General features: G+C 39.5%; 2 protein-coding genes across 3 annotated transcripts; one reads left to right on the top strand and one right to left on the bottom strand.

Moving 5' to 3' along the window:
- Positions 1-22,920: 22,920 nt before the first annotated feature.
- On the top strand, positions 22,921-36,027 carry Gkn2 (gastrokine 2). The gene is made up of 7 exons (XM_047523312.1): positions 22,921-23,035; positions 25,076-25,224; positions 31,558-31,611; positions 32,008-32,145; positions 33,940-34,050; positions 34,898-35,054; positions 35,892-36,027. The coding sequence occupies exons 1-7, from the start codon at positions 22,921-22,923 to the stop codon at positions 35,972-35,974; spliced, it is 807 nt and encodes a 268-aa protein (XP_047379268.1). The 3' UTR covers positions 35,975-36,027.
- A 3,529-nt stretch (positions 36,028-39,556) lies between these two features.
- On the bottom strand, positions 39,557-45,452 carry LOC124963734 (gastrokine-3-like). 2 transcript variants are annotated; one of them, XM_047523596.1, is made up of 6 exons: positions 45,393-45,452; positions 43,953-44,006; positions 43,655-43,789; positions 41,900-42,007; positions 40,792-40,933; positions 39,557-39,955 (listed from the first exon to the last, which is right to left on the bottom strand). In XM_047523596.1, the coding sequence occupies exons 1-6, from the start codon at positions 45,402-45,404 to the stop codon at positions 39,861-39,863; spliced, it is 546 nt and encodes a 181-aa protein (XP_047379552.1). In that variant the 5' UTR covers positions 45,405-45,452; the 3' UTR covers positions 39,557-39,860. The 2 variants fall into 2 exon arrangements, with proteins under 2 accessions (XP_047379552.1, XP_047379553.1); XM_047523597.1 differs by lacking the exon at positions 43,953-44,006 and having other exon boundaries at positions 45,393-45,436.
- Positions 45,453-72,089: the final 26,637 nt, after the last annotated feature.

Below are 72,089 nucleotides of genomic sequence, written 5' to 3'. Positions count from 1 at the left end.
TTTATTCTTGCTGTTTCCTCTGGGATCATTGCATTCCAGAATACATTTAAATCTGCCTTTCTCTTGCTGCTTGTGTAAGCCTGTCCAATTGCATGCGCCAAGCAGTCTGGATCCTCTCCGAGACAAACAATGATATACGATGCCTCAGATTCGTTGTTACATTGAGTGTTACAGTGTATAAACAGGGTTTGGAAAAATCTTGCTAAAAGAAGGTCTCCTGAGTCATTTCATCATTGGTATAAAATATACGAAAGTAGAGATGAAGAGAATGTTGATCAATAACTCTATTTTCCATCATTGTGGAGAATGGTCAAACCCATTAAATACTTCTGTTCTGAAAAGGATTTGGAGAAAATGCACCCCTGTGAGGAATAAAAATCACAAAGTGATAATAGGAGGTAGCTTTGTAAGTACCCTGCAGTTTCAGAAATAATATCACTCTTACCTTTCCAGCATTCATATTGAAGCAGTTTGGTGACAAGGGTGTAAAGGCACTGGTGATTAAAGTATAGTCACTCAGTCTTGCCCTTCAGGCCTGGAAAGGTCTGCACTGCTCATTGAAAGATGAGAATCCGGTCCCACGTGGCCACCAGAGTGATGGAGCTAGCAGCACCACAGCTAGAGCCTGAGGCGTGAGAGCACCTGGTGGCCCCACACGACACTGTTTTCCATGGCCTCCTGGGCAGAAAAGGCCTAAGTAAAGGACTTGCCCCAAGTCCGCTGAACAATGAAGCGCGATTTTGTGAATCTTTGTTTTCTGCAGAGTGACTGTTCGGAACGGGTTTCCTTTTCTACATCTCAAATAGAACATGTACGCATATGTGTACTCTTCACTTCTGGAAGAACAGACTTCGGATGGAGCCTTTGGATCTCCGGAGGAGTTCTGAGCTTGGGTGACTCTTCAGCTGCTCTCTTCCCCACACTCCCAGTCTCCTGTTCCTGAAAATGCTTAAGAAACTACACCCACTGGGACTTGTTCAGGAGTGCTTTCCTTTAGAGGAGCCACTGGATCTGAAAACAGAACAAAACAAAACTCCCCTCATTCAGACTAGAGAAGTTTTTTTTCCCAGCTGCTCAGCAATGGGTACCTGGGCCTACAACCATATACTCATTTTCTCGTATTGAAAACCGATCAATTGATAGCAATTCATTAGCACCAGCGAATGCAAGGCCCCATTTCAGCCTGAGAGGTATCTATGAAACACTTAATGATGTGAAAGAACCTGTGCTCATACCCCACGTTCCTGAAATCTGTCTAAAAGGCCATGTGGGCTTTATGGACAAGTAACAAGCATAGTCCTGCAGGGTCTGTGCTCTGATGCAGGAAGGGTCAAGGCTAGGAACATACATCTACATGCTATGTTGCAGGCCGGAGCTGCAGACACCTTTGAGGATATGCACTCACCTTCCAAATATCCCAATGACCAAGGGAATGTGACATCAATTGACAAATCAAAAGCATCATCACAGGTTAAGAGAGACAATGTATGGATGAAAGGGAAAAGCTTTTTTTCCCTCCTGCTCTTTGAACATGAGGTCCCTATTCCCATTTGTTCTGGCCTGTGCAAATCACATCATGGATTATGATGGAAGGCAACACATCAATATGATGGATACCAAAGAAAGGTAAGGAGAGTGTGGGTTCTGAGACACTGTGTAGCTGGTCCCAGATTACCTGGCAGGTAACAAGGGACCAGTGAGTTTACATACGTAGGAGCCTGTGCTCTTTCCTTTATGCCTTGCAACTTCTTCACATTGGCAGTGGGAACAAATATTCACAAGTACGTGACCTCTCTGAGCTGGAGTGGTTGCAGAGGCTCCTTGCAGCAGATGGACCTTTGACTGACCTGTGGGACAGACTGACAGACACACAGGGAAGGAAGCCTGTACCTTCTAGCCTAAGAGTAGTAGCAGATCCAAATGGTGTGAAGTGGGGCTTCAGTGGCCAAGGGGAGACTTCCTTACAACATTTCTCATTCAGATTCTCACTTAACCACAACGAGAGACAAAAATTGATGCAGAATTATCCTACTAATCAAGAACTTACCATTTGCTGCACATTGGGCTGGAGATGTGATAGGGATTTCATCTTCACCAGTAGCCACTTGAAACCGCCCTTTCTCTTGGGTCCGATACGTCCCTGAATATCTCGGGGCTCCTTACTCTTTTCTCCACCCGTGTGTTCCAATATCCTTGATCTCCTCCCAGTAAATTAATATTTTAGTTGGTAGTTATGGGTGTTTCTCTAGAAAAGCAATCTCACTTACCTTTTTCACAATCGACACACCTTTAAATTTGATTCAGTCTCTTCATAAAGGAATATCAGGCACGTATAAAGGGAGGTGTATAAACAAGCATATGTGTTTTGGGAATGTAAATGCCCTTTACTATTGGAAATTTCCTGACTCATTTTAAAATATATCAAGTGTATATGCAGATGATGTTGGTGGCCTCCTTGGGTGACTATTAGGCTGAGGAATTCTTGCTGTATGAGTCACAGCCCCTTTATCTCGCATACCTCCTGCCATGTGATTAGGGCTCAGTAAAGGATTACCTCAACAGAAATTCAGGTACAAAATAGGTTCTTACCATCTTGGCTGCCTTCCTCAAATCTGGAAGAAGCCCAACAATCCCCAAAGTCCCTCCTTTCTCTTTTTGAGTAGGAGTTTAAACAGAAAAGTTTTTCAACTCATAACCAATTCTTCTTGAACCTGTAGTAGTATCGGTGGAATTCATTTTTTTCGTTGCTCGGCTATAGTCAACTTCTTCCCTCTTCCTTCCTGTGGCCATTCAAATCTTTGTCAATCTGCATCTTCCCTGACCTTCACCAATCTCCCCAGTCCACTAAGAAGCCAGAAGGCAGTAGGTATCTGGAGCTGCCACCCCTCCATCTTCCAATAGCTATCTTCACCCCATCTTCCTTCCATCTATCCTGGAGGAATGTGTTCTTATTATATTGTTTCCAAGACCAGCATCTCTATCTCTGATTTCCACCTTCCTGCATCAAATAGTCTTTCTTTATCTCAGACTTTAATCTCTTTCTATCAGTTCGTTCCTTCTTTGTTGGTAAGTAGGGTCAAATATCCCCAATACTAACATAACAAAGAAATATGAGCATAAAATTCTCCCCTTAACTCTACCCTCCTCATAAATGGAGACCTTGCACTTGCCCTCCTCTTTACCTCTCTTAAGAGAATCCCACGTTTTCTGATTCCGCCTCCTCACTTACAGTCATAGCTCAGCTCTCTGCAGTTTGGCTTCAGGGTCATCAAAGGATAACCCAGGGTAATGGGACTGGAAGTGAGCTTCCTACACTGGGCCTCTCAGTGCTCTGCTGACTTGACTTGGTGCTTTTTGATCCTGCTATTCTCTTATTTCTCTCCTGTCTTGACTTCTGTGACATTCCTTTGTCCCATTTCTACTTTGGCTGCTCCTTCCACCATCCCGTCATTTGCTTTCCTCTTTTCTATCATGGGTTCCATCAGTGTCAGGGTCGGAGTCTCTCCTTGATCCTCTTTTTTCGCCCTTTGCATCTTTCTGGTGTGACTTCCTCCATTCTGAACACTTCAGTCTCCTCTACATTATTGAGAAGCAGACCCTAACCCTACCAGACTTCATCTTCTGTACATTGCCTGAATTAGATAACCGTGTTCCAAAGTCAAATAGGCTTTAGACCAAATCATTTTCATTCTTTCTCAAACATGCTGATTTTCTGTAATTACTACTAGTTTTAATAGCATTCTAAACTTTGGGTCTGTCAAGGTAGGTACCTCAGCCTCCTCCATTCTGATTCTTCACCCACCCCCTTTCCTCCCCTGCACAATTGCTCATCATAGCTTTTAGATTCTACCTTTTAAATATCACTTATTAAAAATAATCCAAAACTTTCTTTTGGTCATGAAAAATAATTCCTACAATTTCTAGATTGTAGAAAATATGGAAAAGCATCAAAAACTAATTGGCACATATCATTGTACAATGCAGAACCATTCACTCAACTTTTTAGAATTTTTTTTTTTAAATTTCTCTTAGGATTTCTTTGATTTATGTGTTATTTAGAAATATGTTGTTCATTTATTGATTGGGTTATTTTATTCTTGGTGTAAAGTTTTTTTAATTCTTTTTTTTATTGTAAACAAATGGGATACATGTTGTTTCTCTGTTTGTACATGGAGTCAAGACATACCATTTGTGTAATCATAAATTTAGATAGGGTAATGTTGTTTGATTCATTCCATTATTTTTTTTCCTTCCCCCCCACTCCTCCCACCCCTCTTTTCCCTCTATACAGTCCTTCCTTCCTCCATTCTTGCCACCCTCCTTAACCCTAACCCTAACCCTAACCCTAACGCTAACCCCTCCCACCCCCCATTATATGTCCTCATCCGCTTATCGGCGAGATCATTTGTCCTTTAGTTTTTTGAGATTGGCTTATCTCACGTAGCATGATATTCTCCAATTTCATCCATTTGCCTGCAAATGCCATAATTTTATCATTCCTTATGGCGGAGTAATATTCCATTGTATATATATGCCACAGTTTCTTTATCCATTCATCATTGAAGGACATCTAGGTTGGTTCCACTATCTGGCTATGGTGAATTGAGCAGCAATGAACATTAATGTGGCTGTATCTCTGGAGTATGCTGATTTTAAGTCCTTTGGGTATAGGCCAAGGAGTGGGACAACTGGGTCAAATGGTGATTCTATTCCAAGTTTTCTGAGGAATCTCCATATTGCTTTCCAGAGTGGCTGCATTAATTTGCAACCCCACCAGCAATGTATGAGTGTACCTTTTTCCCCACATCCTCGCCAACACCTATTGTTGCTTGTGTTCTTGATAATCGCCATTCTAATTGGGGTGAGATGGAATCTTAGGGTAACTTTGATTTGCATTTCTCTTATTACTAGAGATGTTGAACATTTTTTCATATATCTGTTGATTGCTTGTAGATCTTCTTCTGTGAAGTGTCTGTTCATTTCCTTAGCCCATTTTTTGATTGGATTATTTGTATTCTAGGTGTAGAGGTTTTTTTTTTTGTATCTAATATTTTTATTTTTATTTTTTAAATTTTATTGTAAACAAATGGGATACATGTTGTTTCTCTGTTTGTACATGGCGTAAAGGCATACCATTTGTGTAATCATAAATTTACATAGGGTAATGTTGTTTGATTCATTCTGTTATTTTTTTCCCTTCCCCCCACTCCTCCCACCCCTCTTTTCCCTCTATACAGTCCTTCCTTCCTCCATTCTTGCCCCCCTCCCTAAACCTAACTCTAACCCTAACCTAACGCTAACCCCTCCCACCCCCCATTATAGTGTCATCATCCAGCTTATCGGCGAGATCATTCTGTCCTTTGGTTTTTTGAGATTGGCTTATCTCACGTAGAATGATATTCTCCAGTTTCATCCAATTGCCTGCAAATGCCATAATTTTATCATTCTTTATGGCTGAGTAATATTCCATTGTATATATATACCATATTTTCTTTATCCATTCATCAATTGAAGGACATCTAGGTTGGTTCCACAATCTGGCTATTGTGAACTGATCAGCTATGAACATTGATGTGGCTGTATCTCTGTAATATGCTGATTTTAAGTCCTATGGGTATAGGCCAAGGAGTGGGATAGCTGGGTCAAATGGTGGTTCCATTCCAAGTTTTCTAAGGAGTCTCCACACTGCTTTCCAGAGTGGCTGCACTAATTTGCAATCCCACCAGCAATGTATGAGTGTACCTTTCTCCCCACATCCTTGCCAACACCTGTTGTTGCTTGTATTCTTGATAATCGCCATTCTAATTGGGGTGAGATGGAATCTTAGGGTAGTTTTGATTTGCATTTCTCTTTTTACTAGAGATGTTGAACATTTTTCCATATGTTTGTTGATTGCTTGTAGATCTTCTTCTGTGAAGTGTCTATTCATTTCCTTAGCCCATTTGTCGATTGGATTATTTGCATTCTTGGTGTAGAGTTTTTTGAGTTCTTTATAGATTGTGGAGATTAGTGCTCTATCTGAAGTATGAGTGGCAAAGATATTCTCCCACTCTGTAGGCTCTCTCTTCACATTACTGAGAGTTTCCTTTGCTGAGAGAAATCTTTTTAGTTTGAATCTATCCCAGTTGTTGATTCTTGCTTTTATTTCTTGTGCTATGGGAGTCCTGTTAAGGAAGTCTGATCCTAAGCCAACAAGTTGAAGATTTGGACCTACGTTTTCTTCTATAAGATGCAGGGTCTCTGGTCTGATTCCGAGGTCCTTGATCCATTTTGAGTTGAGTTTTGTGTAGGGTGAGAGATAGGGGTTTAATTTCATTCTGTTGCATATGGTTTTCCAGTTTTCCCAGCACCATTTGTTGAAGAGGCTGTCTTTTCTCTATTGCATATTTTTGGAACCTTTGTCTAGTATGAGAAAATTGTATTTATTTGGGTTTGTGTCCATGTCCTCTATTCTGTATCATTGATCTACCTGTCTATTTTGGTACCAATACCATGCCGTTTTTGTTACTATTGCTTTGTAGTAGAGTTGAAGATCTGGTATTGCGATACCCCCTGCTTCACTCTTTCTACTGAGGATTGCTTTAGCTATTCTGGGTTTTTTATTCTTCCAGATGAATTTCATAATTGCTTGCTCTATTTCTCTAAGGTACATCATTGGGATTTTAATTGGAATTGCATTGAATATGTGTAGCACTTTAGGTAGTATGGCCATTTTGACAATATTAATTCTTCCTGTCCAAGAACATGGGAGATCTTTCCATCTCCTACGGTTTTCTTTAATTTCTTTCTTTAGTGTTCTGTAGTTCTCATTGTAGAGATCTTTCACCTCTTTTGTGAGATTTATTCCCAAGTATTTTTTTGAATGCTATTGTGAATGGGGTAGTTTTCCTAACTTCTCTTTCTGAAGATTCATCACTTATGTATAAAAATGCATTGGAATTTATGGGCACTGATCTTGTAACCTGCTACTTTACTGAATTCACTTATGAGTTCTAAAAGTTTTCTGGTGGAATTTCCAGGTTCCTCTAAATATATATAATCATGTCATCAGCGAACAAGGATAGTTTGAGTTCTTCTTTTCCAATTCGTATCCCTTTACTTTCTTTGGTTTGTCTAATTGCTCTGGCTAGAGTTTCAAGGATGATGTTGAATAGAAATGGTGAAAGAGGGCATCCCTGCCTTGTTCCAGTTTTTAGGGGGAAGACTTTCAGTTTTTCACCATTTAGAATGATATTGGCCATGGGCTTAGTGTAGATGGCCTTTATAATGTTAAGGAATGTTCCCACTACCCCAATTTTTTCTAGTGTTTTGAGCATGAAGGGATGCTGTATTTTATTGAATGTTTTTTCTGCATCTATCAAAATAATCATGTGATTCTTAACTCTAAGTCTGTTGATATGGTAAATAACATTTATTGATTTCCGGATGTTGAACCAACCTTGCATCCCTGGGATAAAACCCACTTGATCGTGGTCCATTATCTTTTTAATATATTTTTGGATGCGATTTGCTAAAAATTTGTTGAGAATTTTTGTGTCGATGTTCATTAAGGATATTGGTCTGAAATTTTCTTTCCTAGATGTGTCTCTGTCTGGTTTAGGTATCAGGGTGATATTGGCTTCATAGAATGATTTTGGGAGGGTTCCCTCCTCTTCTATTTCATGGAATACTTTGAGGAGTATTGGCATGAGCTCTTCTTTAATGGTTTTGTAGAACTTGGCTGAGAACCCATCTGGTCCCGGACTTTTCTTTGTTGGTAGGCTTTTGATGACCTCTTCTATTTCATTGCTTGAAATTGATTTATTTAAGTTGTATATATCTTCCTCGTTCAGTTTAGGTAATTCATATGTCTCTAGAAACTTGTTGATGTCTTTGAGGTTTTCTGTGTTGTTGGAGTATAGATTTTCAAAATAGCTTCTAATTATGTTTTGTATTTCACTTGTGTCTGTTGTGATGTTTCCTTGTTCATAGAATTTTAGTAATTTGAGTTTTCTCCCTCTTTCTCTTTGTTAGTGTGGTTAAGGGTTTATCGATTTTGTTTATTTTTTCAAAGAACCAACTATTTATTTTGTTAATTTTTCCGATTGTTTCTTTTGTTTCAATTTCATTGATTTCGGCTCTGATTTTAACTATTTCCTGTCTTCTACTACTTTTGGTGTTGGTCTGCTCTTCTTTTTCTAGGACTTTGAGCTGTAGTGTTAAGTCTTTTATTTGTTGATTTCTACTTCTTTTGTTGAATGTGCCCCATGAAATAAATCTTCCTCTAAGTACTGCTTTCATAGTGTCCCAGAGATTTTGATATGATGTGTCTTTGTTCTCATTTACTTCTAAGAATTTTTTTATTTCCCTCCTGATATCTTCTGTTATCCATTCATCATATGATAGTGTATTATTTAATCTCCAGGTATTGGAGAAGTTTCTGTGTTTTATTCTGTCATTTATTTCTAATTTCAATCCATTATGATCTGATAGAATATAAGGTAGTATCTCTATCTTCTTGTATTTGCTAACAGTAGCTTTGTGGCATAAAATATGGTCTATTTTAGAGAAGCATCCATGTGCTGCTGAGAAGAAAGTGTATTCGTTCTTTGTTGGATGGTATATTCTACATATGTCTGTTAAGTCTAAATTGTTGATTGTGTTATTGAGATCTATGGTTTCTTTATTCAATTTTTGATTGGAAGGTCTATCCAGTGGTGAGAGAGGTGTGCTAAAATCGCCTAGTATTATTGTGTTGTGGTCTATTTGATTTCTGGAATTAAGAAGGTTTTGTTTGACGTACATGGATGAGCCAATGTTCGGGGCATACATATTTATGATTGTTATGTCTTGCTGATTTATGCTTCCCTTAAGCAGCATGTAATGTACTTCTTTATCCCTTCTGCCTAGTTTTGGTTTGAAGTCCACATTATCTGAAATGAGGATAGATACTCCAGCTTTTTTGCTGTGTCCATGTGCATGGTATGTTTTTTCCCATCCTTTCACCTTTAGTCTATGGGTATCTCTTTCTATGAGATGAGTCTCTTGCAGGCAGCATATTGTTGGACTTTTCTTTTTAATACAATCTGCCAGTCTATGTCTTTTGATTGATGAGCTCAGGCCATTAACATTCAAGGTTATTACTGTGATATGATTTGTATTCCTAGTCATTTGACTAATTTTTGTTTTTTGACATGATTTGGTTTCTCCCTTTATTTGGCTATTCCTTTAGGCTAGTTCCTCCAATTGCTGATTTGCATCATTGCTTTTCATCTCTTCCTCATGGAATATTTTGCTGAGAATGTTCTGTAATGCTGGCTTTCTTTTTGTAAATTCCTTTAGCTTTCGTTTATCATAGAAGGATCTTATTTCATCGTCAAATCTGAAAGTAAGTTTTGCTGGGTATAAGATTCTTGGTTGGCATCCGTTTTCTTTCAGGGCTTGGTAAATGTTGTTCCAGGCCCTTCTAGCTTTTAGGGTCTGGATTGAAAAATCTGCTGATATTCTTATTGGTTTCCCCCTGAATGTAATTTGATTCTTTTCTCTCATGGCCTTTAAAATTCTGTCTTTATTTTGTATGTTAGGTATTTTCATAATAATGTGCCTTGGTGTGGGTCTGTTGTAATTTTGTATATTTGGAGTGCTATAAGCCTCTTGTACTTGGTTTTCCATTTCATTCTTCAGATTTGGGAAATTTTCTGGTATTATTTCATTGAATAGATTGTTTATTCCTTTGGTTTCTTTCTCTAAGCCTTCCTCAATCCCAATAATTCTTAAATTTGGCCTTTTCAAGATATACCATAATTCTTGTAGATTCTGTTCATGATTTCTTACCATCTTCTCTGTTTGGTCAACTTTGTTTTCAAGGTTAAATATTTTGTCTTCAATGTCTGAGGTTCTGTCTTCCATGTGTTCTATCCTATTGGTTATGCTTTCTATGGAGTTTTTAACTTGGTTTATTGAATCCTTCATTTCAAGGATTTCTGTTTTTTTTTTTTTTTTCAGTATCTCTAATTCTTTATTGAAATGATCTCTTGCTTCCCGTATTTGCTCTTTTAACTGTTGATTGGTACGATCATTTAATGCCTGCATTTGCTCTTTCATCTCCTCGTTTGCTTCCCTGACTGTTTTAATTATGTACATTCTGAACTCCCTTTCTGACATTTCTTCTGCTGTGCTGTCATTGGGTTTTATTGATGTAGTATCTAGGTTTGTTTGGGACATTTTCTTCCCTTGTTTTCTCATATTGTTCAGATGTCAGTGGGACTCTGAGATATTGCAGATTTCCTCTATTGGCTTATAGCGTCCCTGTAGATTTCCAGTATATCACCTCCCAGCCTTCAGTAGTCTGAAGTCTTGGAGAAACTTCATAATGCAGTGCTTCCAAAGAAAGCTGCCCGTAGCCCGCTACTGGTTCCAGGGTTTGGAGCTGGTCTGTGCGGAAATGCTCTCACTGGGCGGTCAGCTCCGAGAAGCTGGCTGTGAAAGGAACCTGCAGCCAGAGGGAGCAGGGTTGCTTGGGGAAGTCCCTGACTGCCCTGTCCTGGTGGTCCCTGAAGCTGCCTGCGGGCCAGAGCTTGCCGCTGGCTTTGGGACTTGGAGCTGGTTCTATGCAGAAAGGCTCTCACTGGGAGCCCTGCTCCGAGAAGCTGGCCATGTGGGAGGAGCCCACCACTGGAGGGAGCAGGGCTACCTGGGGAAGACTCTAGCTGCCCTGCCCTGTTCTGAGAAGCCGCCCCTGACTGGGCCTGCCACCCGTACCGAGCTTCACCCGGTGGAGGAGACTCACCCCGTGGCTCTATTTTAGTCTGAGTCTCTCAATGCCTTCCCTTCTTGAATCCTGGGTTCTGGAGTGACAGGAGATGCAGTCACCCTCTAATCTGCCATCTTGGATTCCCCCTGAATTCTTTATAAATTCTGGAGATTAGTGCTCTATCTTAAGTGCATGTGGTAAAGATTTTCTCCCAGTCTGTAGGCTCCCTCTTCACACTGTTGATTGTTTCCTTTGCTGTGAAAAAGCTTTTTAGTTTGAATCCATCCATTTATTGATTTCTGCTTTTATTTCTTATGCTTTGGGAGTCTTGTTAGGGAAGTCTGGTCCTAAACTGACATGATGAAGATTTGGACCTACTTTTTCTTTTATTAGGTGCAGGGTCTCTGGTCTAATTCCTAGGTCCTTGATCCATTTTGAGGTGAGTTTTGTGCAGGGTGAGAGATAGGAGTTTAGTTTCATTTTGCTGCATCTGGTTTTCCAGTTTTCCCAGCACCATTTGTTGAACAGGCTATCTTTTCTCCATTGTGTGTATTTGGCACCTTTGTCTATTATGAGGTAACTGTATTTATGTGGATTTGTCTCTGTGTCCTCTATTCTTCAGAAGAAGATCTACAAGCAATCAACAGATATATGCAAAAATGTTCAACATCTCTAGTAATTAGAGAAATGCAAATCAAAACAACCCTAAGATTCCATCTCACCCCAATTAGAATGACTATTATCAAGAATACAAGCAACAATAGGTGTCAGCAAGGATGTGGTGTAAAGGCACACTCATACATTGCTGGTGGAGTTGTAAATTGGTACAGCCACTCTGGAAAGCAGTATGGATATTCCTTAGAAAACTTGGAATGAACCACCATTTGACCCAGCTATCCCACTCCTTGGTCTATACCCAAAGGGCTTAAAATCAGCATACTACACTGATGCAGTCACTTCAATGTTTTTATAGCAGCTCAATTCACAACAGCTGGATTGTGGAACCAACCTAGATGAAGCCATAAAGAAGAATAAAACTATGGCATTTACAGGAAAATGAATGGAATTGGAGAATAACATGTGAAGTGAAGTAAGCCAGTCCTAAAAAACCAAAGGTGGAATGATTTCTCTGATAAGTGAATGATGATACATAAATGGGGGTGGAGAATGGAGAAAGGATGGATTGTGTAGAGGAAAATGAGGGTGAGGAGTGGGCAGAGGGAAGGAAAGATAATAGAATGAGACAAACATCATTACCCTATGTACATGTATGATTACACAAATGGTGTGACTCTACATCATGCACAACCAGAGAAACAAAACCCCACTTGTGTACAATGAATCAAAATAAAAATTAAAACAAGAAATCTGTTGCTCAGTCTTCACATATTTGGGGATTTTCCAGTTATATTTCTGTTATTGATTTCTAATTTAATTCCATAGTGGCTTCAGAATATGCTTTGTAATTCTATTCTGTTAAATTTGTGAATGTGCATTTTGTGGGCCAGAATGTGGTCTACTGTGAAGAGGGTTTCATAGAAGCTTGAGAAACACCTGTCTTCTGCTGTTGTTGGATGAAGTATTCTGTAAATGTCAAATGGCTCTAATTTATTGCTAGTGCTGCTCAGTTTGACTATATCTTTACTGATTTTCTGCTTACGTAATCTACCAATGACTGACAGAAGAGTATGGAATTCTCCAGCTATCAGTGAGTTTGTCTATTTTTTGTAGTTCCATCAATAAAGGGATATTTATATTTCACAAGTTATTAAAAATAAATTTTATTTTTAGGGAAGTCTTAGGTTCACAGAAAAATTGGAAGGTTTAGAAAATTTCTAATTACCACACATGCATACACACACACACCCCTAGGAGCTACACCCCCACGCCTTCTTAAATTTTTATTTTGAGACAGGGTCTCACTGAGTTGCTGAAGCTCCCCTTGAACTTGTGCTCTTCCTGCCTTTGCCTCTTGAGTCGCTGGGATTGAAGGTGTGTGCCACCAACCCAGTCTGCCTCACATACCTTGAGGCTCTGTTGTTAGGTGCATAATTGTTAGATTGTTATAGCCTCTGGAAGAACTGGTTCTTTTATAATTATGTAAGTCATCTTTATCACTGATAATCTTCCTTAATCTGAAGTCTGCTTTGTTTGAAATGAATACAGCTGCTCCAGCTGCCTTTTGATTAGCGTTAGGCAGTATATCTCTCCCCATCTCTGTTTTCAATTGATGTTTTTATATTTTATATTTTTTTATTTTTACAGACTGCATCTTGATTCATTGTACATAAATGGGGTACAACTTTTAATTTCTATGGTTGTACACAATGTAGATTCACACCATTCATGTAACCATACATGTACATAGAATAATGATGTCTGTCTCATTCCACCATCTCTAATACCCCACCCCTTCCCCCTGTCATTTCCCTCTACAAAAAGTTCCTCCATTCTTCTCTTACCCCCCATCACCCCACCCCAATTATGTATCATCATCCACTTACCAGAGAAATCATTCCACCTTTGGTTTTTTGGGATTGGCTTATTTCACTTAGCATGATATTCTCCAATTCCATCCATTTACCTGCAAATGCCACAATTTTATTCTTCTTTATGGCTGAATAATATTCTATTGTGTATGTATACCACATTTTCTGCATCCATTCATCTATTGAAGGGCATCTAGGTTGGTTACACAATCTAGCTATTGTGAATTGAACTGCTCTAAATATTGAAGTGGCTGCATCACTGTAGTATGCTGATTTTAAGTCCTTTGAGTATAAACCAAGGAATGGAATAGCTGGATCAAAAGGTGGGTCCATTCCAAGTTTTCTGAGGATTCTCCACACTGCTTTCCAGAGTGGCTGTACCAATTTGCAACTCCACCAGCAATATACAAGTGTGTATTTTTCCCCACATCCACACCAACACCTATTACTGCTTGTGTTCTTGATAATAGCCATTGTAATTGGAGTAAGATGAAATCTTAGAGTTGTTTTAATTTGCATTTCTCTAATTACTAGAGATGTTGCACATTTTTTCATATATTTGTTAGTCATCTGTATATCTTCATCTGTAAAGTTCCTTGGCCCTTTTATTGATTGGGTTCTTTGTATTTTTGGTGTAAAGTTTTGTAAATTTTGGAGTTTAGAGCTCTATAAGAAGTGCATGTGGAAAAGATTTTCTCCCACTCTGTAGGCTCTCTCTTCACATTCTTGGTTGTATCCTTTGCTGAGAAAAAGCTTTTTAGTTTGAGTCCATCCCATTTATTGATTGAATAGGAAAAGAAGAACTCAAGTTATTACTATTTTCCAATGACATGATTCTATATTTAGAGAATCCAAAAACTCCACCAGAAAACTTCTAGAACTAATAAATGAATTCAGCAAAGTAGCAGGATATAAAATCAATACACATAAATCTAATGCCCTGTCTATTCATAAGTGATGAATCTTCTGAAAGAGAAGTTAGGAAAACCACTCCATTCACAATAGCCTCAAAAAATAAAATACTTGGGAATTAATCTAACAAAAGAGGTGAAAGACCTCTACGATGAAAACTACAGAACACTAAAGAAAGAAATTAATGAAAACCTTAGAAGATGGAAAGATCTCCCATGTTCTTGGATAGGCAGAATTAATATTGTTAAAATGGCCATCCTACCAAAGATGCTGAACAGATTCAATGCAATTCCAATATTCCAATCAAAATCCCGATGATGTTCCTCATAGAAAAAGAGAAAGCAATCATGAAATTCATCTGGAAGAATAAGAGACCTCGAATAGCCAAAGCAATCCTTAGCAGGAAGAGTGAAGCAGGAGGCATCACAATACCTTAAACTATACTACAGAGCAATAGTAACAAAAATGGCATGGTATTAGCACCAAAATAGAAAGACCAATGGTATAGAATAGAAGACACAGAGACAAACCCACATAAGTACTGTTATCTCATACTAGACAAAGGAGTCAAAAACATACAATGGAGAAAAGATAGCCTCTTCAACAAATGGTGCTGGGAAAACTGAAAATCCATATGTAGTAAATGAAATTAAACCCCTATCTCTCACCCTGCATAAAACTCAACTCAAAATGGATCAAGGACTTAGGAATTAGACCATAGACCCTGCACCATATAGAAGAAAAAGTAGGCCCAAATCTTCATCACGTAGGCTTAGGACCAGACTTCCTTAACAAGATTCCCAAAGCATGAGAAATCAAAGTAAGAATCAATAAATGAAATGGATTCAAACTAAAAAACTTTCTCAGCAAAGGATATAATCAATAATGTAATGAAAAGAGAGCCTATAGAGTGGGAGAAAATCTTTTCCACATGCACACCAGATAAAACACTAATCTCCAAAATGATGTCTTTATATTTAAAGTTGGTTTTTCCAGGTGAGTCTTGTTTTTTTTTTTTTGACCAGTTCTGATAATCTCTATTTTTCTTGATGTGTTTAGATCTTTCACATTCAAAGTGGGTATTGATATCATTGGATTAATATCTACGATGTCTATAACATTTCATTGTACTTTTTTCTTTCTGTTTTTCGTTCTCTGAGCATTTTATATGATACTATTTTTTCTCCTCTCTTGGCATATCAAACATACTTGAGAGTTTGTTTATTTGTTTGTTTGCTTGTGTTTTAGCAGTCACTGAGTTTTCCCCTGATAAATGGATGATGTTATATAATGGGGGTGTGGAGGGTGAGAGAAGAACGGAGGAACTTTAGATTATGGAGAGGGAAATGGGAAGGAGGGGGTATGAAAGATGGCAGAATGAGACAGACATCATGACCCTATGTACATGTATGATTACACAAATGGTGTGAAACTACATCGTGAACAACCATAGAAATGAAAAGATGTACCCCATTTGTGTACAATGAATCAAAATGCAGTCTGTAAAACTTAAAAAATATTTACAGCTAATCTAAGTCTTCTTTCAAATCATACTGTGCTGCTTCAAAGGTAGACTGGTACCTGGTAGCAGGATATTCCCACTTCTTTCTCCCTGTCCTTTCATTTCACTTATCCCTGTGCTATAATCTCACAATGCATTGCTATTATCATTACTTTGAATAAATATTTGTCAACTATGAATAATAAAATAAAAGATTTTTATTTTACTTTGGCTTATTCCTTTTCTGACGCTTTTTCTTTCTTTGTGTAGACCTGAATTTCTGCCAGATGACTTCGTAATATTTTTTGCAGGGTTGGTTTGCTGGTAATGAATTCCTTCAGTTTTTGTTTGAGGAAGTAGTTTCTCTTCAGTTTTGAAAGATAATTTTGCTGCATATAGAATGCTCAATTTTTTTTTCTTTTAATACCTTAAATATTTAAATATTTCAGTCAATATTTTGCTTGTGTAACTTCTGAAGACAAATCCAGTGTAATTCTTATGATTTTTTTCTCTATTGATCTGGTATTTTACCCCCTCTGACTTCTTTCAAGATTTTCACTTTATTTTGGTTTAAATTGCCTATTTGAAAATTTCAATATCCCTGCTACAGAAGTCTAGTTCTAGGGCTCAGTTTGTTTCTTCAGATTTTATTTTTTCTTATCTTTTTGCATACCTTTAATTTTTTTATTGAAAGCTGAGCATGATGTATTAGGTGACAGAATTGAGGTCAACAGTTCTTCTGTATGATGTTTTATGTTAATCTGATTGACAGTTGGTCTGTGTGTACTGTTTGTGTGTAAGCACTAGGGGCGTCGCTCAGAACAATGCATTTAAGATTATTATGTGTTGAGGTATATTCTTTCTTATTGATTTTTTTCGTCATAAAGTGGTACCTGTTACATATATAAACATCATGGTTTAGCTAGTCATTTACGAGTTGAAAGGCATTTGGGTTGTTTCTGCTTTTGGAAGATGGAAAGTCACTACAAATATTCATGCACATGTTCTAATGTGGCTACATATTTTCGTTTCCCTTTGTTAGATACTGAGGAGCGGGATTGTTGGGTCATATGGTAATTACATGTAACTTTACCAGAAATCACCAAAATGTTTTCCATAATCGTCTTGCCATCTTGCATTTCCATCAGCAAAGCATAATTGTTCCAGGTCCTCCACTCATAATTAAAAATTTTTTTTTCAATCTGTTTCCTTGTTTGTTGTTTTAGCCATTCTGATGGGTAGATAGTGGTACAACTTCATGGCTTTAATTTGCATTTCTTTAATTATCAGTTAAGCTGAGCATCTATTTATGAATCAACTTGCCTTTTGTATTTCTTCTTTTTTGGTACCAGGGATTGCACTCAGGGGCAATCAACCACTGAACCACATCCCCACCCTTATTTCGTATTTTATTTAGAGACAGCATCTCACTGAGTTGCTTAGAATCTTGCTTTTGCGGAATCTGGTTTTGAATTCGAGATCCTCCTGCCTCAGCCTCCTGAGCTGCTGGGATTACAGGCATGCACCACCACACCTGGCTCATTCGTATATCTTCTTTGGTAACTTACTTCCTCAAATCTTCTGCTTGTTTTTAAAACGGTATGTTTTCTTGAATTTGAGAGTTCTTCACATATTCTAGATATCAGTTCTTTTTATCAAATACGTATTTTGCAACTATTTTCTCCCAGCCTATGGCTTTTAGTTTCATATCTTGAGAATATCTTTGAAAGAACAAAAGTAGTAACTTTACTGACATCCGACTTATTCATGTTTTGTGAGTTTCAAGGTATTACGTTAGCTGAAAGTTTTCTATTTTTTGCAGATACCCTTCAACAGGATATGGCAATTCCTTCCTACTCCTCATTTTCTAAGAGTTGCTATCATCGGTATGTTGAATTTTGCCAAATGCTTTCTTGCAACCATCAAAATTATCATATAGCTTTTCATTTTCAGTTTACAATAGGTTGGATTGTATTGGTTGATTTTCAAGAGTTGTCAAAAATCCTAACACCACAGAAAAAACTTCATTTGATCATGATGTATGATTATTTTTATATGTTGTTGTGTTCAATAGGCTAACATTTTGGAAGATTCTTTTTATCTATATTCATGAAGGATTTTGGTTTGTAGTTTCTTTCCTCTAATATCAGAGTAATACTGACCTTAACTGTGAGTAGGGAATTTCTTTCTCCTCTCCTATTTCTAGAAGAATGTGCATAGGATTGATATTATTTTCTCCTTATATGCTTGGTAGAATTTATCTGTGAAGCTATGTGGTCCTGGGGTTTCCTTTGTGTGGTTTCTAGTTACACATTCTATTTTAAAATACTGATGTAGAAGCTGCTCAGGTTGTTTGTTTCTTTTTGGGTGAACTTTGGTAGTTTGTGCCTTGTGAGAAATTTGGACATTTCATCTTGGTTCTTCAGCTTGTGGACACCAAGTTTTTTTTTGTTTTTTGTTTTTTGTTTTTGGTTCATTTTAGTTATATCTGGTGGTAGAATCCATTCATGCATGAATATATCTTGTTCAAATTCAGACCCCAGTACCTCTCCTTCCCCTTCCCTCTTCTTATCCTCTGCTCCCTTTCCTGTATTTTTTTAAATTAATTTCTTGTGAATGTACACAAGAGTGAGATTCATTGTGGTACATTGCTATATGTACATAGGAAAGTTATGTCAGATTCCTTCCACTCTCTTTCCTTTTCTCCTCCCCCTCCGTTCCCTTTATTGCCCTTTGCTCCACTGAACTTCTATCCCACTCCCCACTTCTTGTGGGTTAGCTTCTACATATCAGAGAAAACATCCAATCTTTGGTTTTGGAGATTGGCTTATTTCACTTCGCGTGATAGTCTTCAAATCTGTCTATTTATTGGCAAGTGTAATAAAGTTATTTTTCTTTATGATTGAGTAATATTCCATTGTGTATATGTACCACATTTTCTTTATCCATTCATCTGTTGAAGGGCATCTAAGTTGGCTCCATAGCTTAGTTATTGTGAATTGGGCTCCTATAAACATTGATGTGGCTTTGTCACTGCAGTACAGCTGATTTAAAATTCTTTGGATATAAACTGGGGAGTGGTATAATTACTCAATTAGTGGTTTCAGTCCTAGTTTTTTGAGGAATCTTCATACTGCTTTCCATAGTGTTTGCATGAATTTGCAGTCCCACTAACAGTGAGTGTACCATTTCCCCCACAACCTTGCCAACATTTATTGTTCTTTGTATTCTTGATAATTGCCTTTCTGACTGGAGTGAAATTCCAGTGTAGTTTTAATTTGCATTTCTCTAATTGTTAGAGATGTTAAACATTTTTTCATATATTTATTGACCACATTTCTTCTTTTGACAAGTGTCTTTTTAGTCCCTTTGCCCATTTATTTTATTTTTTTTGATGTTAAAGTTTGGTTAGAGATTTAGCTTTTCGATCATTTAAGTAAACCATTCTTGTTTTTCTATTTTTCAGTTCTTTGGTTTCTGTTCTTATCTTGATGATTTCTTGCTTTGTGCCTTATTTGAAATTAATATGATATCTATTTTCAAATTTCTTAAGGTAGGTGCTTAGACCTTTTATTCAAGACCCTTTCTCTCCTAATGTAAGAATTTGATGCTAAAATGTTTTCTCTACACACTGCTTAAGCTGTATCCTACAAATTTTACGTTATATTTTTGCTTCCATTTAATTCAAATTATTTTCTAATTCCCCGTGACTTGCTTCTTACCCTATTGGTTATTTAGAAATTATTTTTAAAAGAATTCTAAATAATTGCGGACTTTCCAGATATCTTAGTTTCATTTTGATTTAAGTTAGTAATGCTGTTTAAATTTCTTATTGTCTAATAATTTATGAGATTGAAAACATTTTATTTATAGCAAAGAATGATAGCAATGTTAGATAAATTTCAATGAAGGCTAACTCAGTGCTTGTGCTTGTTCTGAGTAGGTGGTGTGTGTGAGCTCATTGCTTTGAGGAGGTTCTCAGTTATACTTTCTTTTCAGCTGAAGCTATTGATGCACAGGAAGAGAAATTAGAGAACTTGAAATTCAAATCCAGATGGGATGTTCCTGCGGCCTCAGTTCTTTTCTATTTCTTATTATTGCTCTCTAATTTAAACAGGCTTTTTACCTATTAATTAAATCTTGTGTTCATTATTTTCCTGTGGGTTATAAGCTGAAGCTATTACACTTTGTTTCTCACATATATTAAATGTATTTTTATTTAACTTGAAATTTGCTTTAAATTTTTCATTTTATACAAAATACAGTTAATGATCTTTTATATTTCATGCAGTTAGACTTCTTTTTCTTTTTCTTATGACTTACTTGGAAACTTTTAGGCCTAGAAAATCCTTTCCATTGCCAAAATTAGATCAAAGTTTGCCTACATTTTCTTCTAGTTTTTAAAAAGTGGATTTTTTAAAGATCATGTACACTGTGTTTATTTTTAAAATTAATTTAGAACTTATTTTTCTGTGGTAGAATCTGTATTAGATTTTTTCAAATAACTGTACTCCCATCACAGGCCCACCTAGAATTGAGTCTTCTTTCTCCCAATAGCACATTCTGAATCCTTACGTGAAGTATTGCAGAAAAAGGCATAGCTGAGATAACGTGTCAAAGTGGAACTTTGGCAAAGCAGGGGGCCAGAGTAAAGGGATATGTCATGGCCCGTGTATGTGACTCTCAGATTCTGCATATTTCAGCAGTAGAATTTAGGGTCTTTAAAGGAAACAAGTGGTTGTTTTAAATAATGTAGGAAATAATGGAGACCATAAATATGTTTTTGTTTATCAGTGATATGATCGGTGCAATTTATATTCTGAATCACCACATAATTCTACTTGTCCCTCTCTTTTGAAACTTTGCATTCACTATCTTTTAATATTTATATTTTCTGCTACAAAGCAAATTCTCTGAAAGCAGATATTCTTTGCCTCTACTTCATTTACATTTTTTGGGATATTTTCCCAGCAATTTTCATAAGGTAGGCAGTCATTAGGAATAGGAAGTAGAAAGGAACTAAAGGAGAAAAGAAGAGAAGAAGAGGAGGAAGAAAGACAAATTGAAGAAGGTTGTATGGAAGAATAGCATGATAAAGGTGGGGAGCCAGTGATATGCAGAGAAAAAATTAGGAAAGTACAATAGGATGACTTGAGTGTCTTTCGTGGCAATTCAATACATGAGACTCTTTCTATTTCTTTCATTCATTTAGAATATTTCCTTTTGTATTAGTCAGCTTTCTGTTACTGTGACAAAATACCTGAGGTGATCAACTTAAAAGGAGGAAAAGTTTATTTTGGCTCACAGTTTCAAAGGATTCAAAGCCCTGTTCATCTCATGGCAGCTGGGAAGAAAGAGGAACAGATAGGAAGGGGCTGGGGTACTAGTATCTTTTTCAAGGTCATACCTCCAATGAACTAACTTCCTTCTACTAGGCTCTACCTCCTAAGGGGCACACCACCTCCCACTAGCATTACAGGTGGGTAATGACTAAGCCTTCAACACATGGGCCTTTGCAGGGAATTAAGATCCTAACTATAGCAGCTTTTCTCATACCACTTGGGGAAGGTACTTTGGAACAAGACTGTAGAGTGAGTTAAATGCCAAGTTTTAAATGTATCCTTTACTTGATGGAGAATTTTAAAAAGAATTTGAACAAAGAGAAATGTAGGCAAAGTGGTGTTTTCAGGTCATGAATTAATAGTGATGGTGTGGATGAAATGATGGGCAGCCTGGAGATAGGAAGACAATTTTGGTCCTTTGGTATAGACCGGCTTCTTAGGCACAGGGCTGAGCTCCATTTCCCTGACAACAAGATGGGGCCGGGTGACTGCTCTTTGCTAAAGAACAGTGAGCAGAGCAAAGGAAACTATCAGCAATGCGAAGAGAGAGCCTACAGCGTGGGAGAAAATCTTTGCCACTCATACTTCAGATAGAGCACTAATCTCCAGAATCTATAAAGAACTCAAAAAACTCTACACCAAGAATGCAAATAATCCAATCGACAAATGGGCTAAGGAAATGAATAGACACTTCACAGAAGAAGATCTACAAGCAATCAACAAACATGGAAAAATGTTCAACATCTCTAGTAATAAGAGAAATGCAAATCAAAGCTACCCTAAGATTCCATCTCACCCCAATTAGAATGGCGATTATCAAGAATACAAGCAACAACAGGTGTTGGCGAGGATGTGGGGAGAAAGGTACACTCATACATTGCTGATGGGGCTGCAAATTAGTGCAGCCACTCTGGAAAGCAGTGTGGAGGCTCCTTAGAAAGTTTGGAATAGAACCACCATTTGACCCAGCTATCCCACTCCTTGGCCTATACCCAAAGGACTTAAAATCAGCATACTACAGAGATACAGCCACATCAATGTTCATTGCTTCTCAGTTCACCATAGCCAGATTGTGGAACCAACCTAGATGTCCTTCAATTGATGAATGGATAAAGAAAATGTGGTATATATATATACAATGGAATATTACTCAGCCATAAAGAATGATAAAATTATGGCATTTGCAGGCAAATGGATGAAACTGGAGAATATCATGCTAAGTGAGATAAGCCAATCTCAAAAAAACAAAGGACGAATGATCTCGCTGATAAGTGGATGATGACACATAATGGGGGGTGGGAGGGGTTAGTGTTAGGGTTAGAGTTAGGGTTAGGGAGGGGGGCAAGAATGGAGGAGGGAAGGACTGTATAGAGGGAAAAAAGGGGTGGGAGGGGTGGGGAGGAAGGGAAAAAAATAACAGAATGAATCAAACAACATTACCCTATGTAAATTTATGATTACACAAATGGTATGCCTTTATGCCATGTACAAACAGAGAAACAACATGTATCCCATTTGTTTACAATAAAAACAAACAAACAAACAAAAACAAACAAACAAACAAAAAAAAAACAAAAAGAAAAAGAACAGTGAGCAGAGGTGGCCACTTTCAGTCTGAAGAAGTTAAGCAGGTGTTAATCTAACCTTACTGTTGTCTAATGATCCTTCTACCACCTGGAGGATACCAGGATAATCCTGAAGCTGGGGAAGCCACATAAGGCAGAAGCTAAAATCCATGATTCATTACTTGGAGGGGAGCTACCCACCCAGAGCATCAGCTAAACTGGTCTTCATGTGAATTAGAAATATTTTTTTTTTTTTTGTCAAATCATCATGATTTAGGCATTGCTTGCTAGGGTAGCTAGTGCAGATGATTTTAACTAGTAAAGGTCATTGTGCTAGGGAGTGTGCGGTGGTGGGGACAAGGAATGAAGGTTAGGATGGATGACAGATGGGAAAGAAAGACGTCTAGGGGAAAGGCAAGACATTGCAGAGGAGAAATGGCAGAAGAATCAAGGAAGACCTGAAGGAATTGTCAACAGAAACAACGGCATCCATAGTAAGAGCTACTTTGGGGAAAGAAAGCAACTACTTTTATTTTAGACATGGTGGGCTTGCTTATTACAGTACAGGCAGATAGAAATGCCTGAAAAATATTGTAAAAACATAGATTTAGTTTTCAAAATTAAAAGGGTGATAGTTAAAATGGGCCTAAAATAGGTGTGCTTGTCAAGATAAGCAACTCACTGTATCAGTAATTGGTGTGTATTTACCATTTGGTTTGAACAATCCAATAGTTAGAATATATATATATGTGTGTGTGTGCGTGTGTGTGTGTGTGTGTGTGTGTGTGTTTAAGACACTCAAAGATATAAATGAAGGTATTACATATATAAGAAATTATTAAAATATGCTGGAATAAAATTGCATGTGACTATGAAAAAGAGTGAATTAGGAAGATCATAATTATACAGGTAGCATGTTCATGTCAGCAACAGTAAGTGCCAAGAGGCAATGGAGTAATGCTAGAAGGAAAATAGCTGTCATCCTATTACAGTTTATTAGAAGTGAGGAGAAAACAAAGACACTTTCAAACATGAAAAGACTGAGCATGTTTAGCATCGGCAGGCTCCCAATAAAAGAACAATTAAAACATATAAGCAAAAAGAGATGAAAATTTGGGGGATATAAGAAAAAAGAATCAGCATAGGAATTGATAAAATAGTAAGTTTAATAACCATTTATGGTAAGTTTAACTCTTTAAAAATTCTTTTAGAGGTGAAAGTAAAACTCTACACAATGATAATAATATTGGGGTAGAAAAACATGCTTAGTAATTGTTTAAAGGGTACTGAGTTCTTTATCTCTTTGGGGAAGAAGATAAAAACATAGGATGTCTTTTGTATTTGTAGGCAATATGAGCAATTAAGTATGCATATTAAGATTTCACAGTAAGCACAGCCTGGGCCTCGTGCCATATTCTTACATCTATAGATGAGGGCAACATGCTTATCTGAGTTCTCCTACAGTTCTCTCCTCTCACACACAGCTCTCTTTCTCCCTCCCATTCTCCCTCCTTTCCTTATTATCTCCTATTATTTTTCTCTCACTTCTCAGGATTAACTGGTCTTTCAAAAGACCACTACAGCAAAATGGTAGCATGCTAACACATCTGGGTTCTTGGCCTGACTTGGCTTATTCCTTAACTAAGTACATGCTTTTCACAGTAGCCCTCTTATGGATTGCAAAGAATACTTCCATAGGAGTGTCAGTTATTTCATTTTCATGAATCTTAACATTTGTTTGCAAATTGTCAAAATTACAAGTGTTAAATTTGTTAATGCGATTACAGTTGTTACTGTACTTTGTTCTCACTGTTGGATGTGGACTTCAGATGATTTTCTAAAGCAAATATACATCCCCCACCCCAGGAGAATGTGTCACACAATCTGTTCTCTCATCTTTATTTTTAAAATTTGTTTCCACTCTTTGTAAAGCTCAATAATAACGTTTCTGACTTATTTTTTTTACATAGACTACTTGAGTTTGAAAGAATTATAAATGTGTACAGAACTTAAAATTACCAGTCACCTAAGGCTTTGTTTCCTTATATTATTACCCTGAAAATATTTCATGTGAAGACAACTGTTTTCTTCAAATAAAAATTCTGTGGTAGGAACAAAAAAAGATTCCACAGTAAGAACTAAATAGGAAAATTAAATCAGAAAGATGGGGGAAAGGTAAAAATAAAATCTGTACACAAAGAAGGCAGAAAAATGGGAGGGAGTGCAAAGAAAAAGCAATAAGTACTCAATAAAGCAAAAAAGTAGAAAAAAGTCTAAAATATATTAGTAACCACGATGAAGAAAAAAGCCATATTCATAAATCGAGAGTCAGACTGATAAAATGCTACATGCAAGAGAAACATCTATAGCAATACCACACAGAAAATGGAAAATAAAAGGACCAAAGAAGTGTACCACCCAAAGAATATCAAAGAAAACAAACTAAGAGAAAAAACAAAGCAGAACAAAGCCATAAACAGAGGCAAAGTGGAACATGTTACATAAAATAAAAATGAAAAACCCTGTTCTTTAAGACGTCAGGCTGAAGACGAACTTGTATGCTCCACAGAGCAACACGTATAAACCTCACACAGAATCAGACAAAAGAGCCATCACCGAGACAATTCTTGATGTAGCTGCAGTAGAATTAGTTGCATCAGGTGGCTGCAAGATTAGGAATAAGGTAGTATTTGGAAAATAAAATTAATAAGCTTGATCTAGTGGAAAAATCCTTTTCAAATGTAATCACCAGAGGATACATATTTGAAATACATTTATTTCAAATATACATGGGATGTTTACAAATGACAAAGAAGAAAGAGGTTGAAAAGGAGAGAGGAGAGAGAAAGAGAGAGAGAGAGAGAGAGAGAGAGAGAGAGAGAGAGAGAGAGTGCATGAGAGGAGAAAACTCCTTATTCCTGAAACTGAAAAATATCCTTGACAACTGGTGGCTTAAGGGTGGAAATTAAGAAATATTAAGAACTGATATGGGCCAAGAGGTGGCAGACACCTGTCATCCCAGCCACTCGAGAGGCTGAGGCAGGAGGAGTGCAAGTTCAAGGTCAGCCTCAGCAACTTAGCAAGGCCCTAAGTAACTCAGGGAGACCCTGTCTCTAAATAAAAAGAACTGGGGCTGTGACTCAGTGGTCAAGTGTCCCTGAGTTAAATTCCCAATGCCAAAACAACAACAACAACAAAACCCTGATGAAGCATGCAAATGAAAGGTACTTAAAGGTAAATACATATTTTTGAATGCTTTCCTTACAAAATGGCAAGAGGTATTGAAAATAAATGGGTGGTACTCAGTTCAAAAAGTTAGCAAAATAAGTAGTTCTGAGGTTAGTAGAGTAGAAATCAATGACAAGGAAAATAAACAATGAAGAAAACTCATGAGAATAACCAAGATAATTTTGAAAAATGGCAAGGCTGGGAGACTGGATCTACCTCATATCAAAACTCTTACTTATGGAGACAGTGAAATTAACACTGGCAGTCAGTGTTTTTTTTTTTTCATAAATAAATATACCAGTGAAATAGACAATGATCAGCTGATTAGCTAATACACACTTGGAAAACATGACTTTGTAAGTCAGTTTAAAAAAAAAAAAGGCTAAACTATTCAGCAATAGATATTGGCACAATTAGATATCCAAAAGGGATAAAAATTGAACTGAAACCTTATACTATACTAAAAAACAATAGTAAAATTAAATGTGAAAAACAAGACTTGAAGGAAAGGTAGGAAAATACATTAAAGTCATTGGAAACGTTTCTTAAGCAAGACTCAAAGCACACATTATTAAAGAAAATATTGCTCATTTTGACATTAAAATTCAAAACTTCTGTATAGCCAATCACATCGTAAACAAGGTTGGTACATGATGAGCTGTATGCCAGGAGAAAATTATCTATTGGAAAATTCATATTCTGAATATAAAAAGAACTCATATGTAGCAATTCAATTGCACATAAATTAGAAAAATGGACAAAGGGTGAAAACCAGTAAATTATAGATAAGGAAACCGCAATGGTCAATGTTATGAGAAAGATACTTAATATCATTAGTTATCAGGTGGTTCAAATTAGCCCCACAATGAGTATCACTTGACACTCATCAAAAATTAAAAAGTCTAAATAGGCCAAGTCTTGACAAGATGTAGCGAGCCAGGTGTCACAGTGTAATTTGGGTCAACTCTTTTGGGAAATGCTTTAGTTGACTGCACACCTCTTGTGTCCCAAGCAAGGCATACAGTCCAGGGCATGTGACCACTTGCAAACCTGTTGGTGTCCCTACTGCTGATCTCAGCAAAGCAATGACCATGCAGTAGACTGGATAAATAAGTATCCATCCTTTCATTCATTGAAGTACTTTTTTCAAGGGTTTCAGTCATTTGCCTACTAAGGATTACTGGAATCAAAGTCAGAGATGTGGGAGAGAGCCTTGCTTTTGTCACTGACTGTATACAGACTTGAGCAAGTTCCTAATCCTGCATGGTCTTAGTTTCCTTGTTGTAGGCAGGGTGGGACTAGGAATGGCTATTTCAGTCAGAATAACCCTTGGAAGTTTTAGAAGCTCACACACCTGCACCCCTTCTCAGACACATCACATCAGAAACCCAAGGTGTGGGCACACTCAACACCCCTTCTGTATCCGTGATTTCACCCCTGCCAGGAGGGATTGGCAGCTTAGACATGAATTTCATTCATAGAAACTTTTACAAATACAGTTTCTTATTTCCCCTGTTGAAGTTTTCACTCTTAAGTTGTGGGTTGTCCTAAGGATTTCCAAGTCTCTCTTTCAGTCGAGTAGCATTCTGCAAGCAGAAGCCTCCTTGCTAAGGCCCCTATCTCAGGGCAAGCAGTTACACTTAACCCAGCAACTAATCCCAGAGGACGTTTTGTTCTTGTAGTTAAGAGGGTGGACAACACTGTGGAATTGTGCTCAGCTCTGCACTCCTGCCCTTACACGTTGTGTGACCCTAGGGAGTTACTTAATGTGTTAGTCAGGTTTTGTGTCTTTGTGACAAAAATACCCAAGGACAATAACTTAGAGGAGGAAAAGTTTATTTTCAGTCCATGGTGGTTTGAGTCCATTGCTCTGGACACATGGTGACACAGAACATCATGGTGTAAGGATGTTTATACTCCATTCAGGGCAGCCAGGAGGCAGAGAGAGAGAGAGAGAGAGAGAGAGAGAGAGAGAGAGAGAGAGAGGGAGGGAGAGAGGGTGAGAGAGAGAGAAAGTAGAGGGTAGGAGACAAAGTGGAAGGTAGGGAATAATACTTCCATCAGCACTAATGTCTAGAGGCCTTGTCTTTTTTGGAGTCTATGGAGCCAGATATGGGAGAATATTTGCAAATGTAGTATGAAATTGCAATCCTTTTTGCTGCTGGGGTCTCAGAAAAATTAAACAGCTGCACATTTTGAAATCACCCCAGCTGACCATCTAGGGTAGGGGAATTCCAGTGAACTAGGAAACCCCCCAATTGCCCAAATACCCACTTTGTAAAATACACATTTTTTTAAAAAGTTCCTAATTACAAAGTTATTTCAGCTGTAGGACAAGAATATTATTCATGGTATCCCTTTGCAAATGGCAATGATTCTCAATATTTTATAATTTATATACACTCCCATATATATATACATGTGTAAATTGCAAAATTACTACATATACACATATATATGTATATATATATATATATATAATTATTTTACACACACACACACACACACACACACACACACACACACACTGCTGGATATCACACATGCTAGGCAAATGCTTTACCACTGAAGTAAACCCCCACCACTGTCAGGGACCAAGAAGAAGTTCTCATTCAGAGAACGTCCTGAGTTTTACGATAAGCAGCAGCCCAGGGAACATTTTGCAGTTGCCTTGCCCTGCACAAACACCCTGCAACTGGCAACTGACAGATTCACAAGGCACGCCCCTCCCCACTCCTGGCTGATAGTTCTGACAGTATGGCGCCTATGGCGCCGTCCCTGCTTCTCTTCCGGGATTTTACCTTCCCGCCGGCGCGAACTTGCACCCTATCAGGAGCCCAATAGAAGAACACAGCCAACCAACCTGCGTCTCGTCATACCCCTCATTCCCTCAGCATAAATACCCGTGTGAACAATAAAAATTTGCAGCTTGATCAGAACTCCTGTCTTGCTGTCACTTCCTGTGTCTCTTGTCCCTTCATTCCTTCTCTCTTAGGTTCACCGTCCTCTGTTGATGTCCCGTAGGTGGGGACACACCACAGTGTCTTTTTAAATTTCCTTACCTTATAAGTTCATATCCTATGCCAATGCTATTTAGATATTTACTTCTAATTGTGGCATTAACAATTATATGAATTAAAATGTGTTCGCTTTCTTTTAAAATCTGAAAATTTCTCAATGCTTTTCAAGATGACTTGGAGATACATATCTCATAGTTTTCATGACAGTGTAAACCATGCTCAATGTAAACATTTGGATAGGTCTGATAATTGGGCAGAGTGCTTTCTGAGCCTTGTTTTTCAGGAAACTCTGGAAATTGCCACCAACTGCAAAGGGAAAAAGACATAAAGTCATAAGGCTGGTCATTCTCCAAGCAGGGCTCCCAGCCACGGTACTCGCCTCTAGTTTCACGTCCTTTCCTGAGGTTGATGAATTCAATAAGCAAGACAGTGATGAGAAGACACTGAGTCGGGGCCCAACTCAGGTCTTATGGAAGGACTTTACCTCCAAGAGAGATTTTAAGAATATGTCCATATGTATCTATGTGTAGAACAAGCATCTTGCAATATTTTTAAAGGGTGGAAATTGAAATCTTGAATGTAGCACAGAACAGATAAGCAGGAAATATTTGCATAGTGACCAAGTGGTGAATTTTCATTACTGACTAATGAGCTTCATTGATATCAGGTGTGTGCTTGGCGCTTGATCCTGATAAAGGAGTTTGCTGGGGTGTGTCAGAGATATGGACATGATCTGTGCAGATGTGATCATTTGGAAAAGAGATTTCCACATCTTAAAACCAATATAAAGGGTAGAAGCTGTATTGGGCACCTTCACTTGCTCCAGCACCTTCTTCCCTTCAGACAAAATGAAAAGTCTTGTGAGTATTTGTTTATACTTCTTGATACCTTTGTGGTGGTGCTTGCAGAGATTGTTCATATGTGATGTCAAAGATTTCAGGGTCTTAGATAGACCCTGTGCATGCTTCTAAGTTTCTGTAATTAAATTAATAATGTCTTTGGCAGAGAGAGTGCTGAGCACTAAGGTGGATATTTGTGTGTCCCTTGTCTATTTTTTTGTGATGTTTACTTAAAAAGAAAAGGAAAAAATGGATATAGGAAGGTAATTTTAATTTGAAAGGTGTTTAATATTAATCCCTTATCTCAGAATTTGTAAGGAATATAGGCATTTTAGAGCAATTACATTTACTATTTTTAAAAATAATACCAGTAATAGTAATAATAGCAGCTGTGGTTTCCCAAATGCATATTAAACTCTAGGCTAATATTTCATAGGAATGATTTCACCTATTCATTGCATCAACATGGCAAGCTAGATAGTATTATTCTCATTTTCCAGATGAGGAGACACAACAGAATGTGTTTTGCAAGACTGTGAAGGAGGGATTTAGGATATAATTTACCCAGGTTAAGCCCTGCTTGCAGGAGCAGTCAGGCGAAATCTAAGCAGCTGAGTGTCATCTGTGTCTATTCCTCCGGTCTAAATTCTCCCTTAAGGCAAAGTATTCCTTCCATGAGTGCTCCTGCTCTTCCATCTGATCCCAGTCTCCATAGTGCCTCACTGATCCAGAATGGAATTCCTTCCCCTCGTCTCTGTCCCTTATTCCCATTTAGTTGCTAAGGGAGAAAGCAAAGTGTTAAGTGATAAAGGCTGTGAGCTTGAAGGGTTCCTCTCCCAGGTCTGTTGATTTTCCAAGAGGAAACCTAACCCTGATCTGTAACCAAGTATATCAAACATGGTGTTGGGTGGGAGGTTATTTAAGGGCAGAGGACCCTCCCTGAGCTCCTTCTAGTCATACTATTCAAGTGGTCAGTTGACCATCATATTCAAATCCCTGTTCTAGACCCACTAAATAGAACAGAGCCTCACAGGTTGATAGAGCAGGAGGCTTGGGGTAAAGATGTGCCTCTGTGCAAGTGGGCAGGCTGGATTTCTGCAGCAGATTTTAGTTAGGTACTCCTCCCCCGCTCCACCACGAGCAATGTTAGGAGTGAAATGAAAAAGGAAGTAAGAAAGTCCCACTGACCGTTCATTAAAGTAACTGCCCTTCCCACAGATCTCCTCCATTGAAAGATTTCAGTGATAGTGAACCTCACTACGATGCTCTGAAGAGAGCACAAAATTGAGGTCGGCATGTTGGATTGGTCAACATATCTGCAAAATATCGGATCTGCCTCTGTGTTAGGCTTGCTGTCTGCTGGCCTGGCACTCACCTGACAGAACCATGGAAGGCCTGGGTTAGCAGGATATAGAGATTTTCCTTGATGCCAACCTCAAAATTAACTGTATTCTAATGCATCCTACTTTCACAGTTTCTTTTAGAAATCCATTCTGTGTTTGTCACTCATGAATCTATTTTAAATCTGTTTTCAGGCTCAAGGAATTAAAGATTTTCTTTTCTTTTTTAACCAGAGGACTTCATTGTTCACAAGTAATCCAAAGCCAGTGTGAATTGTTTTGGGGGCTTACTCATAGTGCAATAAACCCTTCACTCTGTTCACCTGCCCCTGGTGAACAGACATCTCTGCTGTCCAGGTGGTGATCATGTTGGGAACTAGGTGACAAGGGGCTTGTGTCTTATGAGTGGCGTGAAATAAACAAAGCCTGTTGAATGAGTAATGTGTGTGTTTTCTACTTTGGAAGTGGACTGCTTTCCATTTTTGACCACTCATCAGTGTCTCTAGGTGTCCAGGGTCTATCCCCTCTGGTCTATCCCACCCTCAGTGACAACCCCACAGGGAACAGATGTGACTGTTCTATTTTTCAGGTGGCATTTCTTGTGGTGCTGGTCATCTTTGGGACACAGTCTCATGGATACGAGGTATGTTGTTTCCTTAGAAATGCTGGGAGATGTCAAGGAGGGTAAAAGAGAATCTGAAGGACAATAGAGATGGAATTGCAGAAATAACCAGTAACGGAAAAGATGCGGTGATCGTTTCTAACGGCAAAGCCTTCACAAATGTAACCCATTCTTTTAAAATGTGCTCTGTCTTCTGTAATATCATTGCTTCTCCTTTATATGATACAGCAAACTGAAGAAAAGTTTTGCTTTCTTATTTTAGCATGGGCTTTGGACTAGGATTCCAGGGAAGAAGTTTTAGCCTTTAATTACTTGCTCACAGTAATTAGAAAGCTTTATTTGCTTTTTCTGGAAGAACTGCCTTTCAAATGCATGTGATTTATGGAAAACTCATTATATTCTTGTTGTCAATTCTAGGTTTATAACATCTTCAGCCCAAGCAAAAATGGTGGCAGTGTTCAGGAAACAGTGACAATTGACAATGAAAAAAATACTGCTACCATTAACATCCACGCTGGATCATGTTCTTCTACCACGATTTTTGACTATAAACATGTAAGCAGCAAGAGGATTTTTATATTCTTCAAGATTGGTTTTCTAAAGGGCGGAAGGACAGCTGTTTATTGTGTATTTACATTCTAGGATCTAGTCTTTGCAGTTTCTTATGAATTTGCTCACTTCTGCTTTTCCCTTGAAATAATCAAGCAGTTTATTAACAAAAAAACAAAACCATTTCTAAGAAACAATATGATAGAAAACACTTGCATTTGCTTGATCTTTTCAGGCAGAAAGTGGAAGAGTGATGTGCTGTCCATCACAGACTCAGAAGGAGCATAGCATAAGAGAATGACCACAGCAAAGTCCAGCACAGAGACTCTCAAAATATTTGTTGAATGGATAAATGAATAAATCAGAGTTCCTAATGCAAAACATCATGTAGAAAAAGAACAATCACAAAGCAGTCACAACATAGCAGAAAATCAGAGCAACTTTATACACATTTCATTATGTATACAGGAAAAATAATGTCACATTTTTGTAAGAAGGGACTTCTGAGTTTTAGTTACTGGCATTAAAAATACATCTCAGAAAACTGCTCAGAAAACTTATTCTATCCTTCATCCCTTTATCCACTTGTTTTCCATTTGTTCCACCAACACTAATGATGACCCTTCTTTTACCTGGGTACAGAGATATGCACTGTAGGTACAAGTAGGCTGCAGCTAATCTCACTGGACATTTACACAGGCTTTTCTTCTCCTTGTCTTCCAGAAACCTCCTCACATGCTTCCTCCCATTGGTTGGGAGTTCTGTGGCACATTTGAATGTATAGAGTCTTTAAACGATAAACTTTAAAAGAAGTGGTTCTAGAATTCTTTTAAAGCAAATGTCATGGAAATCCCCCAAATGTTTAAAAACCTACAATGGTGAGGATTTGGCTTAAGCCCCTTTCACTCCTCAACTCTGCCCTCAGTCTATTTTTTAGTTTTAGAGACTAGACATTTGTGAGAATTGAAAAATAGGAACTAGAGGAGTTCCTATTAGATACAACCTTATGGAATGTATGAGTATTTGAAATGCTGGAGAGAAAAGTTCCACCCAGGATGAAAATTCAATGGCTTAGGTCCTTTTTGGCTCCAAGGTCCCACTTTCCAAGGTTCTTCTAATTCCAACTTTCTCAAACTAATACCCCTTAAATCAATCTGGGGTTGAGGTGAAGACAGGATAGAGAGAAAAGGAGAGGGAGAGATGTAAGGGAGGGGAGGATAGATGAAGCATGTGTGCAGGGCGAGCGTAGGGGTAGGTCCACTTTATGGAACGGTGGAAATTTCCTGTATCTGATTGTTCTTCTAGGGAAACCTCCAGCCACTTGTGGCTATTGAACACTCAAAATGTGTGATGGAAGAAGCATATTTAACGTATTATCTAATTTGAATTTAAATTTAAATAACCACATTTGGCTAGTAACTATGATATTGGAGAGCACAATTCTAAAGAATGTTGTATTTGACCCCAACCTGGGTCAGAAGCAGAATAAAACCTATAAAGAGACTCAGGACTGAAGTTTCTTAGTCTTTCAAACCCCAAACTGCAGATGCTGATCCCATAATATAAAGAGTACGTGTGAGTCATGGGTGTACCCAATTTAAAAGGGATAGGAATGACAAATAAGAAATGCAAGGGCTATTTTATAAAAATTGAGCACACAGAACTGATTACAGATTGAAAAACAAGGGCAGGAGCTCACTATGCATGCTCAAGTTTTGCCTCCAAGGTGCAGACATCATTTTAAATATTTAGAAGCCAGGGAATCGAGGAGGGGCAGTAACTCTGGTCTTGCTGCCTCAGGGCTACATTGCATCCAGGATACTCTCCCGAAGAGCCTGCTACATCCTAAAGATGGACCATAAAGCTATCCCTGCTCTGGACAAGCTGGAACGGTACATCTACGAGAGGCAGGTAATTCTGGAATACCCTTAAACATGCTCTGTTCCTGAGTCAGTAATACTGGCACCCGTGGAGACATGAAGAGTTAGAGAGAAGATTATAATATTATGTGGTACACAACTTTTCAAAGGGTTTTAACTGTATTTATTTATTGCTTTGAGATCTGGAGTACATCTCAGCTCAATTTCCATCATACAGCCCTAAACTCATGACCTTATAATAAATTTCAGGGTCTTTGTAGAGATGATTGATCAGTCTGTCTTCTTAGAATTGGGCTCTGTGAAATGGCGACTGGCAGAAAAATGAGTAAAGTTGTATATTGGATGATATGAAGATGCCAAGAAACAATATGATACAGTGAGAGTATTCAATACTGCGCTGAGGTTTGACACCCGGGGCTTAGCCTCCCCCTGCAACTTCCACCTTTGGCACAAGGTTTCCTTCCCTGGGTTTTATTGTCACCAGCAGTAAAAAGGCACTATTAATAATGAAGTTTCTCTGCAGACAGAGCAGTTAGAAAGAGAGGATGCCTTGAGATCCCTGATGACCTTTCCTTTGATAATTTGAAAGAGAGGCAGGTGTGGTGGCACATGCTGTAATCCCAGCTACTGGGGAGGCTAAGGCAGGAGGATGGCAAGTTCAAAGCCAACCTAAGCAACTTAGTGACCCCTGTCAGAAGGAAAGAAAGGAAGGAGGAATTTCAGTAGAAGGGCACTTACCCAGTATGCTGGAAGCCCTGAGTGACATCATCAGTACAGAAAAAAAAAGCAATAATGATTTGAAAGAGAAAGTCTGTCAGGATTTAGAATAAGGTGCACAAGAGTTACCCATTTATTTTATGCTTCCTTCTCTGTTGCAGACTATGAACATCATGTCCTCCAACAAATACACCTGGGTCAAGTACAATCCTCTGGAGTCTCTGATCACAAATGTGGACTGGTTCCTGTTTGGGTCACCCATTGAGCAACTCTGCAAACACATCCCCTTGTATAAGGGGGAAGTGGTTGAAAAGACAGGTGAGTACCAAGGAACTGCTCATACGCCAGACCATTTTGGGAAAGCTCCTACGTGCCAGGCACTCGGCTAGGTGCTGTGTGAAACACAAATCAATGAAAACGTGTCCCGATCCAGTTGACTTCAGGAATCAAATAGCTACTGTGAGTGGCAGTTTTGCTAAATGTCATGGACACAGAAAAGGTGAAAGGTCTGTCTCCATGGACTGTGTCGTGAAGTGGAGAAGCTGAGGAGTGAATGTAAAAGGCGGGACGGGAAGGGGGTCAAAGAACAGCTACGAGCCCTCTTCCTTCAAATGTAGGGATTTCAAGTGGGAGAAAGTCTTCTGGAGATGGTGAGACCGTGAGAAGGAAATCATTAAGAAATGCCCTCAGAATCTAGAATAGAATTGACCCAGGAAACAGCAGGCCAAGGAATAGAAGCCCTGTTCCATCCGGGTAACACAGTGCACCATTTATAAATGCAGTAGAGTACCACGCCAGCACATGACAGACACAGAAGAAATTCCCAGAGTAGCAGAAGGTAGATAAAGAAGAAAAGGAGTAGCATTTACTACATTTCTACTGCCCGGGAAAAAAATTTCAATACCCATTAGCACTTTTAAGGCACGAGGTATGCTGCTGACACATTATTTCATAGCATCAGTTAGGACCAAAACTTCCAGGAATTGTCAATCTTATTTAAGTTAATATGTTATTATTCTTTGCTATGCAAGAATAGCTGAAATCTTGGGTAACATGAAGTTACAAGTACATACTTTAGCCAACGTTTACAAAACACGTTGATTTGTTGCACTGTGGTATATTTTTAATGATCTTTTAAACTTTTAACCTTTCCAGATGATATTGCTGCTGGAGGCTGTGCAAAGGCAGGGCTCCTGGGCATCTTGGGGATTTCCATCTGCGCAGGCATTCATGTTTAGGACAGTCACCTACTGGTTTCATCCTTTCAAAGAAATCTGATCTTGGTTTCCACACCGAAGTCAAATTAAATTCTTTCTCAATGTCCCATCTAATTGTGAGATTCAATAATAAAATGTGTTATATTTACAGATATCTGGGTGTCAGTTCTTTTTGTAAGCAGCAAAGGGAAGCCAAGCAATATACAGAAGGAAAATAAATCTTCCAGGATTTTCAATAAAGTGTATAATGTGTGAAAATTCACGGATGGGTCACATGCAGGCCAATCAACTCGGTGTGAGTCTCCACATCTGTCTGTATCTGCTTGTGGAAGCAGCTTCCCATCTGTTTGTCCCAAAGCACTTGAAAGCCTGGGTGGAACAGGGGCTCAGGCAGCAGTGACCTTAACCCAGTGAGGGGGAGGGACATACTCTAACTTTATCAAAGAACTTAACTTCTCAGGTGAACTAAACTATTCCTTCTGATAAGCACTCAGCTTTGAGAGTCATTCATAGACCCTTTAGGAAATATCTTTGAACTTGCCAAAGCAGTAGACTCAGCCTTAATAAACACTATTATGGTATGTGTTGATCTGGAGAGAGTAGAGAGGGAGGAAGGAACAACTAACACCCAGGAAAAGAAGAACTGTACTGAAAACTCTAGTGGGAGTGAAAAGTTAACTGGGATGCCAAGTGAACATATAACTGGAAAGCAATTTCCATCATTTCAAAGAAATTGCACCATGAGGGAAAATTGCCAGATCAAATAGCTGGGTCTCATATAGTCTGGCCAGCTGGTGTGCAAGTTCAGAACAAAGAGGCACTATTTTAACAAGATTTCCACCTGCCATTGACTATTCCTCTTCCTAATACTATACATCTGTTCCTTAATAGTCATCAACTAATATATCTTAAGTACTTACCATTTGCTCAGTACTTACCATGTGATGGATATGCTGGGAGAAGAGGTTCAAGAAAAAGTGACCATAATCAAGAAAGTTATTTTCTCACTGGGTAAATAAGGTATTTATATTTCAAAAATTGATAAGAACACTAAAGAGTGTGTGATAAAGTGACAAGTAAATGGTAGAGTATTTCAGCTGGAACCTTGGTGTTTGTAAGTAATGAAACCCAAATCAAATTTGCTGAGGTCAAGGGAGAAATTTCTTGTCTCATGTAACTAGCCTGGGAAGGAAAGGGATGTTCTGGTCTTGGGAAGCTAGAACTCGGTGCTTGATGGTGGCCAGACTCTCTTTTCCCACTTCTCAACTTTCCTTCTTTCTATATGTCAGCCTCAGCGTCTCATGCTGGTTTTCTCCAGGAGCAGAGAAACATCACTGTCAAACCCAAGGCCTTTATGTTCCCAGCTTCGCTGCCAGTGAGGAGGGGGTTCCTCTTAGTTCTAATCAGTTTTAACCTAAAAATTCTCTGGAGATGACCCTAACTGGCTCACCATGCGGTACATTCTTACTCCTGTGGCCAGGATTAGTACCGGAGGCCTAAGGGTGAGGTCCAGAAACAGGTGTCGTGACTGGCAATCTCCTTTGGCATTTACTACCTAGAAATGAATACTCCCTATTCATTTTTATAATATTGGTCTCATTTTGAAAGTAGAATGCTGTGTTCTGCTTTTTTCTTAACTCTCTCTAAATCAGTTGAGTCACTCCATGTTGTTGTCTCACTGAATAACTGACAGAAGCAGCCGGTGGAACATACCAGGCACATGCCTAACAGGAATATGTTCAACAGAGGCTGCCAGGAGGCTGGGACTCCATTATATTTTCTTGTAATTATCTCCTTCTTAAGGGCTGAGAGAAGAACATATGAGCTCTGTTAACTCACCAGATGTTTACACCATAGACCCTCCCTGGGCCTCAAGAAGGAAACACACCTGGTGCCTCCCATTCATGCTGTAACATAACCTTGGGAAGGGACAGGCCAAGAATTTGTCCCTTGCACCTCCCATGTATGGTGCAGCCCACCCCTTAACCTTCTTTGGAAAAGTTACCTTTGCATATTTTAGGACATGGCCTTAGGCACACAATGCCTGGTCAACAGCCTTGTTCATGACCTTCGGCAACTTCACTCTTTTGTTTGACCCCAACTAATGACTGGAAAAGAGAGAATCCTGAGGTGCTCACCAGCCCCTTCCAGTCTGAAGTGGATGGCACCTCAAGAGTCCTGCAGGGTGTGCCTGAGTGCTTCTGAGAGTTCTCCAGCACAGTCACCTGCTGCCCTCTCCGTGCCCTTGTGGCTAAGGGGATGTGGGTAGGGTACTGCCTGCAGAAACTCTCCGGAGTGTTGGGAATGTTCTACATCTTCGTCTGTGTGATGGCTCCATGGGGATACATAGGTAAAATTCATTGAGCTGTGCTTTTCAAACCTGCACTTCATTGTATTTTATACCTCAACAAAAATGTTGAGATATTTTTAACATTTAAAACACAACTGAATAAAAGAAGGCCCACCCCTCTATAACATTCTCAGGAAACATGCAGGGTGGTGATTTCTGCAGCCCACTGCAGGCTTGGAAATCTTGAGCTCCAGTCTTGAGTGCTTGGAGCTGGGCCTGAGGGCCCCTCGCTGTGGTCCGAGTTCAGGGCCAAGGAGGCTGTGGGCGCTTGGACAGCTGCAGCGCTGCTTGCCGTGGATGGCAGGGATCTGCCCATGTGAAAGCACTGCCTGCACTCACAGGCCTGTGAAACCCCCGTGGGAGCAGCTGTGGATACTACACAGGCTGAACTGTGGGGGTCTCCAGCCAGGCAGGCAGTAGGAGGACCAGGCAGGATCTGGGCACTAGTGGCTCCTGATCCCTTGGGAAACTAAGAGCTCCCAGCGGGCAGATAATGGACACTGGGCAGCAACAGCCTGGGACAGGCAAGCCAGCCCACTCATATTCAGACCTGAGATTGGAGCCAGTTGGCTCAACCCAGAAGCTGGTGAGAAGCAAGAATGGTGGGAACAGATAGAGGGGACACTATCTGGGGTGACCCAAATTAATTACTATGATAGGGAGACCTTCCCCTTAAAGAGGGACAGTTAAAGAATGAGCACTAAGAATCCAGGTCCCTTATTAATTTGCAATGGAGACAACTATGGGGTCATCACTGAAGGGTTCAGACCAATTCCAAAAGGGGGCTCACTTTCAGAGATTATTATGGTGCGCACTGGGCCACCACAGGGAATGCGATTCCCTGGACTCTTAGCTCCAATTTTCAGTTGAGTATATGCTATGGCTAGCGTCTTCATTTCTTTGTTTATTGCCAACATTTTCAAGGGATTCCCCAAGGAATATCCCATAGAGAGATGCTTAGAAATGAGGCATCCTGCCAGGCATGACTGTGCACACCTGTAATCCAGCAACTCAGGAGGCTGAGGCAGGAGGATCGAGTTCAAAGACAGCCTCAGCAATTTAGCAAGGCTAAGTTTTTATTTAAAAAAAAAAAAAGGCTGGGGGTATGGAACAGTGGTTAAGTGCACCTGGGTTTAATTCCTGGTACAAAACAAATGCAAAACAGAATCAAAAAGAAATAAAAAAGAAGGAGGAAGAAGAGGAGGAGGAGGAAAGGAAGGAAGGAAGAAAGGAAAGAAAGGAGACACATCCTGAGAGAAGGACCTCCTCCTTTGCACTGTGCCTGTATGTGATGTTCTGCACATGCTGGTAATGTTGAGAGGACAGTGCAGACAGGTAGGTCCATCTGCTAGATCAGTAATGGAAGAAGCTTTATTGTTCTAATTCAGAGAGTATAACCCATTTCCCCAGATTTCAGAATGGGGTATTGGGTTGAAAGACAGAAGGTGGAGATCTGAAATGAGCAGCGTCCTGTAGGCAGAGACCAGGCCAGGTACCTGCTCCAGGCCAGCAGCCTGGGATAGGTGGGTTCGCTCTTCCTGCAGCTGACCTGGAGGTTCAGAGTGCAGGAATCTCACCACAGATGGAGAGTCCCATAAAAGATAGAAGCTGGATTGCAAAACAGGAAGTAGGGTTGACTGCCAGGGCAGTACCTTTAAAAAGAAAGAGACACATTTTACAAAAAAGATCAGTTTAAGACCTCAAGGTAGAATGGATATATTATGAGCTGCACCTGGTACTCAGGACAGCACTTCCAGCAAGGCTGTGAGACCTTGGAAGTGGAAGATTCCACCTTCTTTCCTCTCGTGGGCTCCTGCAATAATTGCCTCCACATCTGCTCTATTTCTTTTTTTCACCCACAACTATCCTCCTTAATCCTCCAGCCCCTCCCTCAAGTTCTCCTGCTTTTTCCTGAATCTTTTTTGTTGGTAAACTTATGCTAAGGTATAAATGACTGGCAGCAGCCTGAAGGAGCAAGGGTCCTGGCCACACCCAGACTAGTGTGAAGATCATGAAGTCTTACCTGGTAGCTTTCCAAGCTGGGCTAACATCCTCAGCAGGGGTGCCAATCACTGCGTTGTTCCTTTCCCAGTGTGGTCTGTAACTACTGTGGTCTTACCTTTCAACCTCAGGTGGCTTGAGAACAAGGACTGAGAACCCCAAAGCAATGGGCCTCTGACTCACAACAGATTCTGTGATGCTTGGGCAGGGCATGATGTAATCTTGAGTCAGGTGAGGACATCCATCAATTGTCAAATCCCTTTGATGAGATAGCTGACCTTGACCTTCTGATAAAGCTAACTCTGCTCCCTATTCTCAGCGACTCTTGGTGTCAAGAAATCATTTCTGCCAGCAGGGTCATGCAATTTTTATACCACTAACAAAGACATGGAATAAACTATCACTAAATTGTGCCAATGACCTAAAAACCATACTGCACATTTTGATTCACCATGATCTTGGGTTTCTAGTTAAGTTGTTAACATACCTTCTTTTCGTTGCTGGGCAAAGTAGGTGGGGACATCTCTGCACAGGTCTTTGATGAGAATTCCGTACTGGGCTAAGTTCTTGACCCGACTCCGTGAAACAGTGTAGGTCAGGCCATGGGTGGATGGGTAATGACTGGAATCCTGGAAGCGGTGGCATGTGAAAACAGTGAGACATCATATAGAGGCGGCACAAGAAGGAGGAAGAAATGAATTCTTGAGGCCCTTGTCTCAGGTAAGTGGCAACAGGATGTGTTTGATTCATTGCACAGAACTAGCTGTGAACCCAACCTGCCCTAGAATTCAGTCTCTGGCAGCAACATCTCATCTAGCCACAAGGAGGCGACATTACTCTAGAAAAATCTGTAGATTTGAGGGACCTGATGACCTCCCATTTCTTCCTTTCACTCTTTAATGCTTTCTCATCTCTGATGATCATATAGAGTAGATAAAAATCATTTGTTGCATTATGATTTTTCTTGTTAATTCGGATGAATGGGACATTTTAGGCTTCTCTAAGAATATTAATAAGTTGCTTTATTTTCATGTGACATGCAGTCTTTTTTTGTTTCCCCCCAAAGTCAGAAAACCCTCCTGCCAGTGTTTCCAAATGTGCCCTGCAGGTTACTTAGCAAATAAGCAGATTTCAAAGACTTGCCAAGGACTTCCTGCTGGTTTTTAACTTATCATTAACAATTCTCCTTGTCATTTAAGAGGCTGAGGAAGACAGCTTCGCAGTCTTCGGCTCATTTTCAATTAAAGTTAATACATGTGTATTGTTTGGTGCTGGGAAGGGAAAGACAGAAGGCGAGGGAATGTGAATATTATATTAAGTCACTCTGATATTTATAGTCAACAACTTACATTTGCTAACGTGTAACATGAACCCTTTGATGACTACAAAGATGGAAAGGGGGTCATTGCAAGGGGGTCATTCATTCAGTTCTAATTTGACTTGAAAGGTGTATTTGTATGATGTCGTAATTTCATGGACCTTAAGAGCAAGCATGAACTAAGTCACCACTTGTGCACAGAATTGTCCTAGGAGGTTAGAAGTACTTTGGAAAATACCAGCGTAGGAGGGGACCAGAGTGACCCGGTCTCACTTACCTGCCTGCCTAGGGCCTTGCTAATGTCATCCAAACTTGGAAAGATTGCTTGGTCCATCTTGGCCAGGACACAGGCCATCCTGCTAAACAGCTTAACCACCAAGAGGGCCTGAAAGCAACACAGCAGAAACATGTCATTCATTCAGTCACAATATTAATGGGAAACTACTCTCTGCAGAGGCTGACATCCCGCTGCTGTTGACTGGTGTAGAACACCCCAGCAGGGTGTGGGCCTGAACGCAGGAGTAAAGGTCAGCATCAGGACCAGTGGCAGGGCATACAAAGCCCTGCGGCTCTCCAGGACCCAGTGGCACTGTCCCCTGCTATTCTTGCTAGAGAGGGTTCACTCCCCAAGAATCCCCCTGGCACTCTGCGACCACTAATAGACAGGTGGGCCCAGAAGCATAGAGTGCATAGGGAGTGAGCTCCAGTAAAACGACTGACTTGAAGGTCCTGGTCTGCCACTCAGCAGTCATTAGGGTGCTCAGTAGCCGCCCTGCTTCTCTGTTTCTTCATCTATAAAGCATAAGTAACTACTCCATTCCTACAGTGTTGTCATGGAGATGACAGGGTGAGTGAGATGCTAACTGCTTGTGAGAGTGTTGGCAAGTTACTGAGTACTTGTTGAAGGTACAGGGCTGTTAGGCGTCCTGGGTCAGGACCAACAGACTTAGAATCCAGCACCAGGCCTGCCCTGGATACTTGCTTTTGTGTGGCCCTGGGCCTGCCATTTGGTCTCTCTAAACTTGGATTAGAGCAGCAGTTCTCTTGCAGCTGTGTCTGGCTGAGGCCCAAGGTGCACCCGCATGAAGTAAATCCCCTCCAGCAATGGTTCTGACTTCTCGTGCACCACAGAGTGTGCAGCTCTGGGATATTTTGTGGCAGAAAAGTTTCCATGGCTTACAATAGTGTTGGTGATCACTATACTGGGTGCCCTCTAGGAGGATCCCAGAGAGGTCTCCTAGAAGGAATCAGGAATGGGCTAGGTGAAGAGTGAAGGAGGTGTCAGGAAAGAGAACATGGTGGGTATGGGTGGGAGTAGAGAGGATGCCCGGGGGTGAGGGGTTCATCCTGAGGTGTCCAGAGTGACTGGAGAGAAGGTGATGGAGGTGGTAGGGGAAGGCCTGGATGGCAGAGGGCCTGAGGAGTGAGGGCTTTTTACTTCGTGTCACCCTTCAGAGCCCTGTCAGGGAGGCAAGGCAGTTGTTGGTGTTGTTTTGCAGATGTGGTGACTAAGGCCCACAGGCAGAGTGAGATTCTGAGGTTAGCATCCAAGGACATGGGGGCTCCCTTCCTAATCACATCTTTCTGCTAGCTCTTAGGACTCAAAGAGATGGCAGTTGCAGCCAGGTTTTAAAAAAATGAAATACATTGTTCTTTAGAAATAGACGTTAAAACCTGGAGTCAAGATAAAATAACTTTCATAGCATAACCCAGTTACAAGACATGGGGCTCTTTATGTTGGCTTCTTAGTTCCACTTTGGTGGCCACATAAACCAATAACTTACAGACGTCCAATTGGATGCAGAAATCCGATGGACCAGAGAAGATCCTCCTACATTCTCTGACTCAGAAAGAAGTCACTGCGCCTTCAGTAAAGCTGGTCCCTTACCTAAAGACATGCATTCCTACTGAGGGCCTAAACTGGAGAAGGCAAATGAAGACAGTGTCCACTTCTCTCTGGAAAAGTCTTGAGCTACATTTTGGACCAGACAAGGCTTTCTGTGGCATTGTAATGAACATGTTTCACTCTTACGTTCTTGTAGTCCAAGATTCCATCCCATTCACTGAAAACATTGTTGTCCCGGATGCTGACCACACCTCGGAAGGCATTGATATGGATGAGTTGGGTCCCAACAGATCCATCCAGAGGATGACTGTCACTGATGTTCTGAAGAAAGCCAAGCAACAGAGAGACAAATTAAAAGTCTAGAGTACTCTGCAGGTTTAAGGGTTCCCTGTGTGAAATTTGAGGGATGTCACCCTGATGATCACCTTGTAAATATTTCTGCCTAAAGGGGACTAGACAATGGGACCCTCTTCACCCTACTTACCATTAGGGCCAGAGATGGAGTCAGGAAGAAGGCTGTGATGATGGAAGATGCAGTCTGAAATGGGAACAAATATCACTGCACTTTTTTTGTTTAACTGCAGACAACAGTCTGTAGTCTAAGGCCCTGCTGGGGTCAGGGCCTCCTTAAGATGATCTACAATTTTCACAGTCTCTCAAGCCCATGGGGCACCAGAGTGTATCAGGAGATTCAATATGGTTGAATGGGTTGTGCTGGCTTCTCAAGAGGCAAAGCTTTATCTTTCACTCAAAAACCTTGACTGGGTTGCTTCTATGGTCAATCACTGGGGTAAATAGTAGGAACCTGACTGACCACTTGATCTGCACACAGGACAGGGCCCTCCTAGGTCAAATGTAATCATAATCACAATTCCAGGCCTCAGTCTCCTTCATCTGCACCTTCTTCTCTGCTTCCAGCCACTGGTCTAGATTTTTATCCAAATCCCAAATCACATTGTTGGTCCTGCCTTGCCCTCTGCCTACGACCACCCACCTAGAAACCCATATCCCATTGATTTCCTTTCCTCTAGATTCTCTCACCTTGCCTGAAAATAAAAGACCAATCACCACTTATTTATACCTTATTTTGAAATAGATTGTACTCAGATGTGACTAGTTCTGGAAATCCTGGTTGTTAATCATTTCTTATCTGTGTGGCCTGCCTTGCCACACAGGTATTTCAGGCATTGGAGAAGAAGTGAAAGAATCAGTAGGAGCGGCAGCAGGCTAGGAGAAAGTGCAGCAAGGAACCCTTCCCTACTTTCCACAGCTCATTATCTGGTGTATTCAGGCTCTCTTGGTTCAAGTGCATGTCAGTTGGAATTGACAGGTACTCCCCTTCTCCCCATCCCCATGACAATCCATGCAATATTCCAGGGGCAATTCCTACAGTAAAAGGAGAGATATGTGGTTTTTTGTTTTTTTTTTGCGGTGCTGGGGATTGAACCCAGGACCTTGTGCTTGCGAGGCAGGCACTCTACCAACTGAGCCATATCCCCAGCCCCAAGATATGTTTTTGAAGCAGAAGTAAATAGCTACACAATGAACAGTAATCACAGTGTGGTAAGATCAGTCAAGGAGATATTGGAGATGCAGATGGCAACATTATTGGTGCCATATACAAGATGCATCCGAAGCTTTTCTGCACTGGCAATTTGTAAATAAGATAAACCCAGGAAGACAGGACCCTAAAATATGAATATCTACCCAATGCTCAAAGATTCCTGAAATTTAAGAAATTGGTTATTAATGTCTTCGGTGAAGACTCTTCTTTCAGATATTCAAAAATAGAAAGGTATGTGCCAAAATAAGATTTGAAAATTCTATTTGGATTTAATTTGAAGAGTCCAAGAGGGTGGGGGAGAACTTCTCCCTGGCTATTTTGATTCTGAGAGTAAAATCTGAAATTAGGAAATGTACTTACAAGGTGTTTCATGTTGTCTCTCTCTCTCTCAGATCTTGTGCAACTGCATGTATAATAGGATTTTCTATGTCCCATTTACTTCTAAATCTGGTTTATGTAGTCCTAGACTTTGCAACTATTGCCATGATAAAGGTATGTGGGCGTAGTTAACCATGATCCAGATACTATTTGGAAGGGAGAGCAAGTTTATGTAATTATACTTATCACTTTACTTTGATTTCATCTAAGTATTTTCCTTTCTTCCTGATACCACCACTTGTTCCAAGGCAAACATAGGAAATGAAGGAGGCCTTGTGGGCTGGCATACCCATGACCTTAACCACAGGTAAGGATTGCAAACACCAGATCCCCACAAAATGACCCAGATACACAATCAATGAGCTCACTGTTTCTACTTTTCAATTTCTGAAGTTTTTAAAAAATTTATTATGTTTAGTAACAGTGAGGGTGGTTGGGAGAAACCTTATGAAGCCCAAAGAGGCAGATTGAACTATAAGATTACACTGGTTGAAACTCAATCTGGTCCTGCTTTTCATCCAAACCCCAAAGCACGTGGTTCTGCACTGCCCTCTGCCCACCCACCAGGCCGACCTCATTTCACCTCTTCAAACATCCACCTCTGGTTGACTTTCCTGATATTCTGATATTTTGTTCTTTTATATGATTTATCTCTCCTCCCAGCTTTCCTTGCAGGGTGCTTTTTTCCATAAAGGACACTTTGACCAGCCCCAGAGCCCTTGATATATGGGGAACCATGACCTTCTTGCAGTAAGTTAAGCACCAATTCAGGACTTTTTGTATATTTTCTTCTTTTTCCTCAAGTTCTGACTTGGTGACCCAGTGACCTGGATCAAATACCCTGAGGTGAGAACCAAATAGGTACTTCTTCTGAGAGAAGAGCTATACAGAGCAGGCTGGCCCTGAAGTGATCAGAGAGGGAAGTAGGCAGCTCAGCCCTTACTTAATAAAAGTGGCCATGGGAACTTGGAATAGGTGGACTTTGGGGACTTTTAGGTCATCCAGAGCTCAGATAATATACTCATATCTCCATTGTTCTATGTACTTTAAAAAAACATGCACAAATGATATATTTGATCATTATTGACTAAATAAGGAAAAAAGGATTAAAAGGATAACTAATAAAGTGCTGTGCTTTGTCTCTAAATAGGTGATGGCAATAAGGAAGAAATAAAAGTTAAACCTTTTTAAAAAATTTGTTCTAATTCGTTATATACATGACAGCATTTTGACACATCATACATAATGGAGTATAATTTCTCTTTCTTCTGGTTGTACATGATGTAGTATTACACTGGTTGTATAATCATCAATGCATGTAGGGTAATAAAGTATGATTCCTTCTACTATACTTTCTACCCAATACCCATTACCATCCCTTCACTCTTCTCTTTCTAATCCAAAGTAACTCTACTCTTCCCTAGCCTCCCCCTAGATATTGTGAATTAGCATCCACATATCTGAGAAAACATTCAGCCTTTGGTTCTTTGGAATTGGTTTATTTTACTTAGCATGATATTCTCCAGTTCCATCCATTTAGTGACAAATGCCATAATTTTGTTCTTCTTTATGACTGAGTAATAGTCAATTGTGCATACATACCACATTTTCTTTATCTGTTCTTCTGTTGAAGGGCACCTAGGTTGGTTCCATAGTTTAGCTACTGTGAATTGAGCTGCTATAAACATTGATGTGACTGTGTCATTGTAGTATGCTGATTTGAAGTCCTTTGGGTATATGCTGAGGAGCAGGATAACTGAATCAGGTCAAATGGAGGTTCCATTCCAAGTTTTCTGAGGACTCTCTGTACTGCTTTCCAGAGTGGTTGCACCAATTTGCAGTCCTACCAGCAATGTATGAGTGTACCTTCTCCCCCACAGCCTCGTCAACTTTTATTGTTGCTTGTATTCTTGATAATTGCCATTCTGACTGGAGTGAGATACAATCCCTGTGTAGTTTAATTTGCAGTTCTCTAATTGCTAGAGATGTTGAACTTTTTAAAATATATTTGTTGACCAATGATATTTCTTCTTCTGTGAAGTGTCTGTCAGTTCCTTTGCCCATTTATTGATTGGGTTATTTGGTTTTTGGTGTTAAGTTTTTGAGTTCTTTATATACCCTGGAGATTAATGCTCTATCTGAGGTGCAGGTGGCAAAGATTTTCTCCATTCTGTAGGCTCTCTCTTCATATTCTTGATTGTTTCCTTTGCTGTGAAGAAGCTTTTTAGTTTGATTTGATCTCATTTATTGATTCTTGATTTTACTTCTTGTGCTTTAGGGGTCTTGTTAAGGAAGTCAGTTCCTAAACTGACTTAGTGGAGTCTTTTTCTTCTATTAGTCACAGATTCTTTGTTCTATTGCCTAAGTTCTTGATCCATTATGAGTTGATTTTTGTGCAGGGTAAGAGATAGAGGTGTTTAATTTCATTTTGCTACATATGGGTTTCCAGTTTTCCCAGCACCATTTGTTGAACAGGCTATCTTTTCTCCAATGTATGTTTTTGGCACCTTTGTCCGGTATGAGATAACTGTGTTTATGCGACAACTGTATTTATATGGGTTTGTCTCTGTGTCCTCTATTCTGTATCATTGGTCTATAAGTCTGTTTTGGTGCCAATACCATGCTGTTTTTGTTACTATAATTCTGTAGTATAGTTTAAGATCTGATATTGTGATACCTCCTGCTTCACTTTTCTTGCTAAGGATTGTTTTGGCTACTCTGGGTCTCATATTTTTCCAAATGAATTTCACAATTGCTTTATCAAATTCTATGAAGAATGTCATTGGGATTTTAATAGGAGTTGAATTAAATCTGTATAGTTCTTTTGGCAGTATGGTCATTTTGACAGTATTAATTCTGCCTATCCAAGAGCCTTGGAGATCTTTTCCATCTTCTCAGTTTTTCTTCAGTTTCTTTCTTTAGTGTTCTGTAGTTTTCATTGAATAGGTCTTTCACTCTTTTATTAGATTGATTCTCAACTATTTTATTTTCTTTGAGGCTATTGTGAATGGTGTCGTTTTCCTAATTTCTCTTTCAGTGGATTCATCACTGATGTATAGGAACACAATTGATTTATTGGTGTCAATTTTATATCTTGCTACTTTGCTGAATCATTTATAAATTCTAGAAGTTTCCTGGTGGAATTTTTTTGTCTTTTAAATATAGAATCATGTTTTTGGCAAATAGTGATAGTTTGAGGTTTTTTCCTATTCGTATCCCTTTAATTTCTTTCTTTTGTCTAATTGCTCTGGCTAGCGTTTTAAGAATGATGTTGAATAGAAATGGTGAAAGAGAGCACCCTTGTTTCCATTTTTAAAGGGAATGCTTTCAACTTTTCTCCATTTTGAATGATGTTGGCCTTGGGTTTAGCATATATAGCTTTTACAATGTTGAGGTATGTTTTTACTATTTCTAGTTTTTCTAGTGTTTTGAACATGAAGGGGTGCTATAGTTTATCCAAGGCTTTTTCTGCATCTATTGAGATAATCATATGATTCTTGATTATTGATTTCTGTATGTTGAACCAATCTTGCATCCCTGGGATGAACCCCACTTGATCATTGGTGCAGTATCTTTTTAATATATTTTTGTATGTGATATACCAGAATTTAATTGAGAATTTTTGCATCTGTGTTCATCAGAAAACCTTTACTTTTTAGCCCAGGGAATTTGTGAGAAGCTTTATAGAACCATCAAATTTCAAAGCAAGAAGGGATCATGAAATGCAATGTGGATCCTCTAATGAAAACTTTATCAGAAGGATTGTGATTTTCAGAAAATCAAAAGGAAATATAATTACATGTATGTATGAAGCACCTTAAAACTTATAAATCAATTTCCCAGTCATTTTTATTTGCTCTTTATTACAACTGTATTGGTTAGGAGGAATAGTAAATGTTAATCCTTTATACAGATGAGGATATGCAGTCAATAGATTAACTGTACATGAACTTAAGTTCACCTTCCAATTCTGCACTAACCAGATCTGTCATTTCAGAGCTAAAATTTGAACTTGAGTCTGGACATTGAAGTGTCCAACTATGTGCAGCCCCACTCTCTGCAGTTTGTTAACTTCAGAATGTGGATTATAATAGCAAGAATCCTGAGGAACAAATGTTCTGCTTTTATGTCCCTATCTATAGTTATCTGCTTTTCAGAAACTTTGTTGAGCAAGTAATTTTGTTGGAGTCTCTCTTCATGCAAATGGAAACCAGGAGTCATTCAAGTTGCAGCCAACCAAGTACCAGAGTTAGAGGAAGCTGTGTCATAGTGGGAGAACCAGTAGGTGGTTCCAAAGGAGTTTCCAGTCCCGGAAAGATCTGAAAAAGAGGGAATTCAAACAAAAAGAATAGAGTCTGAAAGGAAGGAAGGCAGAGATAAGGCCTCAAGGAATCAAAAAGTCATGATGGACAACCCATTGCCTCTGAGGTCTCCACTATTTGACATTGTTGTTATCTGGAGGATAGTCACTCGATTCCTCTCCTCCAATGTCCTCCAGTAGGATCAACCTCTGGGGTCACACTGTTCAGTTTGTTGTCTTTTGAGTGATGGCATAATGTTGGAATATCTTTACAATAAAATGCCTTATGTAAATGAGGCTATTCTTAAATGCAATTATGATGATGATGATGATGACAATGATGATGAGGATGTTGTCTGAGTGCTTGCTGATATCCTGGCATGTAAGCTTGCTAATAAATAATGACTCAATCACATATTGAAATTCGCATTCAGGGGGGTGGGAGGGAGGCAAGAATGGAGGAAGGAGAGACCGTACAGAGGGAAAAGAGGGGTGGGAGGGGTGGGGGGAAGGTAAAAAAATAACAATGAATCAAACACCATTACCTATGTAAATGTATGATTACACAAATGGTATGCCTCTACTTCATGTGCAAACAGAGAAACAAGTTGTACCCAATTTGTTTACAATAAAAAATAAGTTAAAAAGAAGAAAAAAGGAAATCCACATTCAGTTCTGCAAAGACCAATAGTCATGTACCACCAAAAGAGGAATATTTCACCAATAAATTCAAACCATGGAATCTCCCTAAGGCATGAGTTCTGGCTAAAAAATAGTTTAGAAAGCACCTCTTTCCCCCGCTACATACACTCTTCTATCTTTTAAACTCTTCCAATTCCACCACTTAAATTCTCAAAAGTCATGCAAACATTTTCATGATTTGGTTGCCATTAACATTTGCCTCCCTGACTTCTACTTCTTTGTAACCTATTCCAGTTGCTGACCAAATCTTCCTCTCCACTTTCCCACATACATAGCCCCTGCTTCCTAACTCCATGCCTAGGTTCATTCCTGGGGGCTCCCTATTCTACTTCTTCCCCTTTATTCCTTCTTCAAACTAAGTTTGAACAGCAGCCCCTTTCCCCACCCTTCCTTCCTTAAGAGCCAAATGTGCTCTCTTCTTTGGAAACATAGTTCTCTGCTTGTATCTTTGTTTACTATTTATATTGTTGTGGTGTTATATCTATTCATATAGTTGTGCGATCAGATCTTTAAATTGCACGTTTATGCCACTTGACTTGACTGTAATCTCCATGAGGTTAGAGATCCTGCTTTGTTCTCTGCTGTTTTCAGTACCCCACACAGAGGAGATACTGAAAGGTACATATGTTCAATGAACAAATGAATGAATTTCACTGATGATCTATTGATCATCTTTGTACCTCTTGGAGTACTTAGCAGTATGTGGCAAATAGCCAGTATGCAGTAAATATTTGTTGAATTTAATAGTAAAGAATGAAATCAAGTATCTAATGACAATATGAATGAGGAAAATAATTAAAGTCTGAAAAGAATAACATGTTCAACAAGGAAAAATGCTCCTCTTTACAAACTCCAATTATAGTTCAATTATAGGGTGAGCAGAGAGACATAATTAATATTTTTGTCCCTAGATTTGAGGTTAGGAGGGGAAGAAAAAAGAAAATGAAAGCCAGACAACTACAAAGTTGTTTGCCTTTTATCTTGCATCCTGGAAACTTTGGCAAGAGCAAAGCTCCTTTGCCCGGATCCCTTTCCTGCTTGGTGTTTGCTAAACCTACTTTGATTTTTCCCCTTAATGTACCTACTGCCTGCTATAAACCAGGAACTTCCTCATCCTCTCTTTCTTGTCTCATTCTGGAATGCAGACTTCTATATCCATCCCCGCAAATGTACTGGTCTTTAACTAGTCTTTTCATATTGGCAGAACTCAGTGGGAATTGAAACAGGATTTTTTTTTTAATTAGTCAAGATTCACCCAAGTGCTATCTACTGCATTGCTTCCCTAATCCCTAAGCAAATACAAAAATGTAAATCAATATTCCAATCATGTTGTTATGGCCACCAACAATCACTTGTTGGACGGTGAACTGGTGTTTAACCAGTTCTTTCCACACACTGTGGTTCACAGTGTATTGGCCCTCTTCATGCATATGCCACTTGTTTTACATTCTTCTGTCCAGTCGTGATTATGTCCATTGGCTTCTTTGCTTACCTCCTCTATTTTTCTTATAGTCTCCTCTCAGTCCCCTGTGCCTCCTTCATTCCTATGTACATTCAGAAACATGGGATCCCTGCCTTCCAGGCCACCAGCTGCCTTGACCCCAATGTGCTCTTGTTAACCCTTCCCTTTCTGGTTCCGTTTTCCTGGATGTTCCCCTGTTAGTTCTTTTCACCTTCCCTTCCTTGTTCTCAGACCCAGGTGTTTTCTCTAGAGCAGCCACCTCTGGACAAGACCAATTGTTTAGCAAACATTATCTTGCTGTACCTCATGTCTATCCTGAGATGCTTTATCTCCATGTCCACAAAACCTCACATTGCTTGGTGTACCCCATTTCTTTCTCTTTAATTTTTTTTATTGTAAACAAATGGGGTACAACTTGTTTCTCTGTACATGAAGTAGAAGTGTACCATTTGTGTAATCATACATTTACATAGGGTAATGGTATTTGATTTATTCTGTTATTTTTTCCTTCCCTCCCACCCCTGCCACCCCTCTTTTCCCTCTATACAGTCCCTCCTTCCTCCATTCTTACCTCCCTACCCCGTTTATTTCTGAAGGCAATCCTAAGTAGATGAGGGGCCATTAGTATCCCAGGTAACTTCATCTTCTTAGCAACGACATTGTCTTCTATGCAGCTTAATTCTCTTAGTACCAAACTTTTTATTCAAGTAAACCTGAAAAATCTGATCATTTTTCCTCTCTAATGAGAACCCCAGTATTTGGATCCCCTGCTTCCATGAATGCATCTGAGTAGTTACATTCGAGTCAAGATTTGTGTTACTCTATTGATCTGGCTAACTTTCAGGGATGTGCCAAACAGCAATCTGATTTGGTCAGGCTCCCGGAAGATCTGACTCATGAGAAGACACAACTTTGTCTGTCATCCTTTGGAGTACATTTTGGCCTCTGAGAGTTGTCACTTTAGCAAAGCTGCCATTTCAGAGAAGAGAGGAAGTGACCAAAGGCTTGGGCAGTAGAACATGCCTAGGAACTGTCAAGGAAGCTGAATGCTGACCTGTGATAACCTATGAAGGAAATTGGGAGATGAAGGAGGGGCAAGACACTGTTCCCTATTCCCCTTATAACATCCCCATTATGCTATTGTCAATTAGGTTCTTATTATCAGGGGTCAATGCTCCAATGACCTAGAAGAAATCTTGCCTGTGAGAAGATTTTGGTTCCCAGGAAGTTGTTGCAAGGTACAGTTTTTTATGATAACACATGTATGAAGGAACTTGTGCACATACCCAGGTGTGACCTATCCAGTTCCCACATAGATACTATTCATGTGTAATGTTTCTGAAGCTTTCCATCGTGTGTTTCCAGGGCTGCCTTCTGCTCTCCACTTTTGAAATCAAGTTCAGACTGAGAGCTGACTCATTAATTCATGCTTATACCTTATATATTAGAGAAGAGTGAGATTCCCAGTGATCCTTCCTTCCTAGAATTCATGTCTTTGTATAGGTCCCTTCACCCCATCAATGAATAGAGTCGACCTCTGCAACCAGTGGGGTATTGTGGAAATAACAGTGTGGAACTTTCTTGGTTAGTTCATTGTGGTTTCTGCTTTGTTTTCTCATGAATGACCCACTGTGGAGTCAACTGCCATGTTGTAAGACAACCCACTGTGGAACCAACTGCCATGTTGTAAGACACTCCACAGCCTCCTGGAGAGGTTTATGTAATAAGAAACTGAGGCTTGCTGTCCACAGCCATGTGAGGAGCCACCTTGGAAGTGGGTCTTCCAGCCCTCATCTGCCTCCGTGACAGCAGCCCTGGACAACATTTTGACTAAAACCTCAGAAGAGACCCTAGCTAGGACCACCCAGATGGGCCCCTTGGATTCCCACTCCCCAAACATGTGTAAAGCAGTACATGCCAATTGTGTTTGTGTTTTGGATAATTTACTATGCAGCGAGAGATAGGTGGTTTGATTTTATTAATGTTCAATTCACATAACAAAATGATCTATTTTGGCGGGGGGGGGCGCTGCTGAGGATTGAATTCAGGGGCATTTGACCACTGAGCCACATCCCCAGTCCTACTTTGTATTTTATTTAGAGACAGGATCTTGCTGAGTTGCTTAGCACCTCGCTTTTGTCTGGCTTTGAACTTGCTATTCTCCTGCTGCAGGCTCCCGAGCTGCTGGCATTATAGGTGTGAGCCACCATCCCCAGAAAAATGATCTATTTTGAAAAGTAGAATTCACTGATATTTAGTACAGTCACAGAATTTTGGAACCACCTCTTCTACCTACTTCCAAAGCATTTTCATCAATTCAAGAAGAAACATCATATCCCTTAAACAACACCCTTCCCTCAGCCTCTGGCAATTACCAATCTGCTTTCTCTCTGAAAGGATTTACCTGATCTGGATATTTCACAGAAATGAAATCACACAGTATGCATCCTTTTGTGTCTAGATTCACTCACATAGCATATTTTCAGGTTCACCCATGCTGAGGCATTTATGGATATTTCATTTCTTTTTACAGCTTATATTCCTCTGTATGTACAGATCACATTGTGTTTACCCATCCACTTCTTGATGGACAGTTTGGTGGTTTCTGCCTTTTTGCCTTCGTGAATCATGCTACTATGAATGTGTGAACTTGTTAAGGTACTTGCTTTCAAGTATTTGGGGCATTTAACTAGACGTGGAATTGATAGGTAATATGTTTAACTTTTTAGAAATCTTCAAACTGTTCTACATAGCTGATGAACAGTTTGACATTTTCATCAGCAATATATAAAAGTCCCAATTTCTCTACATCCTCAACAACACTTGTACTTTTTTTTTATTATTATAGCCATCTTAGTAGGTATAGGAGGATATCTCATTGTGGCTTTGTTTTGCATTTCCCTAATGAAGGAATAAATTATTTGACACATTGGCAATCAGAGCCTGGATTTGGTCTGTATAAGGAATGGGACCTTAAAGTGTTCTGCTCATTAACTCATTAATTACTCATTCCCTGAACAAGTACCCCTTGAGCATCTTCTATTAAGTAGGACCTGGGTGTTGCAGAGATCTTAATGAGGAATAAGACAGTCTTTTTTCCAATGAGCTTCCTGTTAACTTGGGGAAATGAGATGTTTAACTTCACATGAATGAGAGGTTTAACTTTGCATGAATCTATTCTAGTGGTAAGCACTTTGGGAGGAGATGTGAGGAAGTGTTAATGGACTTCATTTCACATTAAGGAAGGCAGATTTAAGACTTTGGTGGGAGCCAAATACCAAGATTTAAGTTCTTGCAACAACATTGTCAACTTCATGATTTTGCTCAGGGTGAGACCCTCCCAGGCTGAAGGAATGAGCTCTTGCTGGTGGCTCCAAACTGGCTCTTCCTCACCTCTCAGCCCATTCAGGTTCCCCTGGGGCTGGACTTGGCTTTTCCTCTTCTACAGGACAGTCCAGTTGACAGTACTTGTGCTTGGCTTGGAGTAGGTTTGGAGTTGGGGGAGTTGGTGGGAGAGAAGGTGGTTTTTGTTTGTTTGTTTTGCCTATCCACATTCAGTTTCTAACCTGAGCCTAGACTTTGGGCCAAACTTCATTCATTTTCCCCCGGCATCAATGCTGTCTTGACTGTGCCAAGAAAGACTCCATCCTGTTCTGAGGTTGCCATATTTCTGTCCATTCCTCAAACTTATATTGGGAATTGTAACAGCTGCTCATATTTATTGGGGTGTCCAGCAGGTTCCTGCCCAGGAGGTGTGAGCCACCTGGGAAAATGAAAAGTCTGAAACAATCAGTAAGGAATGAGACGAAGCCAAAGATTCAATTTTTAAAAGGAGGGACACCTGATGGGTTTTCCAGACCTGTCGGGATCTGGAACTCAACATCGGAACAAAGGCCCCAATTCTTTATTTAAGGGGGAGTACATCAAAGGCGCAGGGATAGGGTTTCAGTGTGGGAGGACTCTTGTTTCAGGGTTTGCTTCTTGCTTCTGGGTGTGGTGGAGGTCGGGCAGCAAGCAGGTGGATTCACATTTGGCAAGCTACAGCCATCTCCGGGAGGCTGTTTCAGTCCAAGGTCGCAAACTAAGACAGGGGCCCGCTGATCCAGCCATGCTCAAACTGGGGCATTTCAACCCAGGAGTTCCAAGAAGAGCGGCCTTCCTGCCTTAATCATGCAACCAAACCAATAATTTATATATATGGCCTCTGACACATATTGAACTTGAACTTTGCATTTTATTGGCTTAAATTTAATTACAACCAGCCCTTAATTTATTTACCTTCCCTTCTGGCTGGAGTCTTCTAGGCCCTACATGGCCTGCCCTATGTCTTTGATGATATAATCTGCTTTTGTTTTCTGGGTTTCCTTTCTTTCTTTCTTTTTTTCTTTCAAATTGATCCAGTTCATTTCATTTTAACAAATACGAATATTTATTGGGTTCTTAGTTCTAGGCAGAAGTCTAGGTGTATGAATACAGTAGTAGATTAGGTAGATTTGGCCTATGAATTGGTGGAGGAGAGAGGAACTTGGTATATAAACATGTGCTAACTACTCCTACTCCCCATCTTCACTTCCTTCCTTCCCATTCAGATTCTATGGTCAATTATTGTGCATTATGCATATTATTAATCGCACCCCTGAATACACCCTCGAATCTCTTGTCCTGCTCTTGTTATAGTGAACTCTCTCGATTAAACCCACATCTCTACTTGGTGATTGGAGAAGATCAGAGCCATGCTGAGTGTCCTAACTTCAACCTCACATCCTCTTTCCTCTAGGGCGACCTTAAAAGTCACAGGCAATTGTGCTGTATTCCTCAAGTCCAATCATAGGCTCGCTCTGCCAGAAAATTACCGGGTGCCTTTTGGTCTCAAACCTCCAATATCCCTCCCCATCCTCGTTCTCAGATCAGGACCTTGTGTGGTTTGTGGTCCTTGACTCTATTCCTGGCCCTTCGAGATCCTTTTTATAGCTGCAGGTGGCAGGAAGTCTCAAAGCTGCATTTTCCAGACTGTTGCCGGTGGCTTTCCGGTGTGATCTACCCATGGGAGGCACAGATGCCGATTAGAAAGCAGGAGGAGGGGAGGTGCCATTTAGATTCTGGCCCTGGCAAGGGCAGCTGCCTGCATGCAGCGGGAGGCCAGCGCCATCAGCATGTCCAGCACCTTCCAGGCGCGGGGGTGGGGGAGGGTTCCTGTTGAGTATAACAGCAGTTTGACCAGGAAATCAGTGATCCCCTTACAAGTGACACCACTTCTTTCCATTGGCTTCTTTAGCTCTCCCCAAAATTTGAAACTAATTCCTTCCATTAAATTTCTCTCTGCTTGAGAATATTTCCTGTTGAAACATGGTTCAGGGTATGAACCATGGATTTGTTGGAACCATTATAAGGCAGGGAGGCTGCTTTCTGGGAATTCCTGGATGAAGTTCCCCTGTTCCAGAAAGCCCAGATCATGCTGGTGCCCTACCTTAGTTCACAGTCCTAGGTTCAAATGCAGCCACCTGGAGATGGGTGTGACCTACAAGCCACAACCAACCCGTTTCCCCCACTCTTCTCCTGTTTTCCTGAGGAAGCATGCCACACTGAAACCTTTTGGTGTGTTCCACTATGAATAAAGCATTCTTGGGCTTTTCTCTTTGTTAGGATCAGACCCATCAGGTCTATCCAACTTATCAATGTCCCCACTTTTGAATACATAATTCTCATCTTTTTTATTTTTATTTTTCTAGTTTTTGTTTCTAGCAGGCCCACACCTCCAAAGGTTATCCACTCCCTTCCTATGCAGGACGTGGGTAAGATTTTCCTGTTCCGAAATTGCACACTGATTAGTAGACCTTGCTCCTTATTCCACCAAGACCAGGGAAGCTCTCTGAAAAGAACTTCTGGACCTCTCACCACCAAGTCTACCCGCTACCAGACTCTGTGCCTGAGGACTTCAATTGCTCTCCCATGTCTAAGGACTGGTGCTTTCTTTTCATAGCTCGGTTCCACCCTGCGTTGGTTCTAGATCCATTTCTGATACACACACACCTCTGACCCTATCGCATTGTCTGTTTTCACTTCTCTTCAGGGTTATTCCTGTAAGCAAAAAAACACATGAGGTTATGTCTCCCACATTCGAACAAAATAAAATGGTCATAATGACAGAGATAAAAAAAAATTCTGCTCCTGACTGCACTGCCCACCCGCTCAAGCTCTGCCCCTTTCCTCTCTTTCCATCTTTAGCCAAGTCCCTGGGAAGAGTGGTCCACACTGTCTCTTCCTCATCTCCCTGGAGCCCTGTCCTCTCAGGCTCATCCCCGACACTGCACTTCACACAGCTGAAGACCTCAACACTCAATGCCGGTTCTCAGCCCTCCTCTTTCTTCTCAAACCAGCAGCATTTGGTGCCACTGACCCCCTCCATCCTTCCAATGGGCTTCTGGGATTCCACCCTTGCTCCACTTTCCTCCTATTTTTCTCACCATTCCTTTTCCTTTTCATCTTTCTAGACTCAAAACACAAGAGTGTCCTAGACCTCAGCCCTTGGGCCTTTCCACGACTATCTGTTTAGCTCACTTAGATTCCATCCAGTGTCATGGCTTTAAATATGATTTTTACTCTGACAGGGGTCTTTCTTCCTTTTTATTATTCTTTTTTCTTTTGGTACCAAGGATTGAACTCAGGTGCACTCAAACCACTGAACCACATCTCCTGTTTTATTTTGAATTTTATTTAGAGACGGGGGTCTCACCAAGTTGCTTAACGCTTCGTCATTGCTGAGACTGGCTTTGAACTCATGATCTTCCTGCCTCAGCTTCCTGAGTCACTGGGATTACAGGTGTGTGCCACTGTGCCCAGCCCAGGGGTCTTTCTTGACCTCCAGACCCACGTGTCTAACTCTCCACTTGATATCTAATTACTCGAACAGCAGCATGTTCAAAACCAAACTTGGTTTTTCCTTCCCAAACCTGCTGCCCCTGTCTTTCCCATTTTGGTGAACAGAAGCACCCTCCTCCACTCACACTGGGGTGCCCCTGATTGTCTTTCCCACTCAAACGGATCACATAATCTTTACAGCTCTACCTTCAATACACACATAGCATTAAATAATTTCTCATCAACTCTACCTTTCTTTAGTTCACCTCCATCTCTTACTCAGAATATTTTGAAGGCTCCTAACAAGTGCTTGCTAGAAACCATGAGGCGGGTCATTTCACTTTTCTGATCTAAACACAGTTAGTGCTTCCAGTCTCACTCAGTGTGAAAGCCACATGTGCCACAACATACGTGCCCTATGGAGTCAGACCCCCAGTACCTCTCTGCCTTCACCTCCTGCTATTTCTCCACTTACCTCAGTTCCTGCCCCCCCGCCCCCCCACCCCTGTTTTGCTCTTCTCTGCTCAGGGCCTTTGCGTATTCTGTTCCACCTGTATGGAACATTTTCCCCTTGGGAACCCTAGTTCCTTACTCCCTCATCTTTTAGGTGTTTATCAAAATGTAATGTCAATTAAGCCTTCTCTGAGCACGCTATATGAAATTGCAAACAGTGTTCCCACCTCTGATATTTCTATTCCTGTCCCCTGCTTTGTCTCTATTCCACTAACCACAGCATGATCTACCATGAGTTTTACCTGGTTATTTTCCTAGTATATAAATTCCCCAAAGATAGGGACTTTGTCTACTTTGTTTCCTGCTTTATCCCCAGTCCATAACTCAATGCACAGTACCTGGGAGATAATAAAAACTGTGAACAAAGTAGTAAATGAATCAAATATTCATCAAAGAAAAGAAAAGAGCATCATAGCAATCAGGACCCAATTTCGATGAGGGGGAGAGAGAACAGGGGAGAAACCAGGCCTCTCTGAGAAATGGCTATGGGGCTTTCCGGGGTCATGAGTGTGGCCAACTGGAAGTGTGTTTTGGGGTGAAGTACCCTGATCAGCTGTTTTGGTTTGCCCTGCACTGAGAGGTTTCCCAGGTGTGGGACTTCCATCACTAAAAGGAAAGTGGCAGGTGGACCGGGATGAGCTGGTCACTCAAGGGGAAGGGGAAGAAAGTGTCCCCAGCAGAGTTTGGGACAAGCATAAATGCTCTACTGGAAAGGCAGCAGGGCCGCTGGGCAGAGCCTTCCAGGCTGCAACAGGAGGCCACCATGGGGTCTTTCAAAACCATTTCTAGCCTTGTGTGGAGAATGTGCTGGAGGCGGTAAGCGTGAAGCGTGAGGACCCATTATCTCCAGGTGCTGAGGGCTGCGAGGCGGGTCTGCAGATTCCTCCAAGGCTCTGGGGCGCTGCAAGGTGGGACCGAGGGCTGTTATGGCTGCCTGTCTCTTGGCACCGTGCAGAAGGGGAAGACTGCATCCACCTGATTTCAGTGAACACAGACACTACCGTGAACTGCTAAGTGGGTGAGATGGAAGAGGTTTCTTGATAAAGCAAGAGCTTGTCAAGGGGGGATTTCTGAGCCATAGTCTACATTCAGTCAATGGAGGTGTTAATCCTCAATCTAGATACCAGAGCAACCCGACTGCAGGCTTTGGCTTTAAACTTCCCTGCAGATTAACCAACTGTCAAGGACTGTGGCCGCCAGCAGATGGACCACACTGATGAAGAATGTCAGACCTGTGTGGCAGGGAGGGACGTGGACATTCCTCCCTGAGATGGGCACAGGAGCAGTGACATGCACTCCTGGATGCCCTGGAGATGTTATTGCCTGCCGCCATCACACCCAAGAGAGCAGGAAGAACCCTATTTTATGACAGTTTATAGGGTGGAATTTCCTGGCTCTGATTCATCAAGGCAAAACTTGTGGCCCAAGAAAAGTGAGTGGTTGGCAGAGGAGCATCAACAAAACCTTTTGCCCTTTTAAAAATAAAATTTTAAACAGACCATTGCTAGCATCTCAAAACAAAGTTGACTTTCATGATGCTACAATTATTCCCGCGTAATCTTTCCCAGTGTTTTCCCAAGTGGATTCATCTATTAACATAACTTCTACAAATGAATGTGTCCTGGAATTTTTATTTTTATACATTTCAATTATTCATTCACATTCTGATCAAAAGTAGGTCACATTCTATGATTAGATGTATAATAGTGCAATGAACATCTTTGTGTGCAAACAATGTTATGGTTTTACATTTTTTCTTAAGAAAGACTCCTCACAGGTATGTGTGTCAAAATACACTCTATTGTCATGTATATCTAAAAAGAACAAGTTTTTAAAAATATGTTCACTGAAAAAAAGAGACTCCCAGAAGTAGATCCAAGTCAAAATATTTAGAAGCTGTGATACATGTGCATTATTTACTGCCAAACTGCTTTCTGAAGTATTGTGTTAATTTTCACTTCTGTTCATGTGTGAGTATACACATTTTATAGTAACAACTATTATCTTTTATTTTTCAGTTTTGTAATTTAGTAGATAGGATGCCATATTTCATTTTATCTTTTTCAAAAAATTGTAATCACAAACACATATTAATTTTATACATTAAAGGGATTGACTGATATTTTCACACACATATACATTGCGCATTGATGATGTTCATCCACCCTTGCTAGACCTTCCTCTCCCACCTTCTCCCCATGGCCTTATTTCTCGTCCTTAAATGTCCCTCTTTTGCTTTCAGGTATTCTATATGTTTAAGTTTCCATGTATGTGAGAAAACATGCAATACTTGTTTTTCTGTGTTGAGTTTATTTCACTTAACATGATATCCTCCAGTTCCATCCATTTTCCTGCAAATGACAAGATTTCATTCTTCTTTATGGTGAGAATAATACTCCATTGTGTATGTATGCCGTATCTTCTTTATCCACTCATCTGTTGAGAGGCACATAGTCTGATTCCATACCCTGGCTATTGTAAATGGTGCTGCAATGAACAGGTAACTCCTTTGCACACTGACTTAGTTTTTTTTTGGATATATACCTTCTTACTGTTTTTCGTAGTGGCTATACTAATTGACATTCCACCAATAGTATACACAGCTTCATTTTCGTTCACATTTGTTAATTTTTTATGTTTTGATAATAGCCATTCCAACTGGGGTGAGATGGAATCTCATTATAGTTTTGATTTTCATCTCCCTAATGGTTAATGGTATTTACAACTCATCTTTGTTTTAATTTTATTTCATTGACTATTGATGAGATCAGATATTTTTCCATAAGGAATTCTTTCTTTTCATCCCTCCTTCCTTCTTTTTTTATTTTTTAATTTTTTTATTTTTTTTTATTGTAAACAAATGGGATACATGTTGTTTCTCTGTTTGTACATGGCATAAAGGCATACCATTTGTGTAATCATAAATTTACATAGGGTAATGCTGTTTGATTCATTTTGTTATTTTTTTCCCTTCCCCCCACCCCTCCCACCCCTCTTCCCTCTATACAGTCCTTCCTTCCTCCATTCTTGCCCCCCTCCCTAATCCTAACTCTAACCCTAACACTAACCCCTCCCATCCCCCATTATGTGTCATCATCCACTTATTAGCGATATCATTCGTCCTTTGTTTTTTTGAGATTGGCTTATCTCACTTAGCATGATATTCTCCAATTTCATCCATTTGCCTGTAAATGCCATAATTTTATCATTCTTTATGACTGAGTAATATTCCATTGTATATATATATACCACAGTTTCTTTATCCATTCATCAATTGAAGGACATCTAGGTTGGTTCCACAATCTGGCTATCGTGAACTGAGCAGCTATGAACATTGATGTGGCTGTATCTCTGTAATATGCTGATTTTAAGTCCTATGGGTATAGGCCAAGGAGTGGGATAGCTGGGTCAAATGGTGGTTCCATTCCAAGTTTTCTAAGGAGTCTCCACACTGCTTTCCAGAGTGACTGCACCAATTTGCAGCCCCACCAGCAATGTATGAGTGTACCTTTCTCCCCACATCCTCGCCAACACCTGTTGTTGCTTGTATTCTTGATAATCGCCATTCTAATTGGGGTGAGATGGAATCTTAGAGTGGTTTTGATTTGCATTTCTCTTATTACTAGAGATGTTGAACATTTTTCCATATGTTTGTTGATTGCTTATAGATCTTCTTCTGTGAAGTGACTATTCATTTCCTTAGCCCATTTGTCGATTGGATTATTTGCATTCTTGGTGTAGAGTTTTTTGAGTTCTTTATAGATTCTGGAGATTAGTGCTCTATCTGAAGTATGATTGGCAAAGATTTTCTCCTACTCTGTAGGTTCTTTCTTTGCATTGCTGATAGTTTCCTTTGCTGAGAGAAAGCTTTTTAGTTTGAATCTATCCCAGTTATTGATTCTTGCTTTTATTTCTTGTGCTATGGGAGTCCTGTTGAGGAAGTCTGGTCCTAAGCTGACATGTTGAAGCTCTGGACCTACTTTTTCTTCTATAAGATGCACGGTCTCTGGTCTGATTCCGAGGTCCTTAATCCATTTTGAGTTTAGTTTCGTTCATGGTGAGAGATATGGGTTTAGTTTCATTCTGTTGCATATGGATTTCCAATTCTCCCAGCACCATTTGTTGAAGAGGCTATCTTTTCTCCATTGCATATTTTTGGCCCCTTTGTCTAGTATGAGAAAATTGTATTTATTTGGGTTTGTGTCTGTGTCCTCTCTTCTGTACCATTGATCCACCTTTCTATTTTGGTACCAATACCATGCCGTTTTGTTACTATTGCTTTGTAGTAGAGTTGAAGATCTGGTATTGCGATACCCCCTGCTTCACTCTTTCTACTGAGGATTGCTTTAGATATTCTGGGGTTTTTATTCTTCCAGATGAATTTCATAATTTTTTGCTCTATTTCTGTAAGGTACATCATTAGGATTTTAATTGGAATTGCATTGAATCTGTATAGCACTTTTGGTAGTATGGCCATTTTGACAATATTAATTCTTCCTATTCAAGAACATGGGAGATCTTTCCATCTTCTGAGGTTTTCTTTAATTTCTTTCTTTAGTGTTCTGTAGTTCTCACTGTAGAGGTCTTTCACCTCTTTTGTGAGATTGATTCCCAAGTATTTTATTTTTTTCGATGCTATTGTGAATGGGGTAGTTTTCCTAATTTCTCTTTCTGAAGATTCATCACTTACGTATAAAAATGCCTTAGATTTATGTGCATTGATCTTATATCCCGCTACTTTACTGAATTCACTTATGAGTTCTAAAAGTTTTCTGGTGGAATTTCCTGGTTCCTCTAAGTATATAATCATGTCATCAGCAAATAGGGATAGTTTGAGTTCTTCTTTTCCTATTCGTATCCCTTTAATTTCTTTGGTCTGTCTAATTGCTCTGGCTAGAATTTCAAGGACGATATTGAAAAGAAGTGGTGAAAGAGGGCATCCCTGCCTTGTTCCAGTTTTAAGGGGGAATGCTTTCAGTTTTTCACCATTGAGAATGATATTAGCCATGGGCTTAGCATAGATGGCCTTTATAATGTTAAGGAATGTTCCCACTATCCCTATTTTTTCTAGTGTTTTGAGCATGAAGGGGTGCTGTATTTTATCAAATGCTTTTCCTCCTTCCTTCTTATCACATGCAATTTGCAGTTCTTATATAAGCCCCAGTTCCCTTATTCTTTATAATATATATATTATTCTATTATTTATAATGTACATATTACTCTATGTAATATATAATGGGGATACCTGTAGTAGAACCTAATATGATTATTGTAAGAATTAATTAAGCACTATTGGATAGCGGTCATAGGCTTAAGCTTGGATCTCATCATACTATATGGCTTTGGATGCTGGCTCTGACATTTGAAAGCTGATGAGACATGGGAAGGTCATATGGCCAAGAGCATGTGTAGTTATCTTTGAAATATGTCTCCTGCCACATTCATTATTCTTGTCTTTAAATAAATTTCTAGTTACACAAATAATGTACCATAGTAAAACTTATGAAAGTCTGAATGACAAGGCCAGTGTCCCTTTTGACCAATATCTCACACCCGATCACCTCTTCAAAGGTGACCAGCAGGGTCTGTTTGGCAGGTATCTAACAAAAGCTCTTCTTCAATGCATGTATACCCAGTCACAAACACTCAGGCCCACACATACTGCACAAAATCTGTACTGTTTCTATGTTTTGCATAAGTAGAATCATTTTGCATGGATTTTATTTGAACCTGTTTTCACTCAGTATGTTTGGAGATTGTATATATATAATCTGTCATATAATATATATATATATAATATAATATATAATAAAATAATATATAATTATTAAATATATTATTATATTATATATTATTATATTAATATATCAATATATTATATATTATTAGATATGATATATTATTAGATATTATAATTTATAATTATTAAATATATAATACATAATATATTATTATATACAAGATAATATATATTATATAAAATATATATTATATATATATAAGACATATATAATCTGTCATACATTGAGGTTCATTTTATTCTTCTGCATTCATTTGCAGTAATTGCATACTAAATATACAGTTTGTTAAGTAATTCCCCCACTCATTAGCACTCATTAGTGTCCTTTTCCTGAGACCCTGACAGTTAAACATTTTCAGTCAGAGAAATGAAAATGGCATTGTTGTTTCACTCTGCATTTTTTCTGATTATTAGTGAAAATTTGCATCTTTTAAAATAAATTTACTAACCATTTCCATTTCGGATGCGAATTATCTGTTTTTATACTTTGCTCATTTTAAAATGGGTCATCTAAAAAGTTAATTTATAGGAATTTCTTTGTATACTGTTTCTTTGTTGAAAATTCCTTTTGCAGAATTATATCAATTATTTTATTTAAAGTTATTATTTGTTTTTCACTAAAAGTCATTCCTACTCCCAAAACACTGTTCCTTAATATTATATGGTTATAGTTTTAAAGTTTTGATCTATCATTTATTTATAACTTAGGTTTTAAGTGTGAGATTTAGATTTTAATGGACAGCTAGCTATTTCAATGCCATTTATTCAATTTTTTTCCAACTGACTTGAAATATCACCTTTATTATATGCTTGATTCTTGTATATCCAGATGTGATTCTACATTTTCCATTGTTTTATATTGCCCTTATGTCTGTTTTGTGACAATACTATAGTGTTTTAAGCCATAGTTTCTAATGTTTTGTCCTCCCCTGCTTTTTTATATTTCACATTTGTCTTGTCTTTACTTGTTCACGTATAATTCCATATGAGTTTTAGAAGCATCTTATCAGGGGTTTTTGACTGGTAATGCATTGCCTCTATTAATGAACTTGGGGGAGAATTGACAAATCACTTCTGTTTGTACATTTGCCAAGTCATTTTCCTCTTGTTCTTTACCATCTTTGACCACAGCACGCTGTTCACAAAGCAGCCACAAGGTGGGTGTAGGAGGCCAGAAGGTGAGACTCAGGCCCTTTTGCAGATCTTTAAGAGATCAAGTAAGGTACCAAGGAAGAGGAGGAGGGATTTGCTGGACAGAATGAGGTTGTAGTTATCTGCAGATAATCTTACCCTTACTATGCACAACTTGACAAATATTTCACTTACATGATTTCCCTGCAGTAGATGAAGGTGATTCCCCCCTCATTTCATAGCTGACAAAGCGAAACCCAGAGAGACAAGATGACTTCTTTAGGACACAGCCAGATGGGGAGGACACAGAGACCATGCAAAAATTTCCATATTTCACACTATGTGAAAGGAAAAAAGAAATAAGAAGAAACTAAAATCCAAAGCAAAAGCAGGAAAATGTGTGCAGGACCATCATCCCTATGTTCAAAACATCAGAGTCCCTGTCTCTGTGCCTTCCCCCTACTTAAGTGACCGCCAAGCCTGTGCATTTTCCCTTTGGGGAATATCCCACCCCTATCTTTCCTCTCAACATCATCATCTTCATTTCACTTCTGGATGATATCCATGACCCCAGCTGTCCCTCCCAATTCACCACCTTCACCAGGACCATCATTTTCATTAGTCAGAGACGTGAAAACAGGAGCAAACCAGGTTATTGTTTCAAGAATAGGGTGATGACAGGGGTTGAGTGGGAAACCGGTGGACTTTCAAACTGGCCGGACCTTCTGGGAACAATTGGGCGGGTTGGTGGACAGGATGACAAGGGCATGGCCACAGCCCTTCTCCTGGTTTCTCCTGAGCACCCACAAGAAGCCACAGAAGGGCCTCTAAGGACCAGGATTTATTATCTTGTGGCCCCAGCAGACGGGCCCAGCAGGAAAGCATGTCGGGACAAGCGCAGGCAGCTAGCTCCTGGAGCATCCCTGGGCAGCACAGGACAGCCTTTTCGTTGCCCGCTTGGCTGCTGGAGAATGAACGCCCTCTTGGGGCCTGCTTTCCAAAATGACTCTTGCTGAGTCACTGTGGAAATGTGACCTGGGCACCTGCTGTTTCAATTTCCTGTAGCTTTAAGAAGAGGAACTAAAACTCTCAGTGTTACCTTATAAAGGCAATTCGGGGTTCCTCCTTGGCAGGGAGGAGCTGTAAGAGGTTTTTCTTTGTCAGGGAGGAGCTGTAACTCGGGGAAGGCCTGCAGAGGGGAGGAAGAGGTGACTGTACTTAGATCAGATGTTTGTCTATCTATCTATCACCTACCTATCTATCTCGCATATGCTTTACAACTGTCTTTTGTCTTTTATAACTTCTTAAACACAGAACTCAGATTTGCCTCTACCAGTGATGGTCATGGGGAGTTAGGGAGGTGTTTATTCCCTCATTCTAGGAAGAAGCTGTACATAAGTTATCCCCTAAAAAGAAAAGATCGGATCTTAGTCTGTAGGGCTGCTGCTTGGGAAGCATTAAACTCAGAGTTCACCCCTCCCTCCAACTCATCTTATAGAGCAAACTGCCCCAATGATTCCAAACAGGAGCTCAAATAAATGGCTGAAAAGTTTCTGGGCTTCTGGAGATACAATCCCCAGTGCTTCAGAAACACTGAGTTGATCAGGGTCTGCTTTGGCTGGGGGATGCACTGGGTCGCCCCTCAACACCCACAGGTGCTGTCTACCCGAGTTGCTCCTCTGAGTAAGTTCCCCACCCAGCTTCCCAGGGAGCCCTTGGGAGCAGGTGCTGGGCCAGCATGAGTTCTGACTGAGGCTCTCTCCTGGGGTCAGGAATCACTGCGACTCGGCTCCTGTGTTCTTCAAATCTTTCATCTCAAATACTCCCCTTGTCCTGCTTGGCTCCATGCAGTGTCTGACTCACACCTCTTTACCCAGGTCAGTTAATTTGAGTCACTTGCCTTGCTCACTGCTGGCTCTTTCCTTTCTAATGAGTCAACCCAGAAACCCAAGGGGAAAGAAATAGTGAGGAAGAATCTCCATTATACCCTGTACTCCTGGTTACTAAAGCTACCAGTGTAGCCTCCTCCACCTGGAGAGGATGGTGGCAGTCACTAGAATATTAAATTTGTGGGTTTTTGGTTTGCTTTTTTTAAAAAATTTTTAATTTTTAAAAATTTGTTCCAATTAGTTATACATGACAGTAGAATGTATTTTGACACATCATACATAAATACATAATTTCTCATTCTTCTGGTTGTACATGATGTAGTATTACACTGGTTGACTAATCATCTATGCATATAGGGCAATAATGTCCAATTCCTTCTACTGTCCTTCCTACCCAAAATCCCCTTCCTTCCCTTCACTCTCCTCTATCTAATCCAAAGTAACTCTACTCTTCCTTAGCCTCACCCTAGATAATGTGAATTAGCATCCACATATCTGAGAAAACATTCAGCCTTTGGTTCTTTGGGATTGGCTTATTTTGCTTAGCATGATATTCTCCAGTTCCATTCATTTAGTGACAAATGCCATAATTTTGTTATTTTTTTATGGCTGAGTGATATTCAATTGTGCATGCATACCACATTTTCTTTATCCCTTCTTCTGTTGAAGGGCTCCTAGATTGGTTTCACAGTTTAGCTATTGTGAGTTGAGCTGTTATAAACATTGATGTGGCTGTGTCACTGTAGTATGCTGATTTTAAGTTCTTTGAGTATAAACTGAGGAGTGGGATAACTGGGTCAAATGGTGGTTCCATTCCAAGTTTTCTGAGGACTCTCTGTACTGCTTTCCAGAGTGGTTGCACCAATTTGCAGTCCCACCAGCAATGTATGAGTGTACCTTCCCCCCCACAGCCTCGCCAACATTTATGGTTGCTTGTATTCTTGATAATTGCCATTCTGACTGGAGTGAGATACAATCCCTGTGTAGTTTAATTTGCAGTTCACTAATTGCTAGAGATGTTGAACATTTTTTTATATTTTGTTGACCAATGATATTTCTTCTTCTGTGAAGTGTCTGTCAGTTCCTTTGCCCATTTATTGATTGGGTTATCTGGTTTTTGGTGTTAAGTTTTTGAGTTCTTTATATACCCTGGAGATTAATGTTCTATCTGAGGTGCAGGTGGCAAAGATTTTCTCCCATTCTATAGGCTCTCTCTTCATATTCTTGATTGTTTCCTTTGCTGTGAAGAAGCTTTTTAGCTTGATACCATCCCATTTATTCATACTTGATTTTACTTTTTGCGCTTTAGGAGTTTTGTTAGGTTTTTCTTAGTCAGTAGGCTTTTGATGGAGTCTTCTAATTAGTTGCTTGAAATTGATCTGCTTAAAGTGTGTATATCCTCCTGATTCAACTTGGGTAAATCATATGTTAGAAATTCATCAATGTCTTCAGCATTTTCTATTTTATTGGAGTATAAATTTCCAAAATAGTTTCCAATTATCTTTTGTATTTCAGAAGGGTCTGTCATGATATTTTCTTTTTCATTATGAATTTTAGTAATTTGAGTTTTCTTTCTCTTCATTTGTGTGGCTAAGGGTTTATAAATTTTGTTTATGTTTTCAAAGAACCAACTTTTTGTTTTGTCAATTTTTTGAATTATTTGTTTTGCTTTAATTTTGTTTATTTCAGCTCTGATTTTAATTATTTCTCATCTTCTGCTTTTGGTGTTGATTTGTTCTTTATCTAAGGTTTTGAGTGGTAACGTTAGTCATTTATTAGTTGACTTTTCATTCTTTTAATGAATGTGCTCAATACAATGAACTTTCCTCTTAGGACTGTCTTCATAGCGTCCCAGAGATTTTGATATGTTTATCACTATTCTCATTTACCTCTACATATTATTTTATTTCATCCATGATTTTTTCTGCTATTCATTCATCATTCAATAGTATATTATTTAGTCTCCAGGTATCAGAGTATGTTCTATTTTTTATTTTACCATTGATTTCTAATTTTATTCCATTTTGATCTGCTAGAATGCTGGGTAGTATCTCTATTTTTTTTTTGTTTGCTATGAGTTGCTTTGTGGCATAACATATGGTCTATTTTAGAGAAGGATCCATGTGCTGCTGAGAAGAAAGCATGTTCATTCATTGATGGATGAAATATTCTATATATGTCTATTAAGTAGTTTAATTAATGTCTATTAATTAAGATTGTATTATTTAGTTCTATAGTTTATTTGTTTAGTTTTTGTTTGGAGGATTTATCCAGTGGTGAGAGAGATGTGGTAAAGTCACCCAGTATTATTGTGTTGTGCTCTGTTTGCTCCTTGAAATTGAGAAGGGTTTGTTTGATGTACATAGATGCTCTATTGCTTGGGGCACAAATATTTATGATTGTTATGTCTTGTTGATGTATAATTCCCTTAAGTAGTATAAAATGTCCTTCTTTGTCCCTTCTGGTTAACTTTGGCTTGAAGTTCCACTTTATCTGATAAGAGGATAGAAATCCCTGTTTGTTTACGTGATCCATGTGAGTGATATTTTTTCCCATCCTTTTACCTTCAGTTTGTGAATGTCTTTATGAGGCGAATCTCTTGGAGATAGCATATTAGGGGGATCTTGGTTTTTAATTCAGTCTGCCAGTCTTTGTCTTTTGATTAATGAGTTTAGGCCACTTACATTCAAGGTTATTATTGAGATATGATTTGTATTCCTGGTCATTTTGGTTTATTTCTGGTTTTTAATTTGAATTAGTTTCTGCTTTGATTGACTATTCTTTAGTGTAGTTCCTCTCTTTTCTGGTTTTTACTTTTTTATTTTTCATTTCATCTTCATGGAATATTTTGTTGAGAATGTTCTATATTGCAGATTTTAAGTTGTGAATCCTTTTAACTTTTATTTATCATGGAAGGATTTTATTTCATCTTCAAATCTGAAGCTTAATTTTGCTGGATATAGGATTCTTGTTTGGCATCCTTTTTCTTTCAGAGCTTGGCATATATTATTCCAAGACCTCTTGGAGTTGAGGATCTGGGTTGAGAAATCAGCTGAGATCTGAATTATTTTCCTCCCTATATATAATCTGATGTTTTTCTCTTGCAGACTTCAAAATTCTATCCTTATTCTGTATGTTAGGCATTTTCATTATAATGTGAATTGATGTGGGTCTGTTGTACTTTTGTACATTTGGGGTCCTATAAACATTTTGCATTTGTTTTTTCCACTTAATTTTTTAGCTTTGGGAAATTTTCTGATATTATTTCATTGAAAAGATGGTGCATCCCTTTGGTTTGTATCTCTGTGCCTTCATCTATCCCAATAAATCTTAAATTTGGTCTTTTCATGTTATCCCGTAATTCTTGGAAGTTTTGCTCCTGGTTTCTTAACATCTTTTCTCTATGGTCAACTCTATATTCAAGACCATATATTTTTGTCTTCATTGCCTGAGGTTCTGACTTCCATGTGGTCTAGACTGTTGGTGATGCTGTCCATTGAATTTTTAATTTGGTTTATTGATTCCTTTATTTCAAGGATTTCTGCTTGATTTCTTTTCAGAATCTCTTTCTCTTTATTGAAGTGATCTTTCGCCTCCTGAATTTTATCTCTGATTTTTCTCCTTACACCATCTTTTACACCAAGGATCAGTTTTACTATGTACATTCTAGACTCCTTCTCTGGCATTTCTTCTACTGTGGTATCAATGGATTCTATTATTGGAGCATCTTGGTTTGTTTGGGGGGATTTTTTCCCTTGTTTTTTCATGTTGTTTGTGTGTCTATCCATCTAGCAGTGTGGATCTGAGTCAGTACAGTTTCTACCCTGTAGATTTATAGTGTCCCTGAAGGTTTCCAGTACCTCACTGTTAAGGGAAAGGCAAATAACAATAACACTCATTGCAAACAATATACATTCTTATATCAAATAGCTCCTATTAAGACATCTACAGTTTTGTCACAATAAGCAGAAATGATGTGTTCTATTCTTGTTTACAATATAAACAGTAAGTTTGCAAAAGTGTT

This window comes from Sciurus carolinensis, chromosome 13, assembly GCF_902686445.1.
Source record: "Sciurus carolinensis chromosome 13, mSciCar1.2, whole genome shotgun sequence".
Taxonomy (NCBI): domain Eukaryota; kingdom Metazoa; phylum Chordata; class Mammalia; order Rodentia; family Sciuridae; genus Sciurus; species Sciurus carolinensis.
Note: the sequence above shows the minus strand (reverse complement) of the source record. Positions and strands in the feature narration are given on the sequence as shown.

Bases quoted from the DNA above. Each gene is read 5' to 3' on its own strand.
- Gkn2 (XM_047523312.1), top strand. From the start codon at position 22,921: ATGACAGATGGGAAAGAAAGACGTCTAGGGGAAAGGCAAGACATTGCA. The intron at 23,036-25,075 runs GTAAGAGCTACT...CTGTTCTTTAAG, and splicing joins CAGAAACAACGGCATCCATA to ACGTCAGGCTGAAGACGAAC. The intron at 35,055-35,891 runs GTGAGTACCAAG...TAACCTTTCCAG, and splicing joins GGAAGTGGTTGAAAAGACAG to ATGATATTGCTGCTGGAGGC.
- LOC124963734 (XM_047523596.1), bottom strand. The intron at 43,790-43,952 runs GTAAGTAGGGTG...GGCTTTCTTCAG, and splicing joins CTCCATCTCTGGCCCTAATG to AACATCAGTGACAGTCATCC. The intron at 42,008-43,654 runs GTAAGAGTGAAA...TGTTGCTTTCAG, and splicing joins GAATCTTGGACTACAAGAAC to GCCCTCTTGGTGGTTAAGCT.